At 38.9% G+C, this 72,089-nt stretch overlaps 1 protein-coding gene across 1 annotated transcript; it reads right to left on the bottom strand.

Moving 5' to 3' along the window:
* Nucleotides 1–37,714: 37,714 nt before the first annotated feature.
* SLC5A7 (solute carrier family 5 member 7) lies at nt 37,715–58,013 on the bottom strand. The gene is made up of 8 exons (XM_058800249.1): nt 57,836–58,013; nt 50,575–50,688; nt 47,182–47,337; nt 44,482–44,630; nt 42,387–42,530; nt 40,436–40,589; nt 39,070–39,287; nt 37,715–38,338 (listed from the first exon to the last, which is right to left on the bottom strand). The coding sequence occupies exons 1-8, from the start codon at nt 58,011–58,013 to the stop codon at nt 37,715–37,717; spliced, it is 1,737 nt and encodes a 578-aa protein (XP_058656232.1).
* Between the last annotated feature and the right edge of the window lie 14,076 nt (nt 58,014–72,089).

Below are 72,089 nucleotides of genomic sequence, written 5' to 3'. Positions count from 1 at the left end.
TCTCCTTGCAAGGGGCAGGAGTGGTACTCACAACCTCTGTGCTCAAAAGCCACATCCTTCTCAGATTTCAGCAGATAGCAAATGCTCTTTGCAGTTAAAAGCAAAGCTCACGGTCACACTAGCAGTGAGAATTCAGGGACTTTTTGGTGTATTTCTGAAAAGCATCACACTGGGACTTTTTATATAGCTTGAATATGAACACTCATCACAGCCATCTTGCACTTATGACAAGTAGCTTAGTCCTTTATGGCCTCAACTAGCCAACAGATGCTTTTGTCTGAAAAGAAAAGCTGAAATACATTGCCTTCCATCAGAATCAGAGCATGCCTTGGAACTTGACCAGATTCATCAAGGGTGTATTCTGGGAAGCTTGTATAGGAAGAACTCCAAAGTGTCTCCTTGGGTCCTACTTGTTGAAATTCATCAGTGCAATAAGGGAGACACTCAGAGTTGTGTCTTTCATATTCTGTACACTTTTATTATTATGTTTATCTGCCTAACTTCTTTATGATATGTTAATGGTCTAACATCAACCATATTTTTATTTGTTTCTATGTTTTTCTTCAGTCAGTGGCATTCTAATACCCTGTAGCATAGATGAGTCCTTATATAGTTCTTTGGATTAAAGGCAGGGGTAAATCTAGTTCATCAATGGCCAGATACTATATACCACATACAGAACATCCATCATAGACCGAGACAAAGGTTTATTGCTATATTATGATAGAATATACTATTTTTCTTAATATCTGCCTGTAAAAAACAGTCACCTGATCATTGCAACATTTACTTCTTCATATACATGGATATTAATTCCTCCTTTGTTGTGCAGTATCTGGACATTACTGTGAACATGCTGATGAGGTTTGCTAAGGCATCACACAGCATTCAACCAAAGACAACAAAAACTTCATTTACACTTAAGGTGACATAAGGTAGCAGATGCCTTGATTTATATCCCACTCTCTGCTGGCTTGTTTACAAGATTAATTATTCTTCCTGGGTGCATCCAATAGCTTTACCCATAATATTTCTGTGCATCTGACTGCAAAAGACATTAATAAATATACTTAATAAGTTAGGTTCATTTAGGACCACACATGTCCGACATTCTGTGGATTTGCTAATTAGCAGTGCTGCACACTCCAAATAGGAACCTCCAGAACCTGTTACAAGCAGTCTGGTATTCAGGAAGATTAATCACCAGGCTGCAGAGCTCAGATGCTGAATGAGAATATTCAGTGGAGAAATTAAATCCCTCCAGGCAAACTGTAACTTGCATACCCTTTTTCCACAGTCATCACTCAGCTACATGTTTATTTAAGCTAGCAAATTACCACTCATGCCTCATCGTAAATGACTTGCTGAGAGAGGAAAGAGCCCCATCCAGCTCTACCCACAGTTGCTGAGCTTGTGTCCTAATAAAGTGTATGCACGAGAAACCACTTATTTGGTGTTTTTTCCATAGTGAAGGGAATGAAAAATGTGTGTGACTTCAAGCACTTACTAGATTTGTGACTATTATGAGAATCCTATGCCTTCTGTGTCAATTTTTCTCTTGTTTCTGTGTTGGTTTTCATGTATGTGTGGAGAAAGAAGGTGCACAGTAGACAGGCATGTACATTTGCCTAAAATACCAGTTTTGCAGAGGAGGACCTGGAAGTCCTGCAGGGCAGAGAAGTTGGTTGTGATCCAGCAATGTGCCCTTGTGGCAAGGAAAGTTGATGGTACCCTGGGCTGCTTTAGGAAGAGCTTGGCCAGCAGGTGGGAGAGGGCATCCTTAGCACTAGTGAGAGCACACCTGGAGTGCTGTCTCCAGTATGACAGAGACATGAATGTACTGAAATTAGTCCACCAAAGAGTCAAAAAGTGGTTTAAAGGATTGTGGCCTCATTTCTATGATAAGAGACTAAGAGACCTGGGAAAGTTCATCCTGGAGAAGACAAGGCAGAAAAGAGGGAAAAGAAACTTATTAGAGGAAACAATCTTTTCTGGTCTTCTGACAAAATTTACAGATTCAGAATTCAAGACAGTATCTCCTGTCAACTTGTGTTATGCAGCAGAAAATATGTATACTTTATGATTTTGTTGGACAACTCTATAACTGATCTTTTGCCCTTTCCAGAAAGAAATACATCAGTGACTAATGACTTCAGTCACATTATATGGTAAAATTAAATACACAATAGTATTAGGAAAAGCTATTTTTCTTCTCTTCTTCTGATGTTTATGACAAATGTTTCTGTGTTGAGCTGTAAATAGTTGATGACTAATTCACTAAATTAATGGTAGCAATTTAAGATGAACTATAGCAATACCAAACGAGCAAAATATATGCTTAAAAAAATTACAGTGGGTTCATTCCTCCTCTATATTTTAAGGTTTTACCTAGGATCATATGCCTTTAGGATTCCTTTAACAGCCTCATGTCCTTAAGCTTCTATATGCAAGAGCTATTGTGGAAAAAAGCAGGGCATCTGGACTCTGTCTGACATAATGCAATTTTGTTTTTCTTTTAAGGTCAGCCAAGTTCATTGCTGAAGGCCAGCCCAGCTGGGAAGATTATTCTGTGACTCTTATTCTTTCAGGAAAGCATGAAACCCGATTTCAGTTTCTGGAAATGTAATGGGTTAAAATACAGTAATAGCCTTTTTCCCCTGATACTTTTTATAAAATAACAGAGCTTACAAGAAAAAAAAAAAATCTACATTCTCAGAAAGGGCAGCAGCACTGTCAGATTTATCATGTCAGTTTTCTCTGAGATGTGTGGCTTCCAATAAATTTAATGTGCTGTCAGTGTGGAGGAAAATGTGTCCCTGAAAGAATAGGTATTGTAGAGCTGAAGAGATTCTCCTCCAAGAAGCATAAAAATCACACTGAGTTCAAGCTAATATAAAGTTTTTAAATGTACAAGTTTTCTGGAGGGAATTATTAGGCAGAAAAATAAAAAGGCCTCTAGTAATACCTTTTAAGTTACAAAACTTATTGAAATACAGAATTCCCTAGGGACAGAAAGTGAAGCCTTGTGGCTTGGGCAAAGTCAGCTTTAGAAGTAACACTGAACAGGCATTAAAGAGAGAGCTGGCAAAGAAAAATACACCTAATTTCCTTCTAAACCTTTAGATACGTTTCTAACTCTGAACAGTAACACCTGGAAGAGATCTACTCCTTTTATCCCCAAAGAGTGTAGGTAAAAAACTAGAATTTTCATGTTGTTTTTGGAGTAAAACCAAAGCACTACTCCAGCCAACCCAAAAGATCCCTTTTGCAATGGTGGGACTACATTCAACCTGATGAGATAGGAGTGGGCAAGAAAAGGGTGCATTTGATCATGAACCTCTGTAGCTGATTCCAAAAAACCAGGGACAACTGACCTGACTTTATCATGTCCTAATTCCTGCCATCCCCAAATTAAGATGTGGAGTCTTGCTTGTGCCTATATGCATGCTTTATGTTCCAACCATGTGTTCTTTCTTGTGGTCTTGATGGTGCCAGACCTCTGTGCCTGTGTTCTTATCACAAATTATTTGAACCAGTAAATAATTTTTTTATTCATGCTTTTGAAGGCCATGTGTTAGTATTTAATAAACTGTATGAGGCATTGTCAGGCAGTCTGCAATCTGACTGAACCAATAAAATTGTCTACATGTTTCCATATATGGGCTCTTATCTGTAAGTAAGCTAGCAACTGTAGGCAACCTATGACCTTTAAAATGTAAATCTGATTTCCATTTGGTGTAAATAAAAGCTACAGAGACAGCAAGGCGCAAGATGGCCTGTGCAATTTTCATAAAGAGCCGTCGTCCTTCTAATTAAAAGAGATTGAGAAGCACAATGCTAGGTGATACTTAGGCAATCAGAATGAATAAATCAGTTCTCTCAATGTAATTTATATTTTCAGTTAATGTGATTGTCTGTGAACTGCCTGCAGTGTGTTTTTAAGACATGAGATTTGCATAGGCTCATGCTGAAAAAAATATGCAGCCATTACTGCTGTGAGTAGAATCTGAAGTAGTGAGAACACGCTGAGCAGCAGGATGAGAAGACTGCAGATTTGAGACTTTTGGAGATCCTAGCTTCAGAGGAAAAAAATGCTGCACTTTGTTTATTATGAATAGTGTACAAAAATCAGAAACAAAGCAGTTGCCTCCTGTACTGGAAGGGAAGAGTGTCCATGGAGAGATCTGAGGAGGCTGTATTTTCAGTGTGCGCTGGTTTCACTTAGGGCTTTTTGTGCTCAGTATGAATGACCTTGCCCTGAAGCAAATGTTTCCAGGCCAAAAAGTCATCATAAACCCTGCAAAACACTTGTGGCTCACTGATGGGGAGCTGACAAGTTGCTGCACCACACAACTCAGTACACCTAGTTAGTAGTCCTTGGACTACCAATCATCTGACCAGAGAATAGCCACTCCTGTTCATCACTTTCAGGGGGCTTGAGAAAATTTTGGGTTAAATGGATGTTTTGGATGTTTCCACACCTGCAAGGATGAAGGGAGTTATGATATCAACATGTGTTGATGTTTGTTCTGTAATGTGCAAACTTAGAGTACATGGACTGTGTTTATGGGCTTATAACTATGTGATGGTAGTCATGAAATGTTACAGTTAGAGGTGATCAGTGTGTGCAGACAGGGTGAGAACAAGCTTTTCCTTTTATATGCTTTCTATTTTAAGTAAACAGGTATTTATTTAATTGAAAATAACTTTAGGATATTTTTATTCTTAGCAAAACACCCAAGAATTAGAAATGTTAATAATAGATTTTCTTATAGGAAGCTTAGCAATCAAACAAAAACATTCCATATACAGAGCACTTGTTCACATCATCAGCCACGTAATTCTCTCCCAAAAGTCTGAACTGGAGTGGGTATAAATAATGGGTTGCAGAGATAACTTGATGAACAATCAATAGCAATTTTTTGCAGGAAGAAAAATCGTAACAGCACAAAAAAATCACCACATCCAACTCCACTGTTGTTACCATCATTACCATCAAAAGCCCTGTTTTAGCTGAAGAAGTGCATAGCAAAATGAATAAACAGAGGACAAGAAAATAAAAAACAGTCCCAAAATCATCCCTAAGGATGATCAGAAAGAAGAAACAGAGGAAAACAGCTCATACAGACACAAAGTATTTGCAGAAACTGTGTGAATCCTTTTATAAGAATTTGTTTTGTTTGCTGGAAGAGGCACAAGTTGTCACAGTGACACCTGCACTTGGCTGGTTGTGGGGCCTGTTTGCTTATCCAGGTGGCTTTGCTTAAACACAGAATATTTAAGAATCAGACATTTTAATGCTAACCAAAATCACTTGAATGTCTTTTTCTTTGGTAATTGAGTTTGTCACAGCTTCCTCTGTGGGATATTTTCAGGAAAGGAATTTCAAAAAATACCTGCTTGGTATGGAGATTGTTTTACATTTCCCTTGAGGATGATGAGAATTTTATTTTTTTTTTAATATAGTCTCTATCTTACCAAATTGCTTTACTTTTCACTTGGTTGTTTCAAATTCAGCCCTGATTAAGAGGCAAATGAGGCCCTGGGATTGCAACAGAGGGATTTTATTCAACAACACCAATTTGATTGCACAAGAAGTGTGAGGTAGGGAGAGAGAAAGAAAGGGGAAACACCTGTCAGAGAAAGGGAGACGAAGAGCAGGAGATCATCAGCTGGAACTACATGAGCTGCCAATCCCAACCATTCTGTTGGGTAGAAGCTGCACGGACTCCAGAAGTGACTCCACAGCTGCTTTCTCCTGAGCAGGCCCTGGGCAAGGACAGGGGAGGAGAGAGTGCACGGCTTTAGACACAGGGTCAGCAGCAAGCTCCTTCTGGTGGATGTTTTATGTGCAAAATAGAAGTGAAAATGGGGAGTGTGGTGTTACATTTTAGTTAAATGGTATGCTCTATCTCACCCATCGAAAATGTATGGTTTATTCCAAGCCTGTGATCCTCCCCTGAAGTATCATGTGTCTGTAATTCCATTGGCCCAAGGCTTATTCTGCACCCACTTTGAATCTCCCTGTTAGACTGTGGGGGCAGACCACAGATTCTCTCTTAGCCCTTTGCTCCCTAGGCTCTCCCTCAGAAACCATGCTGCTCCCGGGGGTGGCACCCCCAATAAACCCTCATCTAATTTGCAGCCTCAGGAGCCGTGTGCAGCCTCCTTGCCTGCCTGCTGCTACCAGTGAACACAGAGCTTAGGGGGCCCCCCGGGGATCCCCCAGACCAACTGCTACAGGGGAGAAGAGCCTTTGCAGCACATTTACCATCACAGCAGGCCTGGGAATGGGCAGATGTTGCTTCTTGTCCATGTCAAACTCGCGCTGCCTTTCCAACCCAGCCTGGCTCCCTGGCCGTAGGCAGTGTCAGAGCCGGGCTGTGGTGGCTTTGTTATTTGGGCTGCACAGAGCGGTTCCCAGCACAGTTCTCTCTCAGCTGAGCTCAACGTGAGCCCTTGGGAAAGCAGGGACAACCTTGCCCTGCAGGCCTGGCTGGGAACTCTCCTACTCGTGCTGGGGGCTGAGCAGTCACTGCTCACAGGGGACTCACTGGCGCTGAGTAAAGTACATCAGCTTGTGAGAAACAACTGCTCACTTTGAAAATTTAAAAAGGTTTATGGGGTCAAAGGGTAGATATAGGTCCAATTGTGTCAGGAACCCACGTCTTAAAAAAGGAACCCACCTGCCACGGCAAATCGTCCAAATATGGACAACACTGGACAAACCAGACCAGTGAAGAGCATTTTTTTATTATTTGCACATCAGTCTCAAAACATTGTTACAATGGAGACAGGATGTTAACAGCTCGCTGATCCACAGAGAATGTCCCAAAAAAGGTGGGGTGATACAGAATGATGTAAAACCATCTCAGTCTAGATTTCAGCCAATCACACATAGAACAACACATATTGACAAGCATTCTATCCAATCTTATAAAACACACGTAATGGTAGTTAAAACAAAGACTGGTTCATAAGAGACAAAGAACAGAGCTCTATTTATGCTAACCTTCTAAAGATATACATTAAATAACCTTGTTGCCATCCTAAAGCCAATTCTACAGAGGCCTATTGTTATTTGTCACTTATGCTCTACTGCTTGGGAAACTTTTCTGCTTGCTTGGGAAACTTTTCTGCTGTATCTGCAATGCAACAAAACTTCGGTCTGAGGCCTATACTTTCTTTTTAACCATTTCCTAAAAACCCTCTAACTTTATGGATTCCAACAAGGTTTATTAAACCTTAACAAAAATACAACGAAGGACTACATAAGGAAAAAGCTGCAGCACTGGGAACTGCCCCTCATACATACCACACAGGCAGTTCAGGTCCAAGATGGATGCTCAGTCTTTTTTACCCCTGGGGGTTGCATCAGCCAGCCCTGGCTCCTCCCAAAGTCTGTCAGTCAGCTATTCTTTGCCATTTATCAGTGGAGACTGCTTTCTTGTTACTTGATTGAAGGTCAGGTGTTGCCATGCCACACCCCCTAAGCACCAAGCTTTTCCATTCCCAGTTGCCCCAGGCAAGGGACACATGTGCAGCCTCCTCTTGCACCTGTCCTAGACAACCCCAGCTGTCTGATGGTCACAATACGGGGGAGAAAGGGAACTATGGAGAGAACAGAGGACATCTAAACTACAATAACATAACTATACATCACTAAAGCTTTTATTAATATTCACACAATAGTTATCTTTTAATTGTGAGAGCCAATCATCTCATTATTTATCTATAAAAAGCTCTCTTCCCTTTTGGCTGTGACTACTGATTCTACACACAGCCTTGCTGTGCCCAGAGTCCTGAGAGGCCTTGGCTATGCTCCCACACGACAGCCCCTGCCCCACTCTGCAGAGCCCTGGGTTTGCAGGCTGCCCTGCCCAGGGCACAAGGAATTGGCTGCATGGATGTGCCAGGGACTTGTGGGCAGTGGCTCCAGGTTCTGCAGGAGCCCAGGGGACCAGGGGTGTCCCTCACGGCTCTGCCTGAGCACCGGGGCTCATCAATGCCTTCAGCAATGGCACCCAAGGGCATCAAGCACACCCTCGGTGCCTTTGCTGGGGATGGGAAGCTGAGTTGGGGCAGGGGCACCATGCAAGGATGGGCCATCCACAGGCACCTGGACAAGCTCTGCATGGTTCAGTTTTGCTGGGCTTGTTTGGCTTCATTTGCCCATCAAAACCTTTCTCCTTCCCTGGCTTGGAGGAGCTGCAGCCCCAAGCCTCAGGGAGCCAAGCCAGGCAGAGAAAGCACAGCAAGAGACTCCAGCTGAACCAGAACTGGATACGAACTAGACATTGCCATAAAGAAAGCAGAAGGAAAATAAAAGCAAATCTCATAGTTATGCATAAATACACGTATATAGACCAAACATGTCTGTGAACACTCTCCAATGCAGTGAAACCAGATCAGATAAATAACTGGCTGTAATCACAAACCACGTAACACATGTACACATACATGTATATGTGTCTACATATCCATATAAATAAAAAGTTTAGTTTGGAACCACATAACCTCAAATTACATATGAAATAGCATGAGATAAAACATGCAGCTCCACACAAAAAAATCAGCCCAGTGTAGACTTACTAAGGCATACCTAGAAATAGGCAATGACTGATTGTCCTAGTTTTGGCCAGGACAGAGTTAATTTTTTACAGAGGTGGAGGAAAGCATGACCAGGTGCTAATTGTATTCAATACCATGTCATGGCACTTGCCAGGGGCAGGAGGAAGGGAGCCAGGAGCGGGAGTAAGGGACCCTCTCCTTTCCAGTTGAGGGAAAAGAACATGGTGGGTGAAATGGTTCAGTAGTGTTTTACTTTTTATGTAAATTATTTCTTTGTCATATACCTTTTTTAATATATTTGTCATATACCTTATTTTATTTTTCTATTTCAGTTTATTTTTCTTATGTTATTGCTGTTTCCAGTGAATCGTTTTTATCTCAACATGTGATTTTAAACTTTTTTAAAGTTTTGGCTCCCATTCTCAACTCTATCCCCCTAGTAGGAAGGGGAAAGCTCCTGTTATCATCTGTTAAAAAGTAAAATAGAACCTCTTTTATCTTGCTTGCCCATTTATATCATCCTTGGGCTTTTGCTGCTGTGGGTTTGTAGAACAGGGCCAGCTGTTGGCTGTGCTCCATGCTGGTGACAGCAGAGCGGTTTCCATGTGACACTGTCCTGTTCTCCTTGCTGTGGTGCCTGCACCTTGCACAGCTCTGTGCTCTCCCAGGCAGTAGAATCCCCAGCTAGTGCCCTGATCTCTAATTAATCCAGAACTTGATCTACAGTGCTACTTCTTGTAACTTCAGGTGCCACGTACAGCAGACCACGCCCTGCGCTGAACTTTTTAAGCAAGAGCCTGAAATGTCAAAAGCAGGGAGCATCCAGCTAAATTTGCTCTTCAGGCATCAGCCCATCTGCTGACAGAGTCTCTCTCCTTGTTCTCACAGGACAGGACCTTCACCATTTGAGAGCGATTGGTTTTGTTCCTCATCTTCACTGGAGTCACACTGTAAATACAGAACTGTGTAATGTGCATATATTGTACAAACAAGGGACAATAGCTGTAATGACAGACATGAATCCATAATTTAAGTACAGAATAAAGCCTTGTAGAAGCACAGGGCTTCTGTTCAAGACCATTAACTCTAATGAAAATGAACATTTTTCATTAGGCTCTATTAGCCTGCTGCAAAGTAGGGCAACTGCTGTGCAGTGTTTGTAGAAACAAATTGCTAATCAGTCAATAAGGATCTTTACTGTGCACTCTGCTACAGCCAGCTTTTACCCATTTTCTACTACACTGAATTATTTTAACTCCTTGACTTGTTACTTAGTGAAAAAGAAAATATGTTTTATTTATACAGCATTCACTGTGGCCATGCATAGTGAGTTTTGTGTCTTGAGTCCATTTTGTTAACATTTATACAGGTGATTTATTATCACTTGGATTTGCCTCATGACTTTTTTTTCTAAGGTTCAGAAAATTTTTATTGTGTACTGAAAGCCGGTAATGAATTGAATCAATCATTCTTTTAGAAATAGATTTTATAATTCCATTACAAGTGCCCCATGCAACTTAAATCTTAATGACAGGAGCTGTTACTACTGGAGCACAAAAGCCTGCCGATCAGTATGGAGTGTATTATTCGCACAGAGGAAAATTACAGGCCATATAACATATGTGTGTGTGTGCATATATATATATGTATATATAAAATATACATGAAACCATAGAATTGATTTTTTTTTACTGTTAAGAAATCAGCTTTAATAATTTGTTTTCTATATATGATGAAATTTATTCATGTTAATGGTACTAGGCATAAAACCCAGAAGTTTATTGTTCGTCTTACAATCTAGAATATGCAAGAGTTGCCACATTCTTATAGCAATAAAATAGAGCCACTATAGTGGTCCTTGCTAGGTATGAATTGATGAAGTCCTGTGGTTTTATGACAAGTAAGAATATTATATAATATGCATCTTGATTATGAATGGAATCAAAATGAATTCCTTATTTCTATAACTAGTGATAACATTAACATTTTGGATTGAAATGCTGAGAGTATGGAATTGAAGTTTTTAGTTGTGGACAAGAAGTACTGATTTTAAGGGAAAGCCAGAGAGTTAAAAATTGGTAGCTTGGAAAATAATGCTGGGACCTGGAGAAATGTAATAGTTATCTGCAAATATTTAAATGTTATCAGGATTAAATATTAGTTTTATTTTTAATGTTTGACCTTCAGATAAGCTGACATGAGAAAGAGATTGATAGTTGGAAATGGGGATAAATCACTAAATATGAAAAATAGCCCTGTAAGATGAATGTGAGAAATCTTAGACATCTTTATTTTCAAGGAAAATCCAAGTTGTATCACTGGCATGTATTTGATCTAAAGGATGAAATATTGCCTCACAAATATTTGGGAGATTTTTTTATGAAATAATTTCATTATTACGACTGAATAGAAACCTGAATTTTAGCAGGATAAGCTTGAGAAATATTGTATTCTCCATATTATGATAGTGTTGTGTGTTGGATTAGGTTATTTATTGCAAAGATACATGTACATAGTTCTCTATAAACAAGGATATAAACCTTAGTGTAAAGGAGATGAAAAGTGGACTGCAGGAGCTAAAGGTAAAATACTTTTATGCATTTTTCCCTTGTGAATTGTGGCTGTATTCTGAAGTAATTCGGGAGGTTTGTACCACAGCATTATAAATGGTATTGTTATACTGGCTGTGTGGATGTTATCAAATGAGTGTATCAAATCCCTTTTGCTCAATCTGACAGAGCTACAAGATGCACATATATGCCGTTTCAGTGAGGTGGCTCAGAGAGGCTTTTGAAAAAGCATTTTGCTTTTGTACACTGACAATGAAATTAATCCTAGTATTCTGAGAAGCACATATGCCAAAAGGAGCTGTGAAATACCTTGCTTGTTTTGAAGTGAGTGGTTGAAGTGAATGCAGGCTACTTAATGTTTCAGGAGCTTAAGCCTGGGGGGTAACAAGAGAGGATAATGTGGAAGCCTGGTAGTTGATGCCTCATTATATTAAGGAGTCTGGAAACGAGTTACTAACACAGTCTTTATAAACTAATCCCTTTTCCTTTCATTCATCCTCTCATACATTCAAGAGTTGACGCAGTAATAGAAAATCCGTCCAAGGAGCAACAAATCTAAGATTACTTGATTACTTGTTGTGCCCCATTTGTGGTGTTTCAGAAGAGTGCCTGTCTGAAGCACATATTGGACCCTCTCAGGGATGTATTCCTTTCCCTCAGCTGCGTGTGTCCATGGCAATGGTGCTGTCCATTAGGTCTGTAAATTAATTTAGTGTGATGAACTGCAGCTACCATGTGAGCATGGCAGCAGCCATAGTCCACTGAAGTATAAATATTCCCACTGATTGAATGATCATAATTGAAACTTTCTATGTTTTCAAATAGATTTGTTCTACTTTAGACATTGAGTTTTATCATAATGTTCTCTTTATAAGGGCTATTTTTTTAAATAAAGGCTATTTTTTTTTCTCTTTATAAGGACTAATTAAACAACTTTAATGTTTCCATCCTTCAGGGTTTTTACTCTGAGCTGATGATGCTGAGGTGGTTGCACTAGGTCAGTGAAATGAGTGATGTATTTTGTCCAACAGAATGAACAACAGAGACAATAACATTTAGAATTCCTGCCTTTGGGAGATGAGCTTTAGCTAGTTGAGGTCAACCCTCAGTTTATTGAAACAGCCTATTCCTCAACTGGATTTGAAAGAAATCCAAGGAACTAGATACAAGGAAAGAATTTTTTATGATGAGGATGGTGAAACCCTGGAACAGGTTACCCACAGAGTTGGTGGTTGCCCTATCCCTGGCAACATTTAAGGTCAGACTGGACGAGACTTTGAACAATCTGATTGAGTTGAAGGTGTCCCTGCTCACTGCAGGGGTTTGAATTAGATGGCCTTTAAAGGTCCCTGCCAACCCAGACCATTCTATGATTCTATGGTGTTATGACCTGTCTGGTATGTCTTCATCTTATGTCTCAGTATTGTAGAGAAACACTTGGAGCTCTCATGATATATTTTTTTTTGTCTGCATGAGTGCAAACTCTACTGCTCCACTCAACCATCTGGTCCATCACACTGTTTCTTCTGTGGGTCCCTGTCCACTGCATAATCTTGCTTCTTGGGTAACAGCACTTGGTTTACATCTAGGGATAACAGAGGGATATTAGATTTAGAAGTAGCAGGACTGCTGAGAGCAACCTTAATGCAGCATCAGGTTTGGTTAGCTTAGGCTATGATTGTGAAGGTACATTTGCGTTGCTTCTGTTGTCATACCTGTTTGTTTAGACTATCTGAAATATCTCTGCGTATCACCACATTGTCCAAAATAGGCTTGTTCAAAGTTGGTGAAGCATTGTTAGAGCTTTGAACCGATGAAGATGACCTCATATTTGTAGCAATAGAGTACAAATGAAGGGCTATTTCCAGACTCATGTCTGGACTCCTCCTTGGGAGTAATGCCAACACTTTGGAAGGCAGATGAGTTGAAAAATTTTGCCCAAGAGTATAATTCTGTTTATTTATTTGTTACAAATACTAAAGCATTTTAAGGCTCTTTTAGCTTGTGACTGTCTGACAAACATAAATCCTGGTATGGAAATGTAAGCGAAAAGAAGAGCAGCACTTCTGTTGCTCTTTTTTTTTCACGTATTTCACCTAATGGAGCTGCACCAAGGGGTGTCTGCTTTCCTTGAAGCAAATTGTGTTCCTCTTTGAGAGCTGAGGCAAAACAAGTACCTGCTGTAGTGACACTGCTATGCTTTGGAAACCTGTTGTGGTCAGTGCAGTATCCATCACTTTTCTGGTTATCTAGGGTGAGTTATTAGAATGCTCTTTTCTGCTGGCTCTGCTTCAATGTGATCTCACACTGACCCTAAGCCTCCCAGGGCAGCATTTATATTCTAACTGTACAGAAGATATGCTGATTCCTCTGACATTGAAACAGCCTCTGGGTTGCTTTATTTCTGCTTCAAAATGGAAAATAACAGCTTTTCTAAGCTGCTCTCTTCATATGTATAAAGTCCCTCTGGAACTCCATACCACAGAGACCCAAACCTCAGACCACTCACTCTCTTCCCCCTCAGGTGCTTTGTCTTCTGCAGGGCACACAACAGGGACAACAAACTTGGGCTCTTTGAAGAGCCCTTTATACTTCTAAACAGACTCGGGCCTATTTAATTGCAAAAATTGTACATGACAGCTCGTAGGGACACTGTTATCTTCTGCTGACAGTTCTGCATTGTGGAAGAATACTGTCCTTGTCAGGTTTGACATGCCTAACAAAAACCAGAGCCCCTCAGCACTGCTAGGCCCAAATCACATCTGCAAATTCCTATGAAAATACTGGAAAGAATTCCAGTCAGCAGAATTCCAGATATCTAGAAGGATATTTGCCCAGCAGATGTGTGGGTTTTTCATATTTTCTGTGTGAAACTCACAGACAAACTGTTAAACCAATTAGTGAATGAACACATATTAAAATGTATTAGGTCTTTTTTTTCTTTTTTGTGGTAGAAAACAGATTTTGAATTGGTAACCTTGGATTCCAGCTGTTTTCCACTAGTTTGGACAGAAATACACCAAAGATTTGCTGCTCACCACACTGCTCGACTGGTTGGAAAGCTACAAAGTAGTTTTGGTACGGAGTGAGACTTGTGGTTACAATGGTCAAGGAGCCACAACTGACAGGGGCCAAGCCAAACAAGTGCAATGTTCTTTTATGTGGAGGGATAGAATGTAAGAAAATAGTGCAGAAGGTAATCTCACACCTGAGGAGTTGCAACTGTGCTAATCATCCAAAGATTAGGAACAAGCCTGCCCTTAATAGGCCACAGCTGTGTCCAATAAGAAGAGGAGTGCTACAAAAGGGTGGGTTAGCTGGGTGGGGAGGGAGATGGAGTTTGTTGGCTGTGCTGGGAGGAGAGAGATGGAGTTTGTTAGCTGTACTGTGAAGAAAAAGGAGTCAGTGCTGTGAGGAGGTGCCTATGAGAAATCACCAAGAGGATGTGGGACCTTTGCAATGTGACGACAACACTTTTATTCTTCAGTTTTCTGAGAGTGGTTTTGCTAAGATCTGAGAGTTAGAGAGGTACTGGACATACCTGTCACTTGCAGTTGAGTAAGAATTTATTCAAAGCAAATGGAAGGCCTGGCACATCACCAGCTGACCCTCCAAAAGCTTTGGGCAGATGTAGAATGGCTACAGGTTCTTAAGGAAAACAAATCCCCTGCAGTTCAAAGGACAGACTGTTTAAGAATGTGCTGTTTGTATTAAAGGAAATGAATGCATCCTTTTTGTCACCACAGCTGAGGGGTGGCTGTGTGCTGAAGTGCATCCCACAGTACAGGCTGCTCAGCTATCTGGAATGGGACTAGGACAAAGGTATGTCATCCCTGTCTCTCCTGAGCAATTTGCTTTCCTCTCTGTGGAAATTGCGCACAGTGGTGGGCAGGAAGGTTGTGTGCCTGAGTCTTGCTTTTACAGATATTCAGGAGTCAATGAGGGCATGGGCAGCAGAGTACAGATGCTTGGAAGAGTTCCCAAGTCTATGAGGTAAGATGGAAACAGAAGCTTAAATATGAAGAGGAATATGTTTTAATGTGTTATTAGACTATTAGTGATACATAGTAAAACACAGAACAAAAAGACAAATGCAAGGTGCAAACTTTTATAGTAAATGCTATTTACAGAGGGAAGAAGTGAGCAGGAGGAAAGAACACAGTGGAGTAAAGCTATCTAGATGCTGCCTTCCAAGGCACAGCAGTGAGCTTAGCCCTGGATTTTCACTGGAAATACACACGCATGCTTTCATCCCAAGGGAACCTGTAAACCAATGAAAATACAGGTTATTGCTTCTGTCCTCTCCCAATTTCATGTGCTTTCAGCAATAAAGATTGCTAATAAAGCCAGAGTAATTCCTTTTGCTCTTTCAGTCTGTCTGCCATTAAGAGCTAGTAAAATCTTAGGTATTACTTTTAGGATTTTTCCAAGTAAACAGGTAATCAAAACTACTGTCTTCCATGCAATTTATTGCCGAGGTAATGTTTTTGCTGTAAGGGGAAAAAAGATATCATCATGCAACTTAAGATTACAGCTCTTTTATTAAACTCAGGAACACAAGAAAAGCCAAACAATTCACTGCCATAAAATGCTGTAAATGTTCTAGGAAGTAATATCCTGTCACCACAGATCAGAGAGGCATCTAAAGTCTTGCAGATCCAGTTTACCTATGCTTTCACTATTGCATGCTCTTGTATTAGACAAAGCTCAAAGCAGACAGCACTGAATTCTCTTTATCCAGATGCAGTTGCCAATTCAGGCAAAGCCTTACTGCTTGCTTGATCTTTCAGCACTTGGGAATACAAAAGATCTCTATACTGTTAGTATTCTCTTGGGTTTCTTAGTCAAAGCTGCCTCTGGCAAGCTCCATCTCTTATGTTTTGGAATAAATGTTGCTGGGACCCTTCTTTCTGTGGTCTTGCTCAATGGCTGCTCAGCATTTTTCTGGGACATGAAGATACCTGTCCTAGGGTGATGTTATGATGCTTGTATCCCCATTCATGTGTTCTGTACTGTTAAGACTGGCTCTGAAGAGTGAAAGTTTTGTTTTGCTTTTCTTATCAGTCTGGCTGGGACACAGAGACTGCAACTTTTGCTTTTTGCTTTGCTCTCTCTCTCTCACTCGCTCTTGCTTGCTTTTGCTTCTGCTCCTAGCTAGTTTAGCTAAACAGTCCAAATTGCTTCCTGGACTGTTTCTTCTCTCTTTTTTCGACCATCCCGAACCTGCTCTGGACTGGGACCTGGGAACATTGAGAGTTTGCACCTTTTGGCTGCAGCAGCTGCCCCAGCGCCGGAGGGACTGAGAACAGAGCGACCACCCCCCGAGAGAGACTTTCTGAATTTGTCATCTTTTTCAGAGTGATGTCATCTGGTATTGTTCATTTTGTGCGCTGGGGGGTGCTGTGCCAGTCAAATAAACAGGTTCTTTCCACTTCTCTCTCTGAGGAATTCTTCCCGAACCGGTTGCAGGGAAGGGCTGTGTGGGTTTGCTTTCTGGAGGGGCCCTCCTTTGTAGATTCTCTACCAAATTTGCCCTAAACCAGCACAATACCTCAAGAGCCTCTGTGCCTAAAATGGCATCTCTCCAAAAGGAAAGCATGATGGAAGAGGATGGATTCATAGTTCTGTTCTGGTTTCCACAACAAAGAGTAATAGTGGTTGAGCATCACAATATTTTTCTTATTTTTCCTTCATACCATTCTTAGCAATAGTGAATTTGTACTGTACCATCAGCCTGAGCTGGGATCATTTGAGCTGTACACACTGATGACATACTGCAGTAAGCAGCACTGTCATTCATCTGCCTCAGTGTTTACCCAAGGTTCCTTTTAGAAACTGAGATACGCTGACTTGAACTGTTAATTAAATTTGGGACACTGTGCAATTTGCCCAGCAATATTTTAGGAACATCTGAAAGCACTGGTTGAGGGAAGAGGCATCTTTATAGAACATAAAGCAGAGATGAAGTCAGAAGTAATCCAAGGTCTCTGGGGTTTTATATCATGGTATATTGGATCAGCAAACAGACACCAAGAACTCATTCTTGAAAAAACAGATGCAATTGCAAAGTAATGGTCACATATTTCTCAAAATTGGAAGACTGTGACAGAACTGTTATTCCTGTATCAGAAATGCAAAAGAGGGGAAGCAGGACAGCCCTCAGGTTTGTTTCATGGACCCACTTTGAGAGGTGTGATTTCTCTCTCACTATAATCCTGAAAAGTCTATTTTAATGCTCATTGTAATACCCTTCCAATGAAAGGCAGAAAGAGAGAGAAGGAAACTAATGCTTTCTTCTCAGATAAGAAACCTGCTACTCATGCTTTTTGTACAACTTCCGACTGAAATTATCTGAAACCTGCAGGCTGATGGAGACTTTGTACTACCAAGGGTCTCTTTGTACTGAGAGGATTTGCTTTTGTGATAGCTGTGATGTTCCCTATCTCTGCACCCAGGATTTTTGCCTTTAAAAGGGGGGCACTAGCATTGATAAAAAGCTGTGGAAGACCTTTAGGTGCACCCTTGTTGTCCAGAACTTCCAAAACTGGTGAAAATGTGGGTCTCTGTTCTGATGTATAGATAGTGTTTCTTGTGACAATAGGCTGATGCATTAGATACCTTCAAATCAAGCACCTTTAATAAAATAAATTTAAACTATAGTTGCAATCCCAGTCACACATTTCCCTAATACTTGTGAGACATGGATTTTGTTTATTCATGGCATACTTTAACTTTGCATTAACACTCTTCCATTACGATGTTAGGAGAATGGTTTTTGAAAAAAAACCCTTGAATAAATACTATAAAAACATCCAGAAGTACTTTAAATCAACTACTCACTGTTAGCTAACTTAAATAAAAGCAAACCAAATTGAACCAAAACACTGTTTTGGTAAGAATAAAAACCTCCAAAGAACCCAAACCTATTCAAGTATTTTTGCATACTTGAATAGGGAGAGTGTTTTACTGAATGGTGACAAAACAGAATTCGTCCCCAGATTGTAGTATATAGAAAGCTGAACCATTCTAGCTGGATCACTGGAGAGAATCTGACATGTTCAGCTCAGTGGCTCAATATAATATGTTGCTATCTTGAGAGTGATATCTACATAAAGCCAAGAATTGCTTAATCTGCTTTCCCAGAAGTTCAGCACATTAAATGATTCCAAGAAGACTTCATCTACTGCATGTTAAATCAATCTTTGCTCTGCTTATACTATTTTGCTTTTTCTTCCAGTACTAGGAGGCCTTCCATGCTATGCTTCAGTCAGCATAGGTATGCTTGGCATCAGCACAGTGGGATTTTAACTCTGGGTACACACAAGAGAGGAGAGGAAGAACACAAATCACCCTCTAGCTTTCTCAGAGCTAACTCTGGAGAATGTGAAGACATAAGATACTGTTTCTAATAAAATATCCAGGGTTTTCCCAGGGATGTTCTTCCATCACAGCCCTGATAATAGGGCAGAAATACTTAGGTTTCTTTAGGTTCTGAATTTATTTGCCTGATTTGAGAGACCTGGACTTGGATGATTTCATTGAGGAAGTCATCTGTGTATTTGCATCATATGTTCTGTGAAATACATTATTTAAGCAATTTGTGTAGGAAGAGTTATTATTAAGGAATATAGGTAGGGTATCCTTGTTTCTCACTGGTAAAATAAGTCTTTAAAAAGTCTTGCTGGTCCCATTTCATCACCAGAAGATGAAAGCAGACATTCATATTTAGGAAAATCTGGCCCTGAATTGTCACTTGTATGTCCAAGTGTGAACACTGACAGCCCTGCATGCATAGTACTCCTCTGTTTTTCCCTTTTATCTTTATTGGGATTGGTGTTAAATGGGCAGTTTGGGGATATGAAACTGCAGAACAGATTCATTACAGCAACTTCCTACCTCAGGCAGCAGCAGCTTGAATTTAAAGGCTATCTCCCCTCCCCCAAAGCAGAATGCAAAAATGAAGACAGATCAATGTCCACATCTCCCATTTGCAATAATTCATTTAGTTACGTTAATAAAACTATCTATTTGATTTGTCAAATTGCATTACAAAGCCCGCTGGAGCTGACTGGAATTATCTTGTCTCCTGCCCTAGTGCCTGGCTGCCAAATCAAGGGGGTGGAGGTTAAGATCAGTTTTGCTATGGCTCATTTACTCCAGCTCTGCTGGTTTATTCCATTTAGCTCTAAGTAGGATGAAGGGAGACAAACTTCAGCTGATTTGCCCTGTGCTGGAGCACAGCCTTCAGCCCTGTAATGACTGCAGTGCTGTAGGTACAAGTGGTGCAGGCACAGAGAGCTCCTGCAGGTCATGAACTCTGATAGAATGACTGCTTCTGAGTCAGATGCTGGACTTTTGCCTAGTTTATGTGAAATCAGCTCCTATGGTTGTTAGTCATTGAGCTCATGTCTCCAGCTGGACCACATAATTGAAATTGTAAAAGGAGTTTGAAGGCTAAGAGAATAGGAAAGATGGGGGGTAAAAAGCCAGAAAGAAAAGGCTGCATGCAACATTAGTGTAAATCCAAGAAGTCACAAAGAAAGCAGCTGGAGAAACAGACTACAGCACTAATATAAAAAAAAATGTTTTTATTCTCTTCTATTTTTTGTTTCTCTGAAATGCATGTTTGTGCCTACAGTGGTGCTCATGTGCCCATTTGGTAGATTGCTCTATCCCATGTATTTTTTTCTTTCCTCTCTCTTTTGATCAGCAGATGTGGTTATTTTTGCAGACACAGTCCAATTTAAAAGTATACCATATAACCCTACAGAAATGTTGTGAAAACCCCAGAGTGTTTGTATCTGCATGTCACTTGACCATAGTCATGAACTCCAGCTTTGCCATGCCTAGAGTGCTCCGAAAGCTGGATGGGCCTGGGGAGCCAGTGACCATCTGTTTGCTCCTAGATGCCTGAAGTGTCTGCAGAATGCTGACTGCATGATGATTTAGATTTAACTGTGGGATGAGACATCTGCTTTTCTGGCTGATGTCAGCCCCCAGGGAGGGCAGGTATCACACAGTGAGGCTGAGCACTGGGGAGATGCCTAGTTAGTGCTTTACTGTCATAAAAGGCCAGTAGCCAGCAGGAGAATGTGTAGCATGGAAATGAAAAAGATTTTGGTCTCTGAATCCTGATCTGAGGGTCTGTCATGGTTTTGCTGTTACCCACAGGTAAGTGATGCTGGAGAAGGAAAAAAGCCAGGCATACACTTAGGCTGCAATTTTACCATGCTGCTAGCCAGAAGAGGTTTCTCCAAGATGTATTCTGTGCTGCCCCATTTCTTTCCTTAATGCATAGCAGCTTGGGCAAAGGTGAATCCCCCTTTTTCTGGCCAGGCTTAGAGGCTGAGCACAGCTGGGAATTGGTAGTGAATTCATAAGACCTTTTCCTGCATTCTGTAGGAGACAGCCTTCTCTTTCCTGAGTCTATTTACTAGGAAAAGAAGATTCCTTCACTCACATCTAAATTTTGACTGCACTCTCCTGAACACCTCATGGAGAAGGGGACTTATTGAGTCTCTGGACAGCTGAGCAGAAATTAAAAATAAGGGAAAACAAAACCAATTCACATCATGCAGCCTAAACTGGCCCTTAGAGGAATGTCTATCAAAGTGCTTGAAAGATTTAGCTTGATGCTCACAGAAAAGCTGCAAAATAAATTCCGTTTGTAAGGACAAATGCATTTGTTAGGAAGACTGGAGGACATCTGAAATATTCCAGAATAAAACAGTTTTTGCCACAGACATTTATTAAGTTGTTTAACAGAGAAACACACATGAATATTTTTAGTTTATGTGTAAGGGCTTATAAATACTTCCCAGAAGCCATTAAGAAAAGAATAACCTGATTTTGGTGAAGAATCAAACTCCAAACTGACAGTATGCTGCATTTATAGGTTTTGAGAGGTGATAAAAGTCAGTGTTTTAGTGGGCATTGTATTTCTGACCAGGCATGATTAAATGTTACAACTCAAACACTACCCACTCACTTAGCTCCTGCAGGAGCACTTGAGATTTCTAAAAGCCATATTTGCAGTTAAAGACAAAATAGAATAAACAATTGCAAAAGAAGAAGGAGACCTGTTTTGTTTGAGAAGGGTTCATTCTCATCCTTTACAGGAATGACTAGAAAACAAAATATCACCTTGGGTTAATATAACCTCTATAGCTCAGTCTTGCTTCAGTGCACGTTGCATTGTGCAAGAGCAGACACAAGATGAGCTTAGCTGGATGCTAAGCTTGAAGAGAAACATAACCACATGATTCCTCTACCATTCACATTGTCTGTCCCCAGGCAGGTACTCAGTTTTTATAAGTGATGAGCTCATTAAGATTTCTGCTTCTTAAAAGCCCCTCAGGGACATTTGTCTGTTTGCCATTCTGTATTTAAAGTCTGTATCTGCAAAAAATTTATTGCAATGTCGTCACTCAGCTGTCCAAATAATACCAATACCGTGGAATTACAACACAAATATCTTCCCAAGGATGGTTAATATATATTAGCCAATCAGCTTTGGAAATCAAACAAATAGTTCCAGGACTTTTAACACTATAACCACTTTTGCTTGTGTGACAGTTTATTTGCTTTAACATAATTGTACTTTGAGCTGTCTTCTTGTGAAATTTTCTTGCAAGCAGCACAAATGTTGAGGCTCGTGTTTGCATGGGCAGATCACCCATGAGGAGCAGTTATTAGGAGGGATGGAGAGTGGCTTAGAAAATTTGACTCATGAGAATAAAATAACCTAAATCAGAAACCACCTTGGAAAATATCAGCAACACAAGTATTTGGCAAGGTGCTTTTTAGGAGGAAATCAAAACTTTTGTCTGCAATAGTTCTGGACACAAGTCTGCGATCATTTTAAACTGGTGCACAAGGCTTATAAATGCTTATATAAATGTGTCATGAATGATGTGCATTTCTAATAGTTAAACTCCCTAATTAGGGCAGTTCCCTGTATCAGGTGATATTTTCATTCAGAGAATATAAATTTTTCTAAGAAACACAGAAAGCTAACTTAGAAAAATAGACATCTTTATACAAGAAGCATTCCATCTTCCTATTACTAATAGTAGAGATTGTGTCGAGGTCATTTTTATGTTAAGGGATTTAAAAGCACAAAAAAAAAAAAAAAGAAAAGGTTTTGAAAGCATCCTGACAGAGGCTTGGAATAGAGCAGCTGTTTAAAGTGAGCACTATATCCAGGCTTGTAGAGCTCCAGAAGACACAGATGCAGGGACCTGTATTAAAGAAGGTTGTGAGTGCAGCTATCCTGAATGTGAATGAAAGCTTTAACTAATGTTAAAATAGCCATGGCAAAGTTTTAGGCAGCTTACTTTTGTTCCCTACAGGACTTTCCTAGGAAGCTACCTCTGAGTGATGGGGAAAACTAAGCTGCAATAAATACATGCTACAAATAATTGCATTCTTTTTTTTTTTTTTAATGGAACTTGATGACCCTAATCTAAGCACTGAATTCCTGGTACCACAAATTCTTCATACCATATTTTGTAGTTCTGCAGTTGTGCTTCAGAGTGTCTTCTTCATTGAGCATGCCAACAGCTCACTTTTGCAGCTCTGTCTGTAGCAAGATGATGAATGATTTCGTTCCATTCTCCCTAATAAATAAGTCTTTTGAAACAGAGCTTTACTGTTTATATTATTCTGTGTTTAAATTTAGACTCATTTAGAAGCCATTTTTCAGATGTCAGATGAAACTGTGCAAGCTATCTAAATACCAGAGTATGCAAAGAAGGATGGATCTATACATTGCTTTATTTATTTTGTGTACTGATATCTATGCATTGCCTCAGGGTCTTGTTAGTTCTTTAAAAAAAATGAGATATTAATTATCTTTCCAGCTTCAGCTAAGAAGCCATTTGTGGTGCCTGCTGAGAAGCTGTCATAGCTGTACCTTGGCTCAGGCAGCCTGCCAAATGGCAAAGTTTTAGCAGCATTAAATTATTTTTATTAAAACAAAAACAACAAAAAGGCCCCTTTATAATATACTATCAGCTTTAGACTGGGAAAAGCTGAAGCAACAACGACAACTCTTTTTTTTTTCTCTTCTGATTCATTACTAGTTAGCTATCTGAATGTGATGTGATCTTATATCTGTTTTGTTGTTCTACATAAATACTGACCTCACAGTACTTTTGTAGTCTAGGACCAAAAAGGTACAGGGCAATATGACACCTTTGCCAAGACAACCCTTAACCTTGAAAGCCTTCATTCTCTTTACCCATTCAGTACAGGGCAGCTCCAGAGCTTACAGCTTCACCTTTCCTCAGTGCTTTATTCAAACATACAATCCCATCTTAATTAAATATTAGGTTGCTGTATTGTTTTAACTTCCTTCTCATCCATTTCACAGAGTCATGGGATCATTAAGCATAAGGTTGTAGAGTTCAGCTATTAACATGGCACTGTGAAGTCCACCACCTAAGTATGTCCCCCGGTGACACAGCTACCTTCAGGGATGGTATCCTTCACCACTTCCCTGGGCAGCCTGTTCCAATGCTTAGCCACCCTTCCAGTGAAGGATTTTTTTCCAATTTCCAATCCAAACTGCCCCTGGTGCAACTGGAAACCATTTCCTCTCATCCTGTCACTTGTCACTTTAGAGAGGAGCCTGACCACCACCTGGCTACAGCCTCCTTTAAGGTAGGTGCAGGAAGCCTTTCGTGAGCCTTCTTTTCTCCAGGCTAAACAACCCCAGCTCCCTCAGCTGCTCCTCATAAGATTTGTGCTCCATATTCCTCATGAGCTTTGCTGTCCTTTTCTGGACACTCTCCAGCATTTCAGCATCCTTCTTGCGGTGGAGGCCCAGAAATGAGCACAGGATTTGAGGTGTGGCCTCAGACCAGTGCTGAGTACAGCAGGACAATCACTGCCCTGGTCCTGTTGGATACACTATGTCTGATAAAGATGCCATTGGCTCCTTGGCCACCTGGGCACTGCTGGCTCATGTTCAGCTGCTGTTCCCCAGGACCCCTAGGTCCTTTTCCAGCAAGCAGCTTTCCAGGCACTCTGCCCCCAGCCTGTAACTCTGCATCACTAAGCAGGTGCCTTTATCATGGAAGCAGATCAGGTTGGTCCAGCAGGACCTGCCTTTGACAAACCCATGTTTGTCCTGGCTCAGCCTGATCCCCTGGCTGTCCTGTACCTCTGCATGAGAGCACTCAAGATGATCTGCTCCCTGACCTTCCCCAGCACTGAGGTGAGGCTGACAGGCCTCTAGTTACCCAGATCCTCTTTCCAGCCCTTCTTGTAGATGGACAACATATTTGCCAACTTCCAAACACCTGGAATCTCCCTGGTTAGGCAGGACTGCTGATAAATGAGGGGGACTGTCTCAGTCAGCATTTCCACCAGCTCCCTAAGTATCTATGTATGGATCCCATCTGGTCCCATAGGTTTGCATGTGTGTAAGTGGTGTATCAGGTCTCTGACCACTTCCTCTTGGATTATGGATGCTTCATTCTGCTCCCCATCATTTTTTTCCAGGATAGAGTACTGGGTACCTGGACAACTATTAAAGACTGAGGCACAATGAAAGTATTACGTACCTCATCCTTCTCTTCATCCTTTGTCACTATGGTTCCAATAAGGGTTGAAGATTCTCCTTAGGCCTCCTTCTGTTGTTGATTTATTTGTAGATATATTTTTGTTGTCTTTTCTGGCAGGAGCCAGACTAAATTCTAACTGGGCTTTGGCCCTTCTAATTTTCTCCCTGCTTAATTTCATTACACCCTTTCAGTCCTCTTGAGTTGTCTGCTGCTTCTTCCAAAGATTGACAAGTTTCTTGTTGTTTCCCAAGTTCCAGCCAAAGCTCTCTGTTCAGCCAGGCTGGTTTTCCTCTCTGGGTCACCTTCCGGCACATGGGGGTGGGCTCGTCTGGTGCCTAGAAGATTTTCTTCTTGAAGAACATCCGGCCTTCCTGGACTCCTTTACTCTTCAGGACTGCCTCCCAAGGTAGGGACTCACCCAACCAGCATCTTAAACAGGCCAAAGTTTTCCTGTGCTAGTCACAGCTAGCCTTTCTGCTGACACCCCTCCTTACTTCAGTGGCCTTTTCAATGGTTGTTCTTTTGCTCAAAATAGTTTTGAGATTTCTTACCTGCCCGAGAGGCTAGGGTTTGGCAGAGCTAGTTAATATTTGTCAGACAAAAGCACTGAAGAAACTAAAATCTTTTATAGACTGCTGGTGGCAGCCCCCTAATATGCCAGTCATTGCATGTTAAAGTGGAAAGGGACCAATATGCATGTGGGAATTCTATGTATTGGAAGCAAGACCTTCAGTATCTAAAGTTTTTTTCTTTTCCCCCAGTAATGCCCTTGCACTGGGGGCTTTGACTCCAACGAGATCAGAATTGATGGTGGTGATTTACACTTCACTCTACTTCTTGATTGCACTTTCGTGTCTGCACAAAATGATTGACTTGCAAAGTATTTCTTCTTCAGCTGGCCCTTGGAGAGTGAAGACAAATAATTACTCTTTTTGCTCTGAGCTTTTAATTTAAGAGCTTTAGCTTTAAAAAGAGTATCTGTATATGATCCATATAATTTCAGAGGAAGAGAATACTGCAACAATGAAATGAAATGTTTAAAGTGAGCAATATATCCTATCTATCTATCTATCTATCTATCTATCTATCTATCTATCTATCTATCTTTGAACACATCACATTTACTATGGAATTCCTGACAGTTGTCATGATAGTCCCTCTGAAATTTCATGTACACTTACACTGCTCTTTAGATAATTAAAAAAATCTACAAGAAATGGAACTATGGTGTGAAAGGACTGTGAATGAAATATTTTTCTTTGTTATTGCATGTCTATGTATCTCAAAGATTCCTTGTTTCAGGTCTCTTAAATATGACATAATATATATAAGTTCTAGAAATACCTAATTAAGGTCTTTCCCTGTATATGTACTTGCAAAGTTACATGCATGTATACAGTTAATTTTTACCACTCTCTCTGCACTTTTATTACAATTACTTCAGTGTTTTTGATATTATACTGCCATCCATCTGCAAAACTCAAGCAAAGTCTACCAAGGGGAGACAGTAGAGCTTAGCTAGTTGGATAACTAATATGTCAACCATGCAAAAAATGGTATTGTGTTAAGGGTTTGGGGTGTTTTAAAAATATTTGGCCAAGAACAGGAGACAAGTATAAACATAAGTCCTGGCTTAAAGAGCTTATAGTTTAAAACCCTTCAGAAAATTACCTACATAGGGATGAAAAATTCATTTACCATTAGAGTTATGTGCTATGAAATCCAAGGAATGGTTGTTTTCTAACACAGGATTAATATAAATATACAATATTGGCAGTATATGTTGGATAGGCTGTCTAGGGCATGTGCTATTACTCTGGGATTTCTTTAATAATTGGCTTCAAAGAGATATTTCAGTATTTGAAAGAGCAGATAGTTATTTATTCTGAAAGTGCCAGCAATGGAACTCAAATATCTACTAGATCAGGTGTAAAACCTTGAGCCTTAGGTAATAAAAGCACAAATAAATTATAAAAGCCATAGGGCAAACTTTGAAAACAGGCTGGAAAAATGAACAACTACGAAGTTCATTACCTTCTAGTCCTTCAGGATTCACATTTCATTAAAGAAGGGATCATTTCAGGCATTGAGACAGAGCACTGAATTTGTAAGCCTCTAAGGTGTTTCTAATTTTCCCATCAACTACAGGAATGTTGTAAATGGGTAGGCAGCTGTGTGAAATGAAATGCCTCTTTCAACAATAATATTATTGTAACCAATTAGCAATTGCTAATTTAGCAGTAAATACTGTGCCAAACACTGTGTTTGACTGGAAGAGAGTGTCTTTGCACAGCAACATGACAGTTTTATAAAGCCTCAACTACAGGAAATAGTTCTGCATGTCAAATTGTTAACACCACATTGCATGCACAAGGTCATAGAAAACCTGCCAGACATTACTCAGAGCAATGTGAGTCATAGAAAAGCCAACTTTTGAATTAATTTTGCTAATAACGTACTGGGGAAATGGCTGTCGAAGCAGAAGGCTAGGGTTGTATTCATTATTTCTAGAATTATTTATATAATAACAGCATATAGATATTCTGGACAACTTTAAGCCTTCTTGGGCACATTGCAGACACATAGGAAGACATGTTGCCTTAGAGACCTTAAAGCAAAATAAAATAAACAAGTGGAGGTCAAGCAAAAGCAAAGAGGTGCAGTGACTTGAGGTGCAGTGATTTCTTACTGGGTAACATGTGAGAGATAGGAGGACGCCCTACTTCACCTCCTCTGCTCTGCTGTTTGCCCAGCTGGGCTGAACTAGAACAGTAGCATCAAATGCCCATTTTGTAAAAGTGCCCAAGATGGTCTGAGACACCTAAGACATTTTGGATAGATTTGCCACCCTTCCAATTCCCTGGTTCTACAGACAGTGATATTTCCTTTCTGGTCCCAAAACTCAGGTTATAAGACAGGACACTTAAGAGGCATGTAGCCTAATTTGGCATTTATTGTTCTATTTTTAAAAGCAAAACTATAAGCTGAACCTCAGGAGTTGTGTTCCCAGCCAGTTAGTATGAATGGTTGTCCTCCTGTTTAATCCCTGGTAGTTTTACATCTGCCCTCTTCTGCAGCTGTATGGGAAAAACTCTCCAGAACATGGACTGTCTCCCTGTATATTTGCGGTTTTCTTCAGTGCAGTGAAACTGCAGCCATTTGACCTTTGCAATGATTGTGAAAATCAACATAAATTTGTGTGGAGAAATTATATAAAGAGAATTTAGACAAACAAAGAGGAGTAGTCTGGTGCAAACCTTTGTTATGGTAGAACAAATAAATCCAGCAAACAGATCCAAACGTTTTCATTATCTCATGCCCTTAGTGACAGACTGAGGAGAAAAAGATGGGAAAGAAGCAGTATGAAGACTTTGAAGAGGTCACATACTTCCAAGGACTACTTCAGCTTCCTCTAATGCATCATCTGTTTAAATCCAAATTACACCACCTTTGTGAGCCCTATTCTTGTCCTCCTTGTCACAGACTCTCAGCTGGAGCTGCATATATATGATGTGGTGGACTTGCATTTAGAAAAGCAATTTCTTGGTGCCTTAAATATTTTTAATTACAAAGATTCTGCTACTTATCTAGAAGTTTAGTGCCTCTTATTACAAATTATTTGTACACAGGTTATTGCTGACTAGAGCACAGATGTGATAAGGGGCAGGACAAACACATCGAGTCTATCCATTCCTAATTTGTTGGTGGTGCCTTGGTTTAGAAGCAAAAGTTAGCTTGCTATCAGTAGCTACCATCATTCCCAACTTGTTTGTCTCCATACATAAATTGTTTAGGTAAGCACCATATTTTTTAATTGGTCTTGTTACCCTACAGTGTTCTGTGTGGCTGAAAACCATCCCAGACCATGCATTTCCAGTGGGTTTGTAAACAAGAAGTTCCTCACTGATAATGCCTGTCACAATGGCACATTGTGTGATTAACAAAAATCTATTACTAATGTAGAGTTTACTTTTGAATATTCGATTATAGTTGGTAACTCTTGATTTGCATTCCCCACTGCTTGTTTCCAGGATTACTCTGGCATACAGTGACAGCAGAGACAGGACCATTAACCTTCATTACTAACCTGAGTAATGGAAATGCTCTGCATTGTCTTGGTATTGCTATTCAGTGTCACATTGCCAAATGCCTATTTTCTCTGACATTTCTTCTCATGACTGTAGATACTGTAATTGCTGCGAGACCGCTGCATTTTTATGTCCCTATTTTTAAATTAGAAACATGTTGTTAAATAAATCTTTTTACTGACAGTTTCTCTAGATTCATTAAAAACCTCTGTAGTATTCCTTAGGTTGTTGGAAAGAGACATAAATCTAGAGGAGATGTTGAGAAGGAAATGGATGAGCAGTGCAGCTGTAAATGCTTTACTAGCTTAAGCAAAAGGGAATGACATGAGAAATCCCTCAGACAAAGCCTTTCTTTCTGAACATATGGTCTACAAGACAACAATTTCTGGTTTTGCCTTGATCTAATGCATGTATTTTTCTCATAGTACACCTGAATAGAAACTGCTTGTGCATGAAAATTAGTTATAAAAAGGCAGTGTCAAGTTTCCCAAATTTTGTTGCAAGCCTTCATACAAGATAAGCTAAACATGTATTTTAGTCAGTTCATCAGGCATGGGACTGAACGGTTTCTACAATCCAGGTTTTCTTAAGTTTGTATTTCTGCTTTGACCTGATTTAGTATTCAGGGAGCAAACATTTAACTCTTTTTAAAAATGAGGTCCCCTTAAAATGGTAGCATTGAAATCCTGTGAGAGGGCCTGTTCAGGAATAAAGGCTTCATCTTTCCTTTTTTAAGAAGGGAAATAAGTTCCTTATGAAGATATAACTAGTTTATTTTCCTTATTTGAATATTATGTTAAGCTGCTAAAATGACATTTCTCTTATATTTCAAGTGCTTTTGATTAAGTGAAATCCTCGAGGACACTTCGCCAGAAGAAGAAAACTTGATTTTAAACTGATGGAAAACACAATTTTATTTTTAGTCCTAAAACTGGGTAACTGTTCTTGTTCTTCAACATGGACAGCTTACATGCATAGCTGCTGCATATGAGGGGATGCACAAATGTCAGACAATGTGCAAATATCATTTTAACTTACACAGTAGAATACCAATTAGTCTCTGTCAGCAACCACTGCATGATTGCTGGATAAATTAGAGTTTTAACTCATTGAGTCCAAATCTTCCTTTCCTTGTCTCCTGCAAAAGGTGTTTCTACACCTTCTGGCTCCACACAGCTGATCCTGCCCAACAGCATGTTCCCACGTGTGACACCAGGAAGGTGTCATTACTGTCCAATGGCTACAGTTCAGAGGCTCAATAAGATGACTTCCCAGACATTTGCATTTTTATGGTCAGTTTCCTTGGTGTTATTTTAAATTAAAAAAAAAATCTGTCAATTAGGAACCACAGTTATTTTTCTTTCCTGTTTTCATAAACCAGAGTGTTTTATATAGTTCTTTACAGATGAAATAATTAAGTTTAATAGCCTACCTTAAAACTTAAGGAGTAGAGCTGTCCTTTTTAGTTTGGCTGTCTTACTTTTACTTATTGAAGTTTATCACTAATCTACAATTAGTATATGGTTTTGAGTGTATAATAATTAAAATGTACACTTAACAATATCCAGCAGAACAAATAACTGATGTAAAAGAATATAATGTCTTTAAATATTTCTTTCCTGTTGGGCAGGAAACAAGAATGAAGCAGAAGTTATAAGTTTATTGCTTTGCTGGAGCATAATATTTTCTAACAGTCTCACAGAATAATAAAGTTTACATAGCTCTCTGATACACAAGCCCTGAGAAATTTTATTACTTCTGGTGTTCAGTTAACTTCACTGTCATATTTCTTTCATCTCATCTTCATGGGTATGAAAAAAAATGTACAGGCTAGAAATCTTTTTTTTATTGCTAACTACTTACATTCCTCTTACATGATGAGCAATGAGGCTTGCACTTCATGTGCTGGCAAAAGTAGCTGTTGATCATTACTGGAATGGGAGCACATTGTGGAGGAAGTCAAATCAAGATACTCTAGATTCCAAAGATGCTGTTATATAGGAAAGAAAAGAAGGAAACCTTAACATTGTTAAAGGAGCAATTGCATGTTATGCTGGGCAGTTCCACGAGCAAAGTGGAATTGCTCAGCATAACATGTAATCAAACCCAGCACAAATTCATTGATGATTTTTTTTGTGTGTGATTCTGTGGGATGATGTTGTTTTTGAAGATGGCTCTCTCCCATTTTTGACTGACTTTTAGTGGGCTATGTGCAAGTTCACAGCCAGACAGCTCATGTCATGCTGAGGACAGACTTAGTCACTATGCTTGACCATAGACCAGAACAATGCAAGTACCAAAGAATGGAGAGACAGCAAAAAGACCTAGAGGCTGGTGGGCAGCAGGCATCTCTCATTCCTCTCACCATGGCCATGCTCCTGCCCAGCCTCACAGGAGGACAAGCCTTACCCAGTCATGGCTCTGCAGTGCTTAGTGGTGTAATGCAAAAATTGACTCTGCTATCAAAATAGCACTGATCAAAGATAATCTGTGCTTTATCTAAATGTACTGAAACCACATGAAACCAGATAAATGGAGCTGCCCCATGCCTTGACTGCCATGGCCTCAGTGACAGATAAGTTTTGGGAGCATCTTTCTTTCTCAGTCTTTTTGAAAATTGTGTCCAATGTTTTGATGGATGTGAACTGCTGAATAACACAAAGTGCAGTTCAGCATTCTAACCTCCGTTATTAATACATAGATAAAAATTATATTCCATTAGCAAATTGGCCAGATATATTCAATTCCTTTTGCCTGCAGTGAAATTCACTAGCTTGGCAAAAAAATGACCTTTTCCATTTTGAGAGGAGTAAGTCAATTTTAGTGCTTCAGTCATAATTGTGGAAAACTCTCATTTGGGAGAATTAACAAGTGGCTAAGTGCCATTATACATTTCAGGATGCCACTCAAATCTACTTCAAGTGTGCTTAGACTCCTAGAATGATGCACATTAGGACCGGGAGCAACATGAGGTGCAGGTCTGCAGGACCTGACCATCATTCCTGTTTCGTCCACACATAATCTATTTTAGCACTACTTCTGCCTTTTGTTTACAATATCCCAATTATTTCAGAAATTCAATCATATGATAAGGAATTTGTTTCTAATTGCCATTGCAGATCTACTCTATAGTATTGTATACTCATATGTCTTTTAATGACTATATTTTAATAATTAATATTGTGTATTTCCACTTTATTAATGTATTTCCATCTTAAATATATCCTTTAATTAATCTTTGTATATAATCTTATCACTCTTAGCTTCCAATAGAAAGTGATTTTCTACCACCAGATATTTTTCAATGATATGGTTTCGCACTAAGTACAAAGTTGAAATACCAACACTGTTCTTCTGTGCTTTGACTGTTTGAAGCAGAAATCTATTACCCACAGGACTAAACCTGCTAATTTTTGGGCACTGCAAGAGTCTTTCTTTCCCGGTTTCTGTCACATTTCAAATGTTTACAGGATCATACAGTTTGAAATAGGATTTCTTTCACTGAAATACTAATGTGTGTTTTTCCACATTCATGTTAAATTCTTTAGGCCTGTATAACTGCAGAAAATGGTCTTTTCAAATCCTTTTCCATCTTGAGAGCCATTCTATCGTCATTCCTCTACTCTGCATGAGAGGCATCTTGCTTGCAGTTCTAGTTCTTCCATCTCATTACCCACATTTCCTGCATTAGTCCACAAACAACTTCATTGTTTCCTTTTGACCTCACAGAGTTTCCTAAGTCAATTGAATATAGCCAACCTGATCAATTCTTTCATTCACAGAAATACTTTTTTTCCCCCGTGCTCTCCAATATTTTATTCTGTAGCATAATAGCCTTTTATCTGACTACATGCTCATTTCCATTGACTTTACCTTTTATTTATGAACACCATTTGTTCACATAGACCATGTCTCTCTCAATCACAACCTGTTATCACATCCTGCAACCAAGATGGATGTTTTTCTTCATCTGTATTTCTAGTCTTGGTTGCTGAAGGTCAATGCTCCAGACAGTCAGGTGCACATTCACCCCTGGGAAGTATGCTCTTTCTGGTAAAACTTCCTGAAGGTTAAAAGCCCCAAAATCCCAATGTAGAGCTTCCTAGGCTGGGTTTTGCTGTGCTTTTGGCCAAAGCTGGCATGCATATGGCATTTTACCTATCATGTAATGCGATGAAACCTTCAATTATGTTTCCATTGCAACCTTCAGCGCAACCTTACTTAAGGATTTTTCTTTTTTTTTGAATCTGTAGAATTATGGACTTGCTTTTTTTCTAGGTTACAAGCTACAGCATATCAGGGGTCTTGTGTTAAAGCATGCTTCAGTGTTTCAAAGATGCAGGTGGGAATTAAACTACTGATTGCAAAAGAGACCAGAGCGTTACAGCCTCAGGGAAATGTCTGCACTGTTCAACACTCTTTGAAAACCTCAGACTGTGCTTGTTCCATAAGGGAACACCTCAGTGCTCTGGAAAACAAACCAGCGTGCTTTATTTTCCACATCCATGAGTGGACAGTATTGTTAATGTATTTTTTCAAAGCATTTGGGGGGATAAATATTCTGCATATTTGGCATGTGGCATTATTTGGCAATGCCATTAGCATTTGGAAAGCCACTCATTTGTATCTTTCCTGTGATAATCAAACTCTTAATAGGAGTATAAAAACACGGATTTAGTTTTCAATCCACTAATTTTTATATTTCTAAATATTTTCATTGATAACATATTCAATGCCCAGGATGACTTAATATCCCTCTACAAAGGGAAAAGCTATCAGATCCATTCTCCAGTGGGTTCACACACAAGTGGATCACAGCTGCAGTCCCTAGGTGTGGGAGTTCCTGACTCATAGTGCATTTTGTGCTCCTTACCAAACTCACAGACCCTGTCCCAGTGTGGCAGCCCCACATAAGAGATCCTTAGCAAAGGTTCTGCAGGAGGGAATCCCAATGGATGTAGATTATCCTGGAGCTCAGGGGCTTCTCTTCTTTGTGACTGTGAGAACAAGGGGGACATTACTGAAATGAGAGATTTATTTCCAACACTGAAGCCAGGTTTGGGGGTAGGGCATTGTGACCATGCTGGTGGCCAGGGTGTGGGCCAGATCTCATTTTGCCAGGACCACCTCATCTCTGTGGGGCTGTGCTTGTGAGACAGAACCTCGGGTGATGCTGAGTGATAATAAAATAAACGTCTTTATTTTTAATAGATGGACAAAGCAGACCCAAAACCAGACAGTCTTTTCTTGAAATGCATGGACGCTATTGAATACAATACAAATGAAGTTAAAACATAGATATCTATATTATGCTTCCTATCTGCTTTGTTAAGTATAGTCTTAATATAGCATTTCTGACACAGACAAAAATATACTTTTTTTTTAAACTACATCCACAAATACTGCCCTGATTAGTAGCAGACTTACAATAACTTACTAACTGCACATGGAACTTGACCAATACACTTGGGCAGAAGGAAAATGAATAACAGTTTTTTCCTATGATACTTCTATTTGAACTCCTAAACTCTTGTACTATATGAAAATAAAACACTAAATCTGACTTTATTTGATCCACTTAATGTTTACATTCAGTTCAGGTTCACAAAAGTATGGTTTGTTTATAATACGTATACCATCCCATTTGGACAAGTAGAGATGAAATAACTTTTTTGACATGTCAGCTATGTTATCAACCTTGATTTTATGAATACATCTCATGCAAAGGAGGAAAAAACCCCTTGTCAAATAAATGTTATTCACAAATGTGAAGAATATGAAAGTAAAATGTATGATTGTATCATGAATATTTTACCTTAAAATTGTAGGCTCAGAAACAATAACCTCAGTGTCTGAAAATGAGCTGTTTGCTTCACTGATTGTAAATCTAATTTACTGCACAGTACTACTGTCCACAAATTGCAAAAGGGGAGAAAAACTTGTAATTCCTCTGAAAATAAAATCTGCTTAAAGAATCACATCCTGCTGGCACTTTGCATGTGGAGGTAACCTAGTTTTTTTTTTTTGTTTGTTTGTTTGTTTGGTTTGGTTTTTTGTTTTTTGCTCTTTTTTTCCCCCCACAGCTATCAATCACAGATGTGGCCTTTGGTTATATGAACAGCTCTGTACAAATTAAATGGTAGGACAGCTGAGCTAAGGCAATAAAACCTGTAAACAGACTTTGCATGGGGCTGTTTGGTTTGGCTTTTGTAATCCATCTAAGCAGGAATACTGCATAAAATAGTATCAATTAAAAAATTTATATAGGATAGAAAGTGCAAAATATTCTGATAATGTTTAAAGTGTCTGGTTTGAAATTTTTGGGCTAACACTTATATTTTTCACCTACCTTTTTTTGAGCATTTTAAAGCCATTTACATTTTTATGGCAACAATGGAATACAAAAGAAAAATAATTTTATTTTTCAATCAAAATTTCTTAAATTATTCCAGCTCAATCCCCTTCTCTTTTCTTTTTTTCCCTTCCCATAACTGGGCATTTTGAAATAAATAATATTGAAATGTTGCTGTATTCAAAGCATCTGGTCACTATGCAGCATCTTTTAGTGAAATTCCAGCAATTTCTGAACAAAACTGAGGTAAGAGAAAAGTTTTTAGGAAGGCCTACAGGTGACTGTAAAATGGGATCCTCTAACTTAATTTGGAACAGCAGCATAAGGCATTGGCTATGTACGCAGGTAAAACTGTGACTTGATATTTTCCCATAAGAAGGGATTCAGACTAGTGAATTTGGGCTGAAAATGAAGAATAATTCAGCAGTGCCTCTGTTCTTCCCCTCTTTCCTCTACAAAGTCTATTTCCTTATCTCCCTTCTGTGGTTCATGGGGGAATTAAGACTGCTGGGCTCATGTTTTGTTTGTGATACTCAGCACCCTGAATTTCATGGGTGGCCTATTAACTCATCTCACAGGAGTTTTTAATTTCTTTGCTATACTTGCTCTTCTGAGTTTTTACTGCATATCCTGGTTTTGATTCCCTCCACCCAGAGCACACTCCATATTGGTAAGCACAGTAGTACTGCAGGTCACAGTGCATATTCAGAAATGAGCTGCAATGTTATTTTTAAATGCAGTGTAAGGAGAAAAAAAAAATCAACACGTCTGAAATGAATTTTCTCTACATATTAAATATATATGTATGCTGTTAAGAGTCCACAAAAGGAGCAAAACATATCTAAGGATTCAACCTTGTGAAAGCTTATGTCAACACTGAATGCACAAGTTGATGGCTTCTTCCTTTAGCAGCAAAACCTATTCTTACGTCTCCTACCCTCCCTTATAACTCCTCGTGCTGTGAGTGTTAAAAAAAGAAATTTCACTGGTGACCAGCAACAGGAGGATATCTGGATTTCAACCGAACATTTTGCGTCATACACAGATTTCAAAAAGAATTATTGGAGCATAACCCTTAATTGTAGAGAAATGTAGCTACTGGAGCTTGCGCTGAGAAAGGCACATACCAACGGGGACAGACACAATCATCCTGGCCCTGGGCAAGTGGAGACAACACTGCCTGCTCCTGCTGGCCTGGGCAGTCAGCAGAGGCCTCATCTCCCCACTTTGCTGCTTCTGGCCAGCATTGCCATTCGTGAGCCACGTCTTGTCTGCACCTGGCCAGTGCTGCTGCTCTGCAGGCTCACTGGGACGGCCAGGAGGGCAGGGATCAATGGAGGAGTCCGGCACTTAGTGGAGGACACCACTGTGCCTCTCTCTGTGTTAGTGGTTCAGCGTTCCTTTCAGTTCCTCTCCAAGCTGCTTTCAGAGGCAAACACTTAGAGATGTGGAAAGCTGTACAGCAAGCCTGGTTTTTTGAGAAATTTTTGAGGAGATGTTATTTTCTATGGAAAATCTGGATTTTTCAGAGTAATTCCAGCATGACTAAGCCAAAAGATTTTTCAGCATCTTTAAGAATAGCTTTTTATAGTAAGTGAAAATTGGGAATTTTCTGCAAGGAAAACCCTCTCTTTCAAAGATTCTTGATTCTCTTTACTTTTCAATATTTATTCCATTGGTGAAGTTGCTCGGTGTCAGACTGCTTTGCTTGTGTTCATTTTGATGATAAGTCAAGATAAGTCTTCTTCACCCAACACTGAAAAATTCTATTTAGTTTGAGTTTTTCTATAGGAGCCATTTTTCACAAGCTGAATTTCAATTCCAGTTATTGCTCTAAGAATTTTGGTGGCAGTCACTAACCACAGAAAAAGAAAGAGAACACCCAGATTAACATATTTTGCTTAAGGTTGCCTTATATCAGCTATAACATAATTTTAAACTGGTGATTTAATTTCAATTTTAAAAAATTAATATATCATGTTTAGCACTCCTAAAAGGAATTTATTACTATTTGTGCATTTTGCTGTCTGATACAAATAATAAATTACTAGATTGTATTATTTAAATTTCTTTACGAGGAAAAAAATTACCAGGCCAAAACCCCAGGGAATTTATCTATCTGTCTTTGCTCAAGCAACTAGCTCTTTAGTAATAAATCACTTATAGCTGTGGCAATATATTTTCACTTAATGCCAATAAAATGCTGAGTGATAATATTTCAGACTTACTGTATTATAAACTTTTCATATGATATCCTAGCTAAGAACTGTTGCACATTTTCTTCTACATATATTTTAAATTTTAAATATTTTTTAATGGTACAGTATATAGCTCTGGATGGAAGGAATGGGATTGAACGTATACTTTAGTAAACACTCTGTGATCTAATCCAACATATTAGATAACAGCAGAAAAGAGTTCCTCCCATGAGATGCTCCTTCTCCTAGAAACAACTTAAAGAATGTGCAGCGGCATTTTATTCCCAATTCTTGCTTTCCTTCTGATAAAATACTTCTTTGTAGAATATCCTGCTTCTCATTGTTTTGCCTGTGGCTATGAGATTTTTTAATTATCTTCAGTGTTGGACAGTTCTGGACTTGAATCAACGTAGTTGAAGGCTTCCTTGTTTGTGAAAGTTGAGCTCAAAGTTAGACTGTGTCGTGGATTCACAGGTGCAAGTTCATTTAATACAATATTGTCACTTTTTACAAGAGTTGCTTTGTCCATGTGTTCTCTACTGTATCTGGCAACAACAGCATCTAGAAAGTCCAACTTTGGTGGCAAAGTCCCACTTTCAAATAAGTATTTGGCTAAGTAGGAGACTATGACATTAGTAAAGAAGGAGGTGAGCATAGCAAGTGTTTTAAATGGGAATCGCTGGATATAGAGGTTGTTATCATCTTGATACCAGCCAGGGTAGAAGATCAAGGGCTGAAGGTAGAGGTATGGCTCTCCTCCCGTTATTCTGAGGACAAGGCCAAACAGGTATCCTGCAATGGCACCATAGGTGTTGGTTCCTTTGATAAATAACACACACAGGAGCTGGGGGAATATGATGATATAAATGAGGTCAGAGCTGAGGTACCAGAGGCCGTACACCGATGAAGCCAGCAGTGCCATCGCTGTTGCTGATGCTCCAAACAGAAGAACAGTGATTCTGATGACCCACACAATTTCCCTGTCTGAAGCCTGCAAAAAAAGGGCAGTGTTAGGTAGTTTTTTCATGGCTATACATATATCTATATATGCCTACACTTACACACAGTCAATATAAAATACTGAATTGTAAAAGAAAGCTTTGCATGATTAATTCGATAATAATTATAAACTAATAACTCTAGCTCAATCTTAAGGTCAGAGAAAAAACCCTAGGGGTTATGGTTGCCATTCCCAAAGCCATTACTCTTTGGACATAGCAAAAAGCTTGATGATGAGTCAGAGAGAAAAAACAGCAATGTAAAAAATAACTTTTAAATAGAATCACAACTAGAAAAAAACTGTTAGCATCAGAATTTCTTCTTCTCTGTTTCCTAAGAAAAACTCCAACACATTACCATTCTGATGCCAAATGACTTCCCAATAAAGAAAAGATTAGAAAAATGTCTCATTTTGTGAAAAATTTAAGTGGAACTTACATTTGTATCAACACTAATTAGCTGTTTGGATAAATTGCATGTCCATGAGAACTCTTGATGGCTGCCCTCCCCAAGCCAGCTTTTTCACTTTTGTCATCAGTCACACCATAATTATTTGTATGCTTTTCAGTTTGTTCAACATACTGTTAGCAATTAAATTCTTTTTCTAGTTACAGGCAGGAACACGAAAGAGGTGTTTCATTATGAAATTATAGTCTGTGTATCACCTAGGGAAGGTCTCACCTAAAATTTTCTCTAAAAGTAAAAACGAAAACATTGTCTCACATTTTGCCGAAAGGCAAGCTGGTAAATATTCCGAGCAAACATAGAACTTGCTGATAAAATTGAGGAGTCAGCTGAGGACATCACAGCAGCAGACACAGCACCCAGGCCAAAGAACGAGATGTAGACTGGACAAAGGTACTGCAGCACGATTGGTAAAATCATATCTGCTTCTTTTTTGCTCTTGGGGTCAGGGACACCGTATTCAGTCTGGTTCCAAGCTGCAATATGGACACCAGTAAGTTATCAGTGACATTAGCAGCCACAGCACCTCTTGACTTCACAGGTAGGAAGGTATTCATATTACTACATTTTCATGCATGTTCAAGAACAAACTGTTACTAGGCCCAGACCGATGGCATTTTAGAGAGGCAGTGTCACACCAGTTTCTGTTAGGCAGATTTAATTCTGCTCAGCATTTTTCCTTGTCTCTAAAATAAACTTTAAATTGCTCATAAATGTAGTTTTATTCAATAAAATAAGCCTGAGATCCATGGGTTTTTTTGTGACGTGTTTAACTACTCTTTTAGATTACAAACAGGACTCAAAGCAATGTAAACATTTCTAAAAGAATATTTTTAGCAGTTTAGCTACACAGTCATTATGATGGGGATCATTTTCACTACGACAAGCAAAACCTTGGCAAGTAAATATTTGTCAAGGTAAGAAATTTGTGTTAAATCAAAGATGATTTAGTTTGGAAAACACGTTTATGATCATTGAGTTGAACCATTAGCCCAGCACTGCCAAGCCTATCAATAAACCACATCCCCAAGAGCCACGTCTACACCTATTTTAAATAGCTCCAAGGATGAAGAATCCACAACTTCCCTGAGCAGCCTGTTCCAGTGCTTGAAAAACCTTTTGGTGAACACCTTTCCCCCTATATCCATTCTAAACCTCTCCTGCTGCAACCTGCGGCAATTTCCTGTTGCTTGTTATGTGGGAGATGCACCTTGCTACAACCCCCTTTCAGGTTGTAGAGAGCAAAATGCCTTCCTCAGTGTCTTTTTCTCCAGGCTAAATAACCACAGCTCCCTCAGCCATTCCCCATTACTACTGTACTAACTAAATAAAAGTACCAGAATCTAACACAAACATTGAATAAAAGTATTGTGTCTGTAGAAATCTAGAATCTACAAAATTATTTAATTTCATCCACTGTGGTAGAAGCAATTTCCTTTGGGAGAAATACTCTATAACATTATTTTTCTGTGTAGTCTTCTGTTGAAGCAGTCATGAGTTGAAAAATGATGCCACCTGGTTATCTAACCTTTATGTCACCTATATTCAACACAAGATTTATTTTCACACACTTGTTGCACTATTCATTTTACATTTATTGTACTACTGATTTTGAATAATTTACCTGTAGATGCTCCAATTGCTCCAATCAGCACTGCAGGAATAGCCATCACAAGACAGCCAAAAGCAGCCAGGAATGACAGGACTTGAGCGTATGTGGCAGAAGATGAGGAAAGAACTCTCTGGAAATACGCTTGCCATGGAATTCCTCCTAATGTCTGCAAACACAACAGAATGCTGTGACTGGGAGATAGCTGAATTGTTTTACTATCACCGTACAGGGAACATGCACAAGGGTCACTTGAATGCTGAAAGCCATATTGCTACTGTTTAATTTATTTACTGAATGTCAGCCAGCCAGTAAGAACTGCAACTTTCATTATCACAAGCAATGTCAAATCTGTGTAAGTCCGCTTAAATCCCATTCTTTTAGACAAGTTATTTTTTATACAATTAGGATCAACACTTGCACTTTCATAGTCTCTGTAGTCCCCAAGTCTTTTGATTTGATAAAACTTTATGGAAAAAAATATTTTCATATTTTATATTTGAAGAATTTGCTCTCCAATACTCCTGCTCCACTAAAATTAGATTAGACTCTGACATGATATCAGTGCAAGATTTTATCTTCCTTTGTGAATGTGTCTAGTCATTTAAAGAAGGTGGGACAATTCTGTATACACTGAATTCAGGAATCTGAAAAATTATTCTCCCACTGCGTTAGGCAAATACAATACCAATAAAAGTTGGTAGAAGACATAGGCAAAAAAGGGAAAAGTTTTGATTTATGGTGAAAACCCTTCTCTTTTATTTCGATATGTAACTGAAGATCCTGAATGGACTTAAAATTATTTCTGCAAAATATGACACAAAAGAGCATTACCAAAGGTTGAAAACTCAAGTGCTAACAATTCAGGATTTGAATAGTCTCCACTAAGTAACCAAGTGTCTGTCTCAAACACCATAGAAAAAAATGGCAAACATATTTTATAACCTAGTTCTATACACTAAATGAGGCAGGAGGCATTTGGACCAGAATTGTATACACAGGTGTTTCATATAGCTTCATGCACACATAGGGACTAAATTAATGTTTCACTGACAATTCTGGTTTTGACTTGCTATTTATGACTGTTTTTCTTTGCCACCTTGATAATAATGTTCCTTTATCAAAGCTTTCCAAGAATGTGTAACTTTCTTGAGCTATAATGAAACAGACTAGATGAAAAGAAAGTGTATCATAATTTGGCAATATCAAAACTTTCCTTTGGTCAAATTAAACCTTCAGGCTTACAGGAGAGAATACAGCCACTTGAGCTAATGTAATACTTTAGGTCTCTGAGAGAATGCTGAATAAAATAACATGTTTTAATAGACCAATTATAAAAAACCCTGAAGATTTTTGGCTGTGAGTATTTGAAAAAAGGCCAGAAAATGTAATTGCAAAATAAAACATGATAATAAAACCAGTGTAAATTTGCATAGGGATGCTGAGAATGGAAAATGTTAGCATGTGTTTCTAGATCCTGTAATGGAAAGTACTTAATAACCACTGATCCCTTGTGTAATATAGGTATTAAATAATGAGAGACCATGGTTCATTCTGGCATGTGTGCGTGTATGAATTTATCCATCCTGCCATCCATCTCTGCACAGCTTTTTCTTTCCCTATACCAAAGGCATATTTAATCATTTGTATAATGTATTTATTGCCTTCTGCAATATATGAATTCCTCTGCCAACAATTACATCAGTTAAGCATTAGCTGCACACTTTTATTTAATTTTAACATGTCAGCTCTTTCAGCCTGATGTTATTTAAATTGCATTCCTGGCAATGCTGGCTGATATGTCACTGAAATCATTCAAATGTGCAGAAATATCAAGCAGGAGTCAAGAGGGTAAAAGTTTTCAGTTTGATAGAAACTCTTAACTAGACTCCATCATTTTCAGCTGTCACAGTAACATGGTGTGAGTGCTTAAATGCTTTACTCCTTCATACAAATCACCACTTACCAGTAAAAAGAAGTTGTCCAACCATGTGTAGATGTCAAGGGAGTTGATAGATCCAAGCCAAGGTGCTTGGTACACATGGTGCACAGCCGTGAGCCCAATGTCTGTTACTGCAGGATGGGACATGGCAAAGGGGACACTGATCCACTGGAACCAAAGAGAAACAATGTGCTCAGGTCTAAAGAAGATATTCTAAATCTGTGAAATTTAAATATTAACACTCATCTAGTTTTCTTATTCTTGCTTGTTTGAATATGATTGAATACCAAATTATCAAGATGAATTGCAAAAAGTCAGATTATGTGCGGGTGGAACATTTCTGAAATCCAGAGGGCTTGGTAGTGGATAGCTCACATGTGTCCTTGAGAGTGTGAGCAAAGAATTAATAAATGGAAACTGAAAAAGCAGAAGAAAATACACATTTACACAACTTTGTTCTATTTTACCTAACCTCTTCATACATTGTTTACACTCTTTCCTGGACCACCAGACATTAGAGGAAGGAGCAGCAAAGCTCTGTGACAGTGAGAGTAAAAACTGCTCCAGAGTCTGGAGGAGAAGCTGGGATAACTGAATCATCTGTGCTCTCCTGTGCTGTGACATCTACTGTGAGAGGGTCCCATGTGTTCTAAACCTGCCTCCCTGGAGCATGGCCATTTAGATACTGACTCTTCAGCCTCACTGATGGCACTCTTGAGTTCATGAATATGGGTTCTTCAGCACTACATTACTGATGTTTATTTCAAATGGGAAATTACATAAAGAGCCCAACCTGAATTAAACAAAACACTAAAAAGCTATAGATCTAATAATTTAGAAAACTTCTGTACAACCTTCATTTTCTTCCCACTCTCCCATCAGGTTCACACTAATTTTTATGTTATTCCTGCAGGATCAGGCTCTCTAGTGGTTCATGAGTGGATCACGCTGGAAGACAATTTCTGTACTTTGATTTCTCTCCAGTTTTGGGAATTTCTGTAATGCATGCCATCTGTAGAAACTTAATGTCACACAAATATTAACATTTATGTTAGGGAAAGAGTATTTTCCCCACTGTTCAGATGAAGAAAAAAGATATGAGGGAAGAAAGTCTGGAATAACTTTTCATTTGAGGTGGCCAGCTGGAACTTGGATTTGCTTTTTCAGGCTATTTAGCACCATTTCCATTAAATCACTTAAAGGCTATAGTCCTCACAGCAAGATGCCACAAAGTAAGCACACACAGAGAGCTGGTTAGTGACCACCTGTGTAAGCAATGGCTGAAGCAATTTTCCTAGAGTTGCACAATAACTCTGTTGAAAGCAGAGAAAGAACACCAGGCCTCCAAGATTCCTTCATCTTGAGCCACTCCATTTATTTTAGCATATCACAGTTCTCTGCACACCTTTGACTGTCTCTTACTGCCACTGGCAAACAAAGCCAGCAGCTTCTTTGATTTCACCCTTATGATCAGGGTCACACTGATGTTTTTCAATATGGGGCTTAAAGAACAGCACAAAATAAAAGGCTACCCACTAGCATATCATCGATAGCTGATGAAGGATATTCACTTCCACACTAAAACAGCCAAGACATCTAGTGAGACTTCCTGTATTATGGTCTCCAAGGGTGGTGGAGGGAAATGAGGGAAAAACCAGGAAGGTTAACTAAGTTAACAGGAGGTTAACTAAGCTGTGTAGGTGACAACCACAGAAAAGAGAAGCAGTAGAGTATCAATTCTGCAGGTCCAGTGGCAGAATTTCTCTACCAACAGTTTAGTATGTCTGATGCCTCCTGCCAGTGTCACAGTCCTATAGACTGACAGGGAAGGAGTCAGCACCAGTTCTATTCTGAGTTGGATGTATACTCAAGAGGAAAATTGTAAGAGTGGTTGGACTGCCAGACTGGCTGGAAAAAAGCCAAAGAATCAGACCTCTTGGACAGCACTATTTCCCAAGTACAGGCTGTACATTGATGCAAATGCAGACTTTTAAAGTCAGCACTCTGTGAGTCTGGCCAGTTAGCAATGCTGTGCCTGGTACACCCCGGGACACACTTGGCCCTTGTAGCTGCTCAGGACAAATCCTTGACAAAACAGGGCAAAAAAAGCCAAACTTACCAGTCCCAGGAAGATGCAGAAGAGCTGAACTACATCGGTGTAGGCCACAGAATAAACTCCACCCACAAGTGTGTACAAAGTGGCAATCAGGGCAGAAATAATGACTGAAATATTGACATTAATGTCAATGATCACACTTATAGTCGCACCTAAGGAGAAAAGCAAAGCGCTGTGTGTTAGTGTGTGTATCACAGCATGTCTGATGAGAACCCCACCTTTGTCAAGTTGCATATATTGGTTCTGGACTGACAGTAACAGCATTAATAATTACCCTGTGTATTCTGCACACCCTTTCTGCACCTTTAAAGGGAATAGGAAAGAGATGCTCCTGTTGGTCTAAGTTTAGCATCTCTCATTTTGCAAGTTCTTAGGAAATGGAGAAGTGTCCCAGCACTTCCTTTTGTTGCTCAAGGTCTGTAAGGAGTACATTCTCTTGTTCTGTCTGTGAAAACCAGCTATGCCCACCCCTGATTGCCACAGTCTTCAGAAGGATACTGAAAATGTTCTTGCAATGCTAACAGCCAGCTGTCACAGCACTTGCAGGATGCATCCCCTGAGGTCCCATGAATCTGTGTCTGTCCAGTGTATTTTAAAGTGTCCTCACTTGGTTCTTTTCCAACAAGTCTTCCTTGCACTGGACTTTCCCAAGCTTCTCAGGGTCCTGGGATTGCTAAAAACTGATCTTGCCAGCAAAGAATTAAGCAGAAAAAGCACTGAATACATCAGTCTTTTCCACATCTTTTACCACAAGGTGCCCCATCCCATTCAACAGCGGTTCATATTTTCCCTTTTGTTAGGATGAACTGCTCTTGAGCATGGAGGAGGTGATCCCTGAATATCAACCAGTTCTGCTAGGCCTAGCTCTACTCTTCTAAAGTCTATGGCTGAAGTTGTGATATTTGCCTTGTTCCCCCCTCTCAGGACCATGAGCTCCCCCATCTCATGAATATTGCTGCCAAATCTGCCTTTGACCTTTATAACCCTGACTTGTTCTTCCTCATGTCTAAGTAACAGGTTCAACAGGGCACCACCTCCCTACAACAGCTCCCTGATCATTTGTGTCAAGAAGTTGCTGCCAGTGCACTCAAGAAACCCCCTGAACAGCTTGTGTCCTCCTGCCTGGCCCCTCCAGCAGCTATCAGGATGCTTATACATTTCCCTTTGATGTATCAGCTATTTCAGCCATTGCAATGTTTTAAGACCGTGTTTAAGAAATTCCTCTCCCCCTAATTAGGATGATTTCAATGAAACATCTTGCAAGTACTTTTAGTGCTTGCAGTTATTGTAGATGGATATTCTGGAGTACATATTTGGAAGAGTTTTGGCCTCAGAAGACAACATGATGTGTGATATATAAGAACTTCTGGGAGCTGATAGATGTGGCTTTTGCTGAACAATGAGCCTTCAAAGTTCATGTGCTTAAGAATGACAAGCTCAGACCTCTTCCACAGCTTAAAGATCAGTGTTTCCCATCTATAACCCTGCCAAGGAAGGAGTATTGCTGAAAAGCAAGTAGTGAAGAATACTGGGATTAAACATTCATCAGTGAGGATAGGTGTGAAAAAGGAACTAGATTATTCACAGAATAGTTAAAATTAAAATCTTCATTGACCTTTATAATCATTGACAGTCTTTAACTGTTGGCTGTTATATAAATCTAGAAAGGTATTCACATCATTTTATGTTGAAATAAAAGAGAATGGCTTGTCCTTAATAAAAAATATTGCAAATACTCTGGGTGTTCTTCAAGTTATTCAACTCCCATCACCTCAGCATGCAGTTTTTTCTTAGTCTTTTAAGGATTTTGTGATGAAATGGTGGTAAACAAGCTCCCCATTGCTTTGCAGTTCATCAGAGCGCAGTTGGAGAGTACCTTCAAAGTTTATTTTTGTTTAAAATAGCTTATGCTAGAAGGCATTACCACATGCATGTGCATTATTAGTATGATTAGTTGGTAAAAGTCAATTACTGGTGCTTCAACTCAAGGGCTTTCTCTATTCTTAAAGGGGTTGCTAAATGTAGGCCTGAAATATAATTAAAAACCCTGGAAGCTGATTTTTTTCAGGACTGGATGAGTAGTTGAGTGATTTTCTATTGAGTCACAGTTTCACTAATTCTCCAAATCCTTTCTTGAGTATTTTCTTCATTTTGTCAAGAAGAAAGCCATTTAGAATTGAAGAATTCTTCAATTTATTGATTAGTGTCTGGTTTATTTCTATTATTTGTGTTATGGAATGGTCTGTATAAGGAGATCTCCTATATTCAAAGCATTATTTTGTTAAGATGCATTGGAAATGCTGTTACATATCATTAAGGGAAATTTTGACTGGCTTCTCTCATCCCAGAGATGTAAAAGAAAAGCTGGGTCAGATTTGACACTAAAGGGGCCCTTGCAATCACTTATGTTACCCTCACTATGAACAGAAATTTGCTCCTAAATCCTTTCATGCTCTTTGAAGAGGGACAACTTAAAGGTATGTGAAAATGAATAGATACTTTGCATGTCTTTCCCTTATCAAAATAATTAAAGGGGTAGCATTACTGGATTTATTTGCTAGTTAGCATGGGTCTGAGAAATGTCACAGTCTGAATCACTTGCCTTAAATAGTTACCATTTGGAGCCAGAATTTTAATGCATTTCTGATATTCTTGATAATTTCTACCTGTAATAAACTAATATTTATACTGCTTATTCCTTACCTAAGGCAGAGAAGATGGCAGCAGCCCAAAACATTTCTCCCATTAAAGCTGGAATAAACAGTAGTCCTCCCATCCTTTTCCCATAAAGCTGCTGAAAGGGGTCCAACATTGTCACATAGCCTTTGGATCGCATGGGTTTTGCAAAAAAAAGGCCACCTACAAAGAAAAAGCCACATAAGACACCAGCTGCAGTTCAGAAATGCATTACCATTAAGGGATAAAAGATTCATTGCAGTTAAGGGTACAAAAATGTCATCAATAATATTTGTTTGTTTATGTTTGTTTGTAAGTAAAAAGTACAGTGAAAATATCCTCTGGAAACTCTAACGTATGTCTACAGAATTACTTAAATGCACATACTCCATTAGTATCTATATTATGATGATTTAAAAAAAGGTTTTTTCTTATTTTTTCTGGCTCAGTTTATGTAATCTCCCATTATGGATGCTGTCAGAATTTTGTCTAATTTTGGATTAGCCTAAGAGAATGGCTTTTCTACCTAATCCTGTTGATTCTTAGACTGGAATCCAGCATGAATTTTCACATACTCCTACTCTAAAAATAAAACAGTCTGAGACTCCTGAATCAGAAATAGAATTTCACATGTGGTTTAGTGCACACACAGCAAATCTGATTATTTCAGGATAATTCAGATTTATTATGTATGTTTGAAACAACTTTACTACACCTGCAGGATGTGTCAGAGGTCTTCTGAGTTCTGCCGCTGTCAGATTACATTAATACTTCTCATACAGTTGTTTCACTTATGTATGTTCAGGAATTTTGATATATCATTATTCTGCTCTGCCTGGCTGGTATATGGGCTAGATATGTACATAAATGTGCAAAGGCCTTCCCTCCTCAAATTCTGTCTCTCTTGGGCAAATTCCTTCTGTCTTTCTATCTGAGGAAAGCTGAAAGAGCCCTTGTATGGAAACCTGTGTAGTTGAGATCTGCACATGACTGTAACCAAGTCATCACAGTAAAACTGCTGTATAAGGTATAATTACGAACTGGAAACCCTGTCAGTTCCCAGTAAGATATACTGTATGGCATTTGGCAACCCTTAATTAGGTTCCTCATGACAAGATATGTCATTTACTCATCATATTGTGCAGAAGGTTTTCCAAATTCCTATGTATTGCCTTTTATAACTCATATTTCTTCATTTCATCAAGTTCTCTGAACAGAAGGTACTGGGTCATACACTGTCATCCCAATTTATAGTGCTTATGTGAATGCTGTGTTTAGACAGGTAGATGCAGAAACTCTTCAGCTTTTTTTTTTTTTTTGTGATTCTTGGTTTGGTAATGGATCCTTTTCCTAGTCTACTTGTTATGCCATCATTGCAAAAGACAATTAAAGAAGAAAAAACATGATCTATTAGTATGTTCAAACACCTGTTAAAGGAAATAGGAGGTATTCAAACTTTTAAAACTAAATTACTTGAAAAACTAACGAAAATAAATTGTATGGAGAACAAACAGGGAGATCAAATTAATCTTAAATACTTCCTGTCTGAAGCAGTAATATTTTTCCCAGCCTTGTATTTATAATTTTGATTATGTGTTTTTTTAAAGGATAAAGAATTTCCCTCCTCAAGCTTTCAAGTACAGATCATGCCTAGAGAAATTCTTTCTCTGTGTTCTGCAGAGAGATACATGGTTATACATACAGACTGCTTTTCTCTGCAGTAGCCATCATAATTTTCAGGAAAACAAGTCTGGGCATCTCTAAACAGCTGAAAACAAGCAGAGAGGCTAAGTCTTCTGGACTATTGTTAATTTGTGTCAATTCTGCAGAGGCTGAGTGTTACCACATTTCTCCTCACAGAGAAAAGCAAGGCACAATTCTTCCCAAGAATACTTTTGGGTTTCACATTCTCTGAACCTCAGAGAAAGAAAAAACAATTCTTATCTCATTTACTGCTCCTGTGTTTGTTCACAAATGGAATGCATCGTGGAAGATTGTTTACCTGAAGGGAACTGATAATTGGATTCTGGTGTGTTTTGATTCACTGGCCAATTGGATCCAGGTGCGTGTGTGTCAGGACTGTGGGCTGACAGGCACGAGATTCCGTGCAGTGCAGTGCAGTTGAGTGCTTGGCAGATTCAGTTTAGATGTAATGTAATATAGATGTAATATAGAACAATATAGTATAATAAAGTAAGTAATTAGCCCTCTGATAAGATGGACTCCTCCTCCTCATTCCTCCTTCGTTGGGGGCAAAAATATCTACTATAGCTGAGGGCCAGGAGGACGCTTGTGACTCCAATCCCAACAGGCAGCTAATGACACCGACGGATTGCGACCCTTGGGACCTCCTAATGGCACCAACTCATCTCCAGGCAGACATCCACAGCCCCTGCTTTCCTTACAGCACACAGAGCTGCTCTCAGGGGTGGCAAGAACTGGAGCTGGCCTGTCATGCCAGGGAGGTCATCTGCAGTGGGGGAAGTTTCTGCCTGGGAAGTCAGGATAACTAGGACAGGACATTGGAAAGCATTTTTAAGGGGAAAAAAGAAAGAGGGAGAAAAACAAGTTGTATAGGAAGAAATAAAATGTGAGAGAGGATCTGGATAAGGAAACAAAGGGACAGATTAGGTGGGAGGACCCTGAGAATAGACTCAGAATAGACTGAGAAGTCAAGTTATATTAGAAAAGTGAGTACATCAGTCACGTTAAGGAAATATGAAAAACACAGGATCTTTTTTTTCTGAAACAACATGCTTTTTAAACAGTTGCATCATTATTTAAGCATTAGAATTTATAATGCTGTCTGTATTTTACACTCTCTCCCTGCATATATCAGGATTTTGCATTAGCATTCTGACATGTGATTTAGAGTTTGGTACATTTAAGAGATTGCATGTTTCAGTTTTAAGAAAATAGTTTCCAATCTGAGGAAATATGTTCTACATACTTCCTACACAAAATCAGAAGAGTTACATAGGTTCTTGGTGGACGTCTATAAAGTATAAGCACTTTCCTAACCCAAAAGGATAGTTGTCCAATTTCAAGATTTATAGGTGTACTGACACCTGGGCATCTGGGTCATGTTCCAGATCATATAGGCAATTAACGAAAACTTGAATAAATAAAACTAGGTATTGACAATTTAAACACATTACTGGTCCCCTCTACCACCCCCAAAGAATATGGTTGTAATAATCAAATAGGTCTTGGCAAGCAATTTGGGACACTTGAGATATCAAACTATTTATACTTGTTTTTTGTCTTGTTTTATTTTGTTTCAATAGCCAAATGTACCAGAAGAAGGGATCCAGTTTACCTCAGCAACCTTTTATGGGACCATAGTTTTTTATTTTAAAGAATGAACCTGACATCAGAACTCTTTAAAATGAGGGTCTATTAGTTTTAGTATTTGCTTACCTAAAACCAGGCTAAGGGAATATCCAATAGGAGCCTGAGCCCAAGCTAGACCATAGTCTGGAACATACACAGCTTCTGCTGTCCCATTGATGTAACCTCCTCCAACCCATGTGGCTGAAAAGGAAGAGATGGAAAAGTCTTTAATGTCCACAAAGAAAGAAAAGATCACACACTGTATAATAAAATCATCATTATGTACGATATGGCTATTTTTTGTTATATCAACAATACAAGTGCCAGGCATGGCATCCTTTTATTAAAGGCAGCCTTAATTTGAATTTACAGCCTAAGCATATGAAAAAAGAAGTCAAAAGGACTGAGGCAATCATCAAAGTGTCTAAGTCTTTATATAGTCAGTGATGATGTGAGGGCTGAGTCCCCCACTATTTATTTACTATTACGATTTTGTTTGTGTTAGTACAAATGAAGGAGATGTATAAGAGGGAGTCTAAAGTAGGACATGTAAATTAGGCAAAGTTTGATGAACACAGTATTTACCAGGACCTTAATAAAAAAAAAGCCTTTTAAACCTTGCTAAATTTTTGTTGTTACATGAAGCATACTAATAAACTCGGAGTTCTCAAAATATTTCTATATAGAGTTGTGGTGCTTTTTTTGTCACCATAAAAGTTCTAAACTCTAAACTTTAATTCATTTATTTTATTTTTCCTTGAGCCATAGTCAATAAAGGATATGTGCTATCTCCAATATTTCTGATTTTATCTCTCTCTCCAAAAAGCAGTATTTTTAATATACCGACCTCTGACACTTAATGAGTTTATTCTCTGCCTTTAAGGGAAGTTTCTACATTTGAGAATTTGGGATCAACAGTATATATATGAGAGAAAAACTCGAACACATAAATGTGTTGTGATTACATCTGCAAAAATATTTCATAACAAATCAAGTAATAAAGTTCATCTCTTCCTGTTTGCAGATTCCATGCAAAAAAAAATTATTATCTCTGATGTGCAATGAGCAAGTTTTAGAAATCCAAGTCTGCAGTTTCAACAGGACCAGACAGTCCTAGATTTTTGTAATGATGTTTTGGTTTGTGTCAGAACCCTTTACTTTTTCATGTAAGAGTGGTTAGGGTTTCTGTGTAAAAAGTCACAATTGTTGGAAATGTATTTTTCTTAAACATTCTTCAGAATTTTCCCATCATCCACCATTGTGCAGGCAAACTTGATTTTGTGTTTAAGACAAACAATTGGAGAGAAAAACAAATTAAGAAAATTTAATAAAATTCTTTAAGAAATTTTATTAAGAGCTAAATAACTACTCTTTTCTGCTCGGCTGTGATATCTCTCAAGTACTACTAGAGGGTATTTTGCTGAATTTCACTATGGCTTTAGAATCAAAGATCTCCAGCAACCAGAGAATTACAATTGTCCCCCTTTCAGCAATGTGAACCACAGGAATGAACCATTCTGTTGTTGGAAATGGTATAATGGACTTTAATGAGGGTGTGCATGCAGAGAGAGGCTGCAACAAAAGAAGCGACCCAAGGAGCCCTGTTACGAGTAGAGTTTTGGTTATCAAAACTATTGTGGACTACAGAGATAAGGGGTGAGTGATGACTGTATGGAGCCATGTGGGGAAGATGGGTTAAGGCTGATTCTTAACAAGAAGAGCAAGGATACATAATCTACATAAAAAGTTGTCAAACATTTGGGATTTTGTGACTCTTTACAGTGTGAATTAAGATAGAGGGGAATATCATACTTTGTTTATCAGATTTCTAGAATTATGAAATTGTTTGGATTGAAAGGTACCGTAAAAATCTTCTATTTCTAATTCCTCTGTGATGGGCAGGGATGGCACCCACAAGGCCAGGTTGCTCAAAGCCCTGTCAAACCTGTCCTTAAACACTTCCAGGGATGGGCAACCACAACCTCTCTGGGCAACCTTTTCCAGTGCATCACCATCTTCACAAAAAAGAATTTCTTCCTAATATAGAATCTAAATCTACCCTTCAATTCCCTACCTCTGCATCTCATCCTTTCACTTCATGCCCCGATCCCCATCTTTTCTATAAGCCCCCTTTAGGTACTGTAAGGCTGCTATCAGGTCTGCACAGATCTTTCCCCTGTCCAGGCTAAACAACCCCAACTCTCCCAGCCTGTTCCAGAGATCAATGTTGGGCCCAGTCCTGTTTAATATCTTTACTGATTATCTGGATGAAGCAACTAAATCTACCATTGGCAAATTTGCAGATCACACAAAGTTGCGTCAGAGTGTTGATCTGCAGTAGTGTAAGATATGGACAGGCTGGAGAGATTGGCTGAGGCCAACTGCATGAGGTTCAACAAGACCAAGTGCTGAGTCTTAGCCTTTGGTCACAACAACCCCAGGCAGTGCTACAGGCTGCGGACAGTGTCTGGAAAATAGTCCAGCAGAAAAGGACCTGGGGATGCTGATCAACAGCAGATGAACATGAGGAAATGTGTGCCCAGGTGGCCAAGAAGGCCAGTGGCAGCCTGGCCTGCATCTGCAATAGTGCAGCCAGCAGGAGCAGGAAAGACATCCCCTTGTACTTGGCAACTTGGCACGTCTAGTGCTGTGCCCAGTTCTGGGCCCCTCACTTTAAAAAGGAATTGATGCTGCAGTGTGTCCAGCAAAGGGTGACAGGGCTTGTGAAAGGTCTAGAAAAGATGTCTGATGAGGAACAACTGAGGCAGCTGGGTATGTTTAGTCTTGAGAAGAGTAGGACCTTATCGCTCTCTACAACTGCCTGATAGGAGGATGTAGTGATGTGAGGCCCGTCTCTTCTACCATGCCTGCAGCAAAAGCACAAGAGAAAACAGTCTTAAGCTGAGGCAGGTGAGATTCAGATTAGACATTAGAAAAACAGTTTTGACTGTTAGGATGGTCAGGCATTGGAATATCCTTCTCAGGGAGGTGGTGGAGTTACCATCCCTGGAGGTGTTCACGAGGTGTCTGGATCTGGCATTGAGTGATGTGGTTTAGGGGCTACAGTGGTAGTGTTGGCTTGACAGCTGGACTTGATGATCTTGAAGGCCTCTTCCAATCCTGATGATTCTACAATTCTGTGATTCTAAATTTTTCTTAACAGGGCTGCTCTTAATCCACTCATCACCCATCCTGTATCCATGTTTGGGTTTGCCCAGATCCAGGTGGAGGATCTTACACTTGGTCTCTTACACTGGGTCAGGTACCTTTGTATGGGATCCCTTCCCTCTAGAGTATCAACCATAGCACTCATCCTGGTGTCATCTGCAACCTTGCTTGACAGGGCCCTCATTCCTCTTGTCCATGGCCCTGACAAAGCTGCTGAATAGTACTGGTCCCAGTATGGACCCCATGCTCTATGGAAAAATCCCTGACTACCTGGGATGTGTGTTGCTTATTGTGTCTCAAGCAGCATAATCTTGTGGAATAAGCACCAGTATCCAATATCAAAAAGTAAATATTTACAAAGGGAAGCTTATTTGTCTCCCCAGAAAATGCCTAAGCATGAATTCTACATTAATTATATACTTGGTTACAGGAGGGAATAATATCCCACAGTCAGGGGCAGATGTCCAATATTGCTGCAGCTGTGGTGAATGGGGCTTCCAGCTCCAGCATTGATTTGCCAACAGTTGCTACAGAGATGTCAGATGTTCCCCAAAGGGCACTTGGTGCCATGCCTAGCTCCCTTATTTTCTTCTGGAGGAGATCAAGTCAATTCCCTTCTGTGTGATGTTGTAGGGGTCATTACCTGCCACTGTCTGCACTGCAGACAGATACTGCTGTGTAAGGATTGAAGGATTTAGCCCTTATTTTTAATTTTATTTCTTGATTTCTGGATTGGCGTTTGAAAAATTGCTGCTAATCAATTTTTCTGTGCACATGACTGTTCTGGAACACCTGGCAAGGACCACAGAGCTCTAGGAAGGTGTTATATGTCTTTTTCTGAAGGGATGAATGGATAGTCAGCACGTACACTGACACAGGTAAATACATTAGAATTATAAAGGGATAAGATAGGATGGGATTTCAACCTTAGATATTAATTTTCTGATCCTCATTTGGTAAGCCATAATTTAAAGTTAGTTTAATACCATTATTTTTGGTGAAATTCTTTTTGTTTTTACCTAAATCAGCCAAAAGGAATACAATATTTAATAATCTATGGAAGCATTCATGTGGTAATCTATTTTAATCTTCTCTTTGCCTGCTGTCTGAAGAACAAAAAATGCAGCAAATACCAACATCCATTTAAAACATGCACTGTAAAAAAGGATCAAACAAATACTGAGGGTAAGGAGTGCAATTTTTCTTGTAGTTCCTGTGAGACAAACAGAAGTTGATCTCTGAGTTCTTGATATATATACTAGGAAACCAAATTTTTGGTATTTCTTCAGATGAATTCCTTGTCTGAGCACTCAAATTATTTAATAAACTCATCAAGTTTTGTAAAATGAAAATTCTGATCCAAAGATTAGAATAAAATAGAATTGTGTAATTTTTTTTTTTCATGTAGAAGGGTTATGTAGGTCTATCCAACTAAAATGCAAAAATTACATCAATATATTATATCCTTTTGGGTCATGTTTGTGAGCATTTAGTTATGTAATCTCAACTATTTCCTTTGAGGTTTAAACTCAATCACTAAAATCAAATTAGATTAAATTTTGTTTCAGATAACACTTTTTTAAAAAATCATTCACAAAAATAAGGAATGGCAGTTTTTAATGCAATATTTTATCTATAATTATGTAAAAATTATACACAGATTAAATGCGTCTACTGTGGTACAATGTTATTTCATTTTAATATAAACTGCTGTGATCCATCCACAATTCAACCTTTTCACTCCTTCTGTTTTCTTTTTTGCAGACACACTCAACCTTCAACAAGCTTTGTATTCAGCATTTCAGTAGCTGGTTGATACAGCTTTTTCTCCTTTAAGATCACAGCATATATCCAAAAATATCCACAGCTGCTATTCATAGGTAGTGCTTTAAGATTTTTCAATGTTGTTTAGAAAATCAGCTATAATTACTCTGTAATATTTACTTTGGTGCTTATATTCTGAATTTTATTTCAAATTTATAGGCTCAGTGCTGTCGTCCTCTCCACTAAGTAACCCTAGAAACTTCTACTACTTTCATGGCCAATACCTGCAGAACGTTGCAGCGTTTGTCGCAGGCAAAAAAGAGAGAATAAGGCCTTATCTCATAAACCAAAGTGCTTCATGTACATAAAACCAATATCCTTTCTGGAAATCTTTAAAACAATTCTTGTTTTCCTGATGTAGGGAGGCTTTGCTTTCTAATTTATATTTAGACAATTAAACCTGGAAAACATAAAGATGGTGTTGGAATAGTCACGTATTGCGAATAGTCAGGGTTGCGAGGTGCAAAATCAGCACCAACCATTTTTTAAAAAGCAGGTATGCGCTTGAAATGTATGTCCCTTTTGTAAAAATTATCAACCTGTAAAAATTATTGTCGATTTTCATCAGCTTACTTTCATGATTGTTTTGTTATGACTTTAGAAATCGAGTGCCCCAAACACCCTCACCGAGACAAAGCTCGGACGAACCCCTGGCTCAGCAGATTAGTGCCCAGATCTCGCTGTATGCACCAGCCGTGGTTCACTACCACTGAAAGGTAGGCTAGTTGCCATATCCAGCTCTAATTGCCAGATTGAAGGAAGGCACAGGGGAAAAAGAGTGTCAGCCTTGAGAGTATAAAATCCGTGATAGTTTGAGCTCCCCAAAGGCTTTGGGATCAGTCTGATATTCTGCTGCAAAGATGAGACACTGCGCAATCTCTAGAGCTTGCACAACACAGGATGAACATGTGCGGGTGTGAATTGTGGTGGCTACAGAACATGCCTGAGATACAGGAAATCCCAGTTCAGGTCTCATCTGTGCTTCACTGTTACACAAAGTATTCCTGCAAAATAGGATGAAGGAGACCAGAATCTGTATCTTCTATATGCAAAGCCATTAGTTGTAGCCACTTCTGCGGGAAATGCTTTTTTATCTTGACTCCCCTGATTTAATGTTTATTGTTTTGTGGCAACCAATATTTCTGCAAAACATTCTGTTTTCAGTGCCCTTGAAAACATTTCATTCAGCAGAAAGCAGTCCAACCAGCTCTCACTATGAGCAGACTCTCGTCATACCTCATGCACCAGTAGCTGATGGATGCGTGATATGGTAAATTACAGCATAGTGCAAAAAGCAGAACATCTGACTGCATTCAAACTTTATTGACTTTTACAAACATTCTTTACTCAATATCTAAACATTCAGTCTTCGAATGAGCAAAATGCCCCTGCAAAAGAATGTGAAGTTATCTCAAATAAAGAATGCAGATTTTTGGCCCAAGTTTTACTTGGCTCTTCCTTATTAGATAATTGTGAAAGCAGAGCAGGGCAAAACAGCAAAACATAAATACAGTCAGATAAATTCAATTTGGCAATTGAAAGGGCTTTGCCTGAATAGGATTTAGATTAAATTAAGAATTAAAAAAAACCCACCCATGCCTAAACACTAATTTGCCTTAATATAATGGTGGGCAAATTCACTCTTCCTATAATGCATTTTTGTTCCAATACCATAATATAAGTTTCGAGATTTTGGACAGTATTGTGAGTATCTTATTTACCCAGGCAAGACGGCTGGTTTGACTGGCTCTGGGAGTTCAGAGAGCACTGTTTACAAAATCAGTGAAGAACTCTTCCTTCACCCAGCCTTTTCTTACTCATACTACTATTGAGAGTAAAGCGTTATTTTGTCCAATTGCTGAAAAAGAAGCTAAAAGAATCCACAAAATAAGTTTGCTGAAATCTGTACAGTTACAAGTCTGCAGTTATATCAATTTTCTTTTAGAAAGTTAGTTTATGTTGTACACCCTCCCCTTCCCAACAATCTTTTTCCCTATAAACTTTGTTTTACTCAGATTAAACAAACCCAATAACACACAAATATGGATGGTTTTAAAAACTATAACAATTCTTTTAAGACTTTTTAATTAATCTATATTAATTCCGTACTTTTGTCCCAAACATATCTGATCTACAGATGAATATGGAATGAAAATATATGCAAACTAGTTAAAATATATTCTTTCTGTAAGATTTACAAATATTTGTTGCTTCTATACAGATGCTACAATTGGATTAAAAAGTATATCTATTTTCCCCACTTTGCATTACTCAACATGCAGACTGCAATTCATTCAAATGGAAAACTGACAAGTTTTACACTGACTAGGAAACAGCAAGGTGTTTTTTTACATACCTGTCATTGTAAATCCACCAACTAGCAAACCAATGTCTCTTCCACCGACTATAATGGCTTCGCTGCGATCTCCTTCGCTGCCGGTGTTCTTGGTTTTCCAAGCAGCCCATATCCCTACTGCCAGGATTGCCAGGTAGAAGACAACTATGGCCACCAGCCCCTCCACATGGAAAGCCATGTTGAAGTCCCAACTGTTTCTTTTATCGCTATTTCATTAAGACCTCTGGAGAGAATGCAATAATAGGTCTGCTTTTAGCATGCCTGCTTTTTAGAATCAGTGTACAAAAACCCTCAGATGGTTTTTAAAGAGACTACGCCGGTGAATTTATGAAATGAGAATTTCAGATGTAATTGAGATTAATGTCACATGCCAATTAAAATGCCAGTGGAGCAACAACCAGTGGTTACAGTCTGAACACAAAAGGGAATGAATGACGTGGCTGAAAGCTAAACTACTCTTAGAAATCAGTTATTGAGCACTGAATTATTTTGGTATCACCAAGTCCTCAATGTCTGGGAACTTTTCAGTCACAGACTAGTTTGGTACAAGAAAAAATCTTGGGCATGTGGACTATTACAAAAATCTCTATTTTGAAGACAAAATTGCTTTAAGTAATAATAGAACTACGTATAAGTAATAGCCACAACAGCAAAACACATCTTTTAAGTGTTTGTATTGGAATGCTGAGTCTGGTCCCCCTTGTAACATCTCCCGTACTTTAAAGTCTGCGATTTCTTTTTTGCAACATTTAATTGTCCAGCATGAAACGCATGAATCTGTTCTCTCACAATACGGGAAGCAAACGGAAAGCTTAAAAGCTGTCGGAAGGCAGAAATGTTGAAGTACACGAACTACCGCGGGGGAAAACTCCCGAGCGGCGCGGACAGCGGCAGCCCCGTCCGTACCCAGCCTCTCCCGGAGCCCCCTCCCCAGGACGGCCCCGCCGCTCCGCGCCCGCTCTGGCACCGCCGCGCCGGCGAGCCCCGTCCGCGCTGCTCCCGACGGCTCCGCGGCGGGGCCGCCGCCCGAGCCAGCCCTACCTCCGCGGCTCCGGGGGCTCCGGGGGCTCCGCCGAGCGCCTTGCGCGGCCGCGCCCCCGCCCCGCGCCCACAGCGGCAGCAGCAGCGCCCGCTCGTCCGCCCGCCCGGAGCGCCGTCGGGCCGGGAGAGGAGCCCCGCAGCCCCCGCCGGCCGCCCGCCTCTGCCCCGCCGCCCACCTGCGCTCCGGCGCCGCGCTGCCCCGCAGCCCGCGGGGCACGGCCGCCCATCCCGCGGGGCGGTGTCGGGGCCGAGCCGCCGGGGCTTTGTCCCCGCCCGGGGCTCTCCCGCTGGAAGGAGCGAAGGAAGGAAGGAAGAAAGGAAGGAAGGATCGTCTCTTGACCCGCGGTGCCGACGGTGCGCCGGGTGCTGAGGCTGCGCCGGGGGTCTCGTGGATTAAAAAGTGGAAAATCTCTTTATAAAGGAGGAGGGTTCAGTGGGGTGAGAGGACCGCGTCCGTCAGAGCTGGGGGGAGGAAGGGGGAAAGACGTCAGAGTGATAGGGGACGTTGGGGGGAAGTAAGGATGACTCAAGGGAGACTGATTGTCGTGTCATGGCAGGGAAGAAGGGTTAGGAAGTGAAATTGAGGTGAGAAGACAAAAGGGAATGAGGGGAAACAGGAAGGAACAGGATCATATTGAACCAACGGGAAAGAGGAAGAAAAGAAAGGGCTGATCTAAAAAGACATATTGAAAAGAGTGATGGAGAAAAGAAAGAGGGCAGAGATGGGGGAGGGCAGGTGACCGCTGTGCTCCCCTTGCCCTCCCTGGCAGCCTTTCCTTGCCACCCCTGGGCCTGGCACTGGGTGAGCACCAAGCCAAGATATGTCTATGACAGGCTGGTCAGGACCATCTTTTGCCACACCTCCCTTCCAAACCTGGCTGAACATGCATTGGCCTTTCCCAGATCTGGGACAGCTAGTTCTTTGGGAGACTCTTTTTTTTTTTTTTTTTTTTTTTTGCCATGCCTCTTATGAACCTCACCTGCAGAGCTACAGTCATACCAGCTTTCCTGTGCTTGCACTTATGCTCTCTGTCTCCAAATGATGCCGATGGACACTGAGTTTCTAAGTGCTGAGAATAAGGGTACACATGCAAAGAGGACCCACATATGCCCTTGCCCCAGTTTTGAGAAAGGGAAGATCTTGCTGAACTGTGGCATTCTCTGTCAGCTCTAGAGAGGCAGTTAACATGGGCCATTGGCTCATGTAAGTTGAAAAGTAGAAATAAAAAGCCCACAGGAGTGCAGAACTGCTACTGGCAAAAGAACTAACTGGAAGCAGAAAATCTGAAATCATCCTCGATTCAAGAGGAAAACTGCAATATGGGAAGATGTAAAGTCAGAGAGGAGAAAGGTGGCAATTCATAAAAGCTCAGTCTACTGCAAAGAACGACCCAAGGCTGGTGCTCTCCTGCATATTTGCCAACTGCCGGCCAGCTTGGCTACAGAGCAGCTTTGTCTGTCTGCTCACAAACTGCTGAGCACATCACACCCCGTTAGCCCCAGCCACTGGTGTGCCTCACGGGCAATAAATTATGGTTGTGCACTCATAAATTGATTGTGTGCATAAGACTGCTTTCAGGTCTGGCCTCACTTGAGAAACCCACATAAAGGTGGCCAGAGAATTAAAGGTTAGAAATGTTACTATTTTTGTCAGCCAGACTCATGGGTTGTTCAGTGATTCTATTGGTGCAATGTTTGCCTTGGGAGTGTGCAGTAAACACTTCCTCCCAGTAGTAGGCAGCTGAGACATATCTTAGACACAGGTGAGCATCAAGGCACCACCTAAAAAGAAATACTGCCATGGAGGAAACACAAATAGGTATTTAAAGGTATTTCATATATATACATATATATATATATATATTTACACACATATGGTTTATATATAAATAGTAGGTAGAAGTCATACACCTCCTTGGAAACATTGAGGGTGTCTCAGTTAGGAAGAAAATAAACAAATTCTATCAATTAAAATATGATAGAAAATGCTTGGATGCTAAAACAGATGTTAAACTAAATTCACACAAAGTTTTAATTACATTTTAGTCTGGTTTTGTTCAAATACAAAAAACCAGTCATGACCATGGCTCAAGCCTGTCTTAGGCAAATTAAAAAAATATTAACCAATGGAAAAAAAATCCTTTCTGAAATTAAATCCCAACTCTGATCTTCAATGAAGACTGTAAATTTTTTTGTTGTACTTAGGTTATATTTCTTATAATTTCTTTTGTACTTGGGCTATATTAACACTTTTTATGGAACTGGAATGGGAAATTGTTTTTCATTATAATTATTTCTAGAAAGTATTTAATTTTAGATAAATTATATTTTAATGAAATTTACTAAAACAAATCCTGAACACCTACTATTTTTAATTTATGTAGACTCTTGTGATAAGTTTTGTCTCTTTGATGCTCTAGAGTGATTTTCAACTGTCCACCCCATGAATCCACTTTGTCCAAGTTTTGCCTTACAGTTTACTCCTGTAGTTACTTAACTATAAATAAGTTAAATTACACATCCTCTCCTGAGATTTCCATTTAAGCTCTAGGTTCCTTTAGTTGATGTGGCTTTGGGCTTTGAAATTGCCTTCACCTGGAGGTAGCTGAGAAGGACTGAGACAATTATTTTAGTGAATATTAGTGGATATACTATGCCTTCTTTTCTCATCTGCTACTAATGTATCAGGTGGATTTCTGGTGCTTTCTTTTGGGATGGGACTGTGCTGTGCTGGATCACTGTGTGCATTGTGCCAGCTGCACCCAACAGCATCCATCAGCCACACCCCAGAGAGCTCAGCTCTCATGACAGCTGAGGGTGTGTGCCAATGAGTACAGCAAATTTTATGTCCCTTGGGGAAAGATGTGCTTTGGTGCTAGAGATATTTCATGCAACTGCAGGACTGACTCCATGTGGGCCCTGACCACATTTCCAGAGAGAATAACTTCTGCTGTCGAAGCACTAAGAACTGAGGTCATCTCTTCCAGGAAAAGAGAAAATGCATTGGTAGTTTTTGTCTTCTAAAGCAATTGCGCTGCATCTAAACATAATTTTCTTTTTTAAAAGAACATAGCTTGAAAATATGCTGTTTGAAAAGAAATCCTGAAGCTTAGTTTTATTTATATTTAAGGAAGGACACACTTTCTAGTGAAAGGTATCCCTGCTCATGGCAGGGAGATTAGAACTAAATGATCTTTAAGGTCCATTCCAACCCAAACCATTCTATGGTTTTATGATAGTTGACACGGACTCCTGCTTTTAATCACATTTTTTGATACAGCTATTAAGGAGTGTTTTGGGGAAACAATGGAAGTTAGCTTTCATGTACAATGCCTGCCTTTTAAACAAAGATGTTGCAATATTTACAAAGAGTTTTTGAGCCCACATATGATTATTTGGACTCCCTCTTGGTAATGGCACAGATTTTTGCATTTTTAAATGTATGTCCATCACCGAGACCTTTTGGGCAAAGGTCACCCTGGATACAACTAACTGAGATGATAAAAATAAAAAACTATTTTTTTTAGGGAATATTAGGCTAAACAGTCACCCAGTTTTGTTTTGTTTTGTTTTGTTTTTTAATGCTTCCTGCTACTTGGTCTCTCAGAGGAGTTTGAATAATAGGAAAGTGAAGGACAGAAACTGAAGTCTACTGCCAGTAAACATTTACACAGAGGGCTGTAATTCCCAATATTAAAGAAGTCACAGGTTTAAGTCATGATGTAGGACATTTAAACAATAAATATATGGTTATACATTTAAAACTTTTGAGGCAAAATTCTAGATTTTCATACATTTCTATGTTTAAAACTTTCATGGTGTAATTATGCATTTTATGATTTTGGATTACAGAGTTACTTAAAAACATTATTATTCTTAAGAAAAAAACAAACAACAACAACAATAACTAAGCAGCCCTAAGGTTTTGAGGTGTGTTCCCTTAATTAAAAAAAAGGACTAAAGCTTAGTTTAAGACCTGTATTTGGAATTTTCCTGACACTTACAGAAAGGTTTATATAGAATTATTCTAAAAAAAGGACCCCTCTATCATGTGTTTTTTTGGGCAGTGTCCATCTTCGATTCCTTCCACAGTTTCTTGATTAACCATGGAGTTTCCAAAGAAATTCTCCATCCATTTGCTCTACCACTCACAAAACCCCCTCCTGGATGAGAGCTCTTTTGGAAGATATATTTGATGGTTATTTGCAGTCTCTGATTACCTTGCTGGGAAGATACAGCTGCAGTTCTGAGCTTTTAGGATTCCAGACAGTGTAGATCACAGATGTGACTCTTTTGATAGCAAACTGGATAAGGGATCAATGAAACAGACTTTTTTTGTAGCATGACCAATGCTATGTGATGCATTTTTCAATTCTGTGCTATAATTCCAGGCAGGTTTTTTTAGTATAAAACAAGCAAAACAAAACAAAGAGTTGTAAGAATCTAAAGTTTAGTACTTAAAAATATAAGAGAAGCAGAGTTAGAACTGTGTGTGAAATCTTATTGTCCTCTTGTCCATGTACTTTTTGAGTCTTTAACTGCATAATCACATACTAACTTTTCTTTGAGATGCCTGTCTCTTCAATAAGAGTTGATCTTTACTATTTCTTTTTATATTTCTCATTAACCATGTGGCCTTACAAGTACACTTCATTCAAACTTTGCAATGAAAATAAAACTGGTGATTTTCTCCAGGTTTCAGTGGTGCAAAGAATTAGTGCTTCAGAAATAGAGATAATTTTATCTACAGAGCACACTAAGGGAATATGCAACACCTTTGTATAGATTTATATATTTAAGAGATAGGTCTAGTCAGTTTCTGTAGCTGCTTTATGCAAATCTCAGAAGCAACTAATGTTTTGTTTTGCTTTGTTTTTTTCTGAAGTTCTGAAGAAAAGAAAATCAATATCCAATCTAAGTCAGACATCTGGCATGAAAAATTTCAGCTTGTAGCCTGGTGCCTGGCTAAGTTGTATGCAATTGAAAATAAGCCTTTTATTGTGAGAAATTTCGGGCAACCTGTACTGAATTAGATTTTGAATACCTGTTGTAAGAAAGCTGTAATTAAAAAAATTGAAATTGAGGGATTGAAAGAGAAAATAGAGCACATTCTAGTTTTTATTTCTCTGACACTATCTGTATTGCATTTTTCCTGTTTTACTTTGTAAATAAGAGCAAATCAGATCAAAGATAAACTGCTTAATGGTGAACTCCTGTATTTGAATTATACTGATTGAAATGAAGAAAGTAAGGAAGTTTTGCATTATTATAATTATTGAATACTGATATTCTCAGTTATTTCCAGAAGCCAGTGACATCAAAGCTCCATTGTAATAAGTGCTAAGCAAATGTATTGTGAAGTGAAGACCATGATGCAGAAGATGCATATTTTCCCTTATTCTTTCCTGCATTGCTGATCAGCATCACTGAACAACATGAGAAATAACCAAAATGGTGTAACAAAATGAAACTAAAATACAAACTATGGGTTCTTAATAGAAGACTTAATGCTAGATATCTGTTTGCTAAGCTATTCAAAAGTCATGCATGCCATTATTTTGTGGTTTTCTTTTTTTTTTTTTTTTTTTTTTTTTAATACAGTGAATTAGGATCAATAAAGGGGAATAGATAAACCAGAGATCCACCTTTCTTTGAATACCATGAACTAAATGAGATCAAGTTGATTGAAATACTTATTGGATTTCTGGGGAAATCTGTCCCTGAGCAACAAATCTTCCTGAATGGAGACCCACCATTTATCAAGCTCACAGCAAAGGGCCTTTGAACTCGTGGACAGCTGGCATAGGAACACCCTCAGCTACAGACCAGCATTTCTGCCATTTATGATTCACCTTGTATGGCAACTTACAGTGTGTCAGTGACCAATCACAAACCCAAGAAAGAAGGAACATGCCTACATGAGCATTATGATCTTGAAACCACATTAGTAATTTTCATCCACGCAGGAAACAGAAAACCAAGTAAACCCCAAAGCAGAAAGAGAAGTGTGGTGAGTGGAGGCTGCCAGTGCTTCACCCCAGCAAATAAAGGCACACATTCATGAGCAGATTGATGCACAAGTGGGCCACAGGGCTGTTTGCACATCTTGGAGACAATCAAATCTCATTTCCCAAGAGATCCCAGAGCAAAAGGAGAAACCAAAGGAGGGAGAGAAGTTTCTGAACCACTTTTGGAGCCATTACTGACTATATGAAGATTCTGAAACCATGGGGAAAATGGCTTGTAGTGAATTTGAGTTTGAACTGAAAAGGATGCAAGGAAAAATTAAGATGAGTTTAATTCATGCTCAGCTGTTTTTCACGTTTTGATACTTGGCCCTGCAGTGCCAGTCATGAGGGCTTGATGTTAACCTGTCAGGATTCAAATGGTGCATTATTTATTAGAAAATTTTCTGTTGCAGTATTGAGGAAAAAAAGTAGAAATTGAGAAAGCATTTCAGGAACTTAAGATTTTCAAACTTAGTTTAGGAAGGATTTTTGTTTTTTGGTGACAGCATGGAAGAGACCTTTACAACAGCAGTTTCAGAAGAGTTTAGGAAAACGTTCTTCTGTACCTTCAGCAGAAAACCTGCACCACCCAGCATTATGCTGCTTTGACCTTTGTTCTGATAGGACTTCTGTCTTTAGAAGAAGCCTTTAAAGAATTTTGGTAAAGCCTCTGATGACTGGTTCTTTGTCATGATGAACTGCACATAAGTAACATAATATTTATACATCCATGGATACCACCATCTGCTAAGAAATTAGAAAGCAAATGGAATTAAAACCAAATAAAAATAAAAACAAAAAGTAAAAATCCTAAGCACTAAACTAAACCATACAGAAACTAAATTTTGTTAACTATGATGCAAAGATATTATATGATCTTTATTTTAGATGTTACTATTTTTAGTAGGCATGGTGCTCATGTTCTTATGACAAACATGATTTTCTGTGCATGATTTGGGCCAAGTAGGAGCTGACAAAAATAATTCAAGAAAATCTCATGGTGATTAAACCATGGCAATTCCCCTGGAAATATCTAGTGAGACCAAGAAAAAGTGGCTATCAGTAACTGATCTCAAGCATTAAAAATTCATTTTCTCTGTGGCCCTGGGTAAATTGCTTTATCAAAAACTGATACTCTTTGGACTCAGCTTCTCTTCACTAATGTCCATATGTTTTGGCTAAAGAATAAATGATTTCTCAAGGAAAAATAATGAAAAATTTATTGGATTTTGTGAGGATTTTAAAATTAGAACACTCAAACATTTTAATTTTTTTTTTAAGAAATAGTTTTTGAGTAGTGTAGCTGAAATATACACACAAGTCAGATGACCCTATTTGGGCAATGAATCAGTCTGTTGCTATGTGCATGTTCTGTAATAACATAAAAGCTGAAACTAGTGTCAGTCAATTGCAAATCTCAAGAAAGAAGAGACATGTACCAGCTTTAAAGAAGATTTTAATAAAAATCTTGTCAGAACAATTCCTAGCTCTCCTGTATAATATTTACAGAAATCGAATTAAAGTCTACATCTGCTTAGCTTATTGTGAAAGCCACATAAAATATAATTTAAACTAACCATTTTTTTTCATAGATGGTCAGCCACTGACAGGGAGAAACCCACTAAAGCATGATATTACCATGCTTGTTCATCCTTCTAAAGCTTTTACAGTAAACATGACACCTGCCTTCTTCAGAGCTCTTAAATTCTGTATTTAAAATTGGCCAGTGTTTCTTCAAACATTCATCTCAGTTCTCTTACTCCACTGCTCCATTCCTTCAAGAAAATTAAAGTCTGTACCTACATACTGATGTCTTAAATAACACAAACAAACAACATATAGAGCAGGGGTGAACAGAGGAAAAACAAAAATGGAAATCCTTCCTGTAAAAGTCAGTAATGTTAAAAAAGTGTCAGATTTTTAGCAGCCAATAAGCTGCATACAGCCATCAGGGCACATTTCAGAGTGCTTCTTAATTCTGTGATCTAATTTATAAGTGATCTACAAGAAATGCAATTTGGTATTTTCAAATTAAATAATCTGTCTAAATAAAAAATGTATTATTTCTCTACTGTTAAGTCAGAGAGCTTGAAATAGCATTTGCAGCCAAATTGAAAGCAAATGGTAAAATAATTTTGATTTTATCACCTTTGAAGTAATTCCTCTCATCAATGTCAGCTGACAGGAGGTGACTAGGAAAGCACATGTACTGCTACCAGGAATTTGAAACAGTGCCTGTAATTAGTGTGGGAAAATGGTATCATAGCAGATACATCCTTGGAGGAATGTGAAGGAAATGTGGGTGGGTTTTCTGGTTTAGTCATACTCTCAGACAGAGTATTCAGGAGTTCATAAAGGTAACGTTTAAGTGCAAATTAAAGTGTGGTAGTTAAATCTCATAAAACTTTTATTGAATTTATGTAAAATTGTCAAATTGGAAAACCTACACATTTAATGATGAGGTTCACAAAGTCAGTATTTCTGGGCTGAAATAATGTCCAGTTTCACCAGGACACTAGTGACACTAGTTGTTTCTAGTCACAAGTTAATATTTTATGAGTAGTTTCAAACTTCATGGGAAAAGTAGATTGGTGAGGTTTTTTTTGTTTGTTTGTTTGTTTTTCAGTTTTTTGTATTTTTATTTATTTTAGTTTACTTATGCACATTCAGAAACATTATTGAACACAGTACTGTAATGCTTAGTTGAAGGTGACTGGAATTTTTTTTCTTGTTTTAAAACAAGTTTGAATCAATGGACTTTAAAAAGTACCTCAAATTTCAAGAAAAACTCTTCTTTTGAAGCAGTTTCAAATTATTTGAAACAGAAAAGGAAGACAACTGGGTTAGCAGGATAATCTGGACCTTTTAAAAGATACAATATAAACATATTTATCTGAGTGCAAGGGATTCAAGTCTTTGCATTTTGTAGCCCTTGTACACAGATGTATCTGATAGAAGGCATTGTTCTTCTGTGTTTATAATTTTGTCATTTGTTTCAGTCAGTGCTGCTTAGATACAAATATCTTGTTTACAGTATCTGTAATGGTATCTATTTAAAACAGAGAGTTATTTGTTTATACGTCCATTGCTATCACTATTGAGTGATTGCATCACTATGTTGCAGTTTGGCTCTACTTTCAGTAATTCAAGTTCTCCTACGTATAACTAATTGCTCATCATGATAATCCTGTGGATTTCAGTGGTTCCACTAGATTTAAAATAGATTTAAAAACTTCGTTAACTCTGAATCTCAGTACCTACAGGTATATTGAAATGAACCAGTCAAAGCTGAAAAATGCTTTCACTGAAAAGTTCTTGACTGTGGACAAAAATCTCCTCTTTCATTTAAGAATGCTTTCATCTAACCCCTACCTTTTTGTTTCTGTGTTTCTCTGACCTGAGTATGCATTAAAATGCAGTAAGAAAGTTTTTGGAACACAAATCTATTTTGATAAAATTACAAATAATATCTTGTATATTCTGTGTATCAGAAAGTGGATCATCCCAACTCAAAGAGGCTGCTTCAGGGCCTGACAGAATTACTTTAACTGACTTCAGTGAAACTTGTATCAGTACATTAAAAAATTGTAATTCATTTCATCATAGGAATGAAATGGAGTGCCCAAACACTATACAATTGTTACAGAACTCTTTGTCTGCAATGCAGAGTGTAAATGACCAAAATATTCCAGTTGTGAGACAGAGAATGTTTGATAGAAGAGCATTTGATCACAGAAAGAAGGATTTTGAAGGTAGAGTTTGAGTTTAGAATAGCCAATGTTGATCAGAAAAGGTTGTACCTAGCACTAATTCTTGGGCTCTTGGTGATGTTGGCAAGGCATTCAAGGTTCTCTTTGTGTCAAAATCTCACACTTTATCATCATAATTGCTAATCTTGATGTACTCAAAAAATGGAGAATGTGACTTTTAAAGAGCTGTGGTTCCTGCAGACCTGGGTCAGAGCAAGTCAAGGAAAAAGGGAGCTTGTATAGCTAAAGTGGTCTGTGAATCTGTAAAATGCTTGTGTATCTGGTTTAAAATACATGAATGTTACTAAAGCTTTGCTGAAACTGACACTTTCATTACAACATTCTTTAGCAGTTTTGAGTAATTCCATTTTTAGTAAGAATAATTACTTCTGTTGTTTTATTTATGAAGAAAAAAAGAGAAATTAATAACTGAGCTCACTAACTGATCCTTAAGGTATTAGTGCTTTGACACATATGGGAAGCAAATGTAAATATAATGAAATCTGGTATTTTTCTATTATTTGTTGCTCATTGAATTGAAACTGGGAAAAACTGGTAATAAAAAATTGGAGGAACTTGTGACAGTTCCATAGATGAATTTCACTTGGGGAATTCGTTCAAAAATGTGCCTTAGAGTACAATTTTGGAAAGGGCCCATAAATTAGCTGAGGTGAAAAATTAAAAAATAAGAAAAGGAAAGAAGCTAGGCTCCATTACCCAGTACTTTAGCAGATTTATTGGGAAGTCACCCTTTCAGCTAGTGTTTTTATAACTTAAATGAATTACAAGTAAACATCATATTTGTATGTGATTTTTCATGAAAGCAATGTTTCAAAGTGATTAATTATTTATTCCACACTCTGTGCTATATAGGCTATCCATCCAGCTGTTAAAAGTAATGAGAACAAGAAAAACACCTTGTGGGCTTTAGCGGGAGTAACTTTCAAACAATATAAAAGGAGGGGATTTACCTACAAAACTGATGAAACTTACGTCAATGAATGAGAGGCTCTTCTGAAATTCAGCAGCCCTTCCTGCTTGCCTCCTGACTCTGACTTAGTGCTTCAACAGAGTGGTTTGTGCTTATGTACTGGCTGAACCACTATTTATGGTTATGTACTGGTTTAATTGGTCTCTCCCTCTCTTGTTAGAATAATAAAAACTATCAACACATGGGCAGGAAAAAAAAGCAAAAGGCACATATTTCTCTCTAGAATTAATTCTTTCCTTTTCCTTTTCCTTTTCCTTTTCCTTTTCCTTTTCCTTTTCCTTTTCCTTTTCCTTTTCCTTTTCCTTTTCCTTTTCCTTTTCCTTTTCCTTTTCCTTTTCCTTTTCCTTTTCCTTTTCCTTTTCCTTTTCCTTTTCCTTTTCCTTTTCCTTTTCCTTTTCCTTTTCCCTTTCCCTTTCCCTTTCCCTTCCCTTCCCTTCCCTTCCCTTCCCTTCCCTTCCCTTCCCTTCCCTTTTTTCTTCTCTTGTTTTTTACAGACTGGCTTTGTGCTTTTATTCCAAGAAATATAAACTAGCACAAAGGATTCTGTTACTATTTATAATAGCAGAATAATTACTAAATGGTCGGTTGTTTAAAATTCTTATGTGCATAAGAATTATTATAGATTAATTAAATAATTTAAAATAAAATTCTCTCATTAAATTTACACCAAAATTTCACTGGCTTCCCAGTGAAACTATTATTTCTACTTTTGTTTTGCCCTTCCCCACCGCTCCCTCTTGCAGTTTAGGGAGTGGGAGCCAGGCGGGCTCCCGGGGCATCAGCACCATGGACAGCGGCCGCGGGGACGGGCTGATCCCCTTCCATGGGAATGCCTAAAGCCTCCCGAGGGTCTGGGTATGACTGCCTGAAACACCTCTTAGCCTGCAGCACAGCCTCTCCGGGGTGTCACAGATCAGTCTCAATCACCCAAATAACCCGTGTGTTATAGGGAGCAGGGAGGGAGAGATTATGTTGTGTGAAGGTCTCGTAAGTTCCGAGACCTTAGAAAACGCTGCAATGAAAAATGGAATAAATCATGCTTTGCCAGCTAAATTAACTACTTTGACACTGTTAACTCTTTGATGTAAGGACTATATTTTTATTTTATTTTTTGATTTTTTGTTTTGGATGTTTTGTGGGGTTTGTTTGTTTGTTTTTAATAATGTCAAACACAATGCAGATACCCTGAAAACACAGTAAGGGACCCATCTTTGAAAATAATGGTCAAAGTGATATTAATTATGATGCCCCTGCTTGTTAGGTAGCAGTCATTAAATTACTATGGACTAAATACGTTCTAGTGAAATATACACCTTTCGGTGGAGAAAATGGACAGTGGGCAGTCTCACTGGGCAGTGGGACTCCCTCACAACAGATATGTGAAAGCATATGGGGTATATGACATCACATTTGTTTAAAAAGCCTCCCAAAACCCACCAAATCCTGTCAAAGATCTTAATTTCTCTCTATTCTAATCTAAGACAAGAATGACTTAGAGAATTATTTAGAGAAGGACTTAGAGAATAATTGAATTATCCATTGAGTTAAAAGCCTGTATCAAACTCAGCCACTGTGGTGGCTGTAGATAGTGTCTGTGGTTCAGCTGTACCAATCTTAACAATAAATATGGAAACTTCTTACCTAACTTCAGAGACATCTTCATGTGACTTATTTATTCCAGATTCCCTTCATGGCCAGTAAAGTGTGTGCTCACTTGTAGAGAAAGATGCAGGTCACCTGAATCTTTCAAGACATTTTCTAAGGACAAGGCAAACTGTGGTCTTATTTTTTTCTAGTGGCTAAAGGGATCACTGGGGGAACTGCTTCAGAAATAGACTTACACACTGCAGGTTTCTGTTTTAATCCAGACAAAGCCCTCAAACGCTGACACTGAGCAGTGTGCAAACAACTGGGCAAGCATCAAAGAATCTCTTTTGGGGGATTAAATATCCAGGGGTGGGGAGGCTGCTGGGAAGCTCCACACAACTCGTCATTTGCCTGGAGGATATGCCATCAGATGATAGATAGCACTTGACTTGTTAAAATACTTCCAGTCTTACTGAAATACAACCAAATGACAAAAGTCTGCAGATTAAACTTCCTCTGCATGAATTTTATATCTCAAATATAAGCCTCTGCCAAGAGTATTACAAATGAGACCACAACTGATTTAGCTTTGCATTCTCCTCTCTCGGATGCTGGTTATATTTCTTCAGTTTATTCCACTTTTCAACATCCCTTCCATTAAACACTTCAACAAAAAAAGTGAAATTACTCAAAGAGATGCTGAAAGCTGAAAATATATTTTAATTCAAATGCCTCTTTTTTTCCTTTTAGGTACATAATATTGATACAGAGTGAATATAATATTGAAATAGAGTGAAATGTGGAGGCAAAGTTTACATTAGAGGATCAAATGATTAAAAGAAAAGTATATAAAACTCCCTCTTTTGTACTCAGGGCCT

This window comes from Ammospiza caudacuta, chromosome 2, assembly GCF_027887145.1.
Source record: "Ammospiza caudacuta isolate bAmmCau1 chromosome 2, bAmmCau1.pri, whole genome shotgun sequence".
NCBI classification, from domain to species: domain Eukaryota; kingdom Metazoa; phylum Chordata; class Aves; order Passeriformes; family Passerellidae; genus Ammospiza; species Ammospiza caudacuta.
The sequence above is the reverse complement of the archived record's forward strand: the minus strand, read 5'-3'. Positions and strand labels throughout refer to the sequence as shown.

Excerpts from the sequence above, each read along its gene's own strand:
- SLC5A7 (XM_058800249.1), bottom strand. The coding sequence starts at position 58,013 with ATGGCTTTCCATGTGGAGGGGCTGGTGGCCATAGTTGTCTTCTACCTG. Across the intron at positions 47,338-50,574 it reads TTCCCTTAGCCTGGTTTTAG|GTGGCCTTTTTTTTGCAAAA; the intron begins GTAAGCAAATAC and ends TTTTCTTTGTAG. Across the intron at positions 40,590-42,386 it reads TGGACAACTTCTTTTTACTG|ACATTAGGAGGAATTCCATG; the intron begins GTAAGTGGTGAT and ends TTGTGTTTGCAG.